At 38.3% G+C, this 72,089-nt stretch overlaps 3 protein-coding genes and 2 long non-coding RNA genes across 5 annotated transcripts in view; 4 read left to right on the forward strand and 1 right to left on the reverse strand.

Annotated features, from left to right (window-relative positions):
• The first annotated feature begins 11,876 nt into the window (after positions 1 to 11,876).
• On the forward strand, positions 11,877 to 13,076 carry LOC103437003 (serpin-ZX-like). The gene has a single exon (XM_008375470.3). It carries the CDS (start codon positions 11,877 to 11,879, stop codon positions 13,074 to 13,076), a length of 1,200 nt encoding a protein of 399 aa, XP_008373692.1.
• A 9,012-nt stretch (positions 13,077 to 22,088) lies between these two features.
• Positions 22,089 to 27,759, forward strand: LOC103436872 (serine/threonine-protein kinase BSK2). The gene is made up of 10 exons (XM_008375321.4): positions 22,089 to 22,473; positions 22,569 to 22,795; positions 23,221 to 23,356; positions 23,767 to 23,900; positions 24,771 to 24,876; positions 25,693 to 25,778; positions 26,313 to 26,501; positions 26,634 to 26,792; positions 27,057 to 27,170; positions 27,345 to 27,759. Exons 1-10 carry the CDS (start codon positions 22,386 to 22,388, stop codon positions 27,594 to 27,596), a joined length of 1,491 nt encoding a protein of 496 aa, XP_008373543.1. The 5' UTR covers positions 22,089 to 22,385; the 3' UTR covers positions 27,597 to 27,759.
• A 728-nt stretch (positions 27,760 to 28,487) lies between these two features.
• Positions 28,488 to 30,598, forward strand: LOC114825604 (uncharacterized). The gene is made up of 2 exons (XR_003774405.2): positions 28,488 to 28,619; positions 29,985 to 30,598. It is a non-coding gene; the product is annotated as an uncharacterized lncRNA (long non-coding RNA).
• A 10,805-nt stretch (positions 30,599 to 41,403) lies between these two features.
• Positions 41,404 to 44,993, forward strand: LOC103420166 (ent-kaurenoic acid oxidase 2-like). Its single transcript, XM_008358229.4, has 8 exons — positions 41,404 to 41,822; positions 41,901 to 42,381; positions 42,616 to 42,879; positions 43,065 to 43,151; positions 43,247 to 43,325; positions 43,398 to 43,504; positions 43,675 to 43,796; positions 44,555 to 44,993. The coding sequence occupies exons 1-8, from the start codon at positions 41,587 to 41,589 to the stop codon at positions 44,658 to 44,660; spliced, it is 1,482 nt and encodes a 493-aa protein (XP_008356451.1). The 5' UTR covers positions 41,404 to 41,586; the 3' UTR covers positions 44,661 to 44,993.
• A 19,842-nt stretch (positions 44,994 to 64,835) lies between these two features.
• Positions 64,836 to 72,089, reverse strand: part of LOC139197180 (uncharacterized) — a 16,035-nt gene continuing 8,781 nt past the window's right edge. Inside the window, exons 3-4 of the long non-coding RNA XR_011582316.1 lie at positions 65,090 to 65,607; positions 64,836 to 65,023 (exon numbers count right to left, since the gene is read on the reverse strand). This is a non-coding gene — a long non-coding RNA (uncharacterized lncRNA). The remainder of the gene's footprint in view (positions 65,024 to 65,089; positions 65,608 to 72,089) is intronic.

A 72,089-nucleotide genomic window follows, 5' to 3' on the forward strand; every position in this document is an offset into this window, starting at 1 on the left:
TCGTACACTTTTCTTCAAGTCTCCGAGAAGCCTGCCAAAAGAAAACAATATGATTCACATATTACTAATTGTAATATATTTAATATTAATTAATAAAAAAGACAAGGAATATATACCTTTCTATTAGATACATTCATCGAAAGTTGACTGGTCCAGCAAGCAATGCCTCTTCTGGTAAATGAACTATCACATGTATCATACTTACCAGAATACAATTGTTTTGCAAGCATGAATTTTTTTCATAACCCAATCCAAGACCATTCAACACCTTTTACTCGTGTCTATGGTCTTTCAACAAATAATTGTCCTTCGGAAGCATTCTCTTGAAAACCCCCAAAAAGTAATCGAAACACTGGTTCGACATACGATACTTTAGTTTTCCATGCATTAGTTCCACAATAGCCGTGAGAATGAAAAGCTCTTTCACCCTGGGTATAACTCTTGGTTGGTATTTTTTAATAGTTTTTCATATTGTTCGAACTCTGCACTGTCCATTGGTGTAGGCACGTCATCTTCCCTTTCATGATTGGTGTTTGTCGATGCTAATGGAAAAGCATCATTTATAATATCCATGACTTGTTCATTAGGATCCACAATAGGTTCAACATTGTCCACTCTTTTGGCGTTTAAGGACGAAGCATTGTCTAATTGTTCCCTATGATGGTTCCAAGTATTATATGCCTCAATCATTCCATTCCTTACTAAATGAAATCAAACATTTTCAATTGTCTCCCTTAACGTGTTGTTTCACCCCTACAAGGACACCAGATTCTAGTTGCACCTAGATTGTGTGTACGTGCAAAGTTAATAAAATCCTTGATTCCATCCAAGTATTCGTTCCCACATCTATTCGAGTTCTGTATCCACGTCCTGTGCATAATTCCTGGAACCATAATAACAATACAACAATCACAACAACTTCATACAAAATGATAATGTCACCTTATGCCTACGGTAAGGGCCTTATCCCATTTAGGAATGCATAGTCATGTCACGTAATTTATGGCTACATTAGATTAGTTTTTGACGTGGATGAATTTCGGCAACATCTCGGTACAGTTCTTCAGGTGTACGACCCGAAGAACGTACAGAGATAACACCAAAATCTCCACAATTGAAACCTAATCCTTCAACCATAAACTATGCGTCATAACTGTGCATTCACAAACTGTCCAAATAATGGGACAATTTAAGAATTAATTAGACCGCAGTCATGCTTTCACATCCATGCGCGAAATCCAACTAATCCTCGAATGGGAAACTAAGTTTTACTAAAAATAAAAAACAAGTATGAAGTTAATTTCAATTAACTTTGTACATCACAACACATATTTGTACATCATGTACAAATTTAACATAATATAAATATAATTTCACAACACAATATAAACATAACTAACTAAGTTCAACATAATTTAATTAGTTTTATATGTTTAAAAAATAAAATGAAGAAAATACATTTTCAATCATTCTCCACCAATCGCTAATCACACACAATATCCCTATATACAACGAAATTAATGGCGTTAGTATGAATTTACATTAATACTTTTACCGTAACGCCAAAAACGCTTACCGGACACACCAAGATAGCTTGATCAACCTAGAGAAGATGGAGGGAGTATTAGATGATGAAAATGACGGATGACGGATTGAGCAAAATCGAAGGGATGAGTGCAGAGGCACAATCTACAATTTTTTTTGCAATTTGCCTCTACACATAAATGAATCCAGATTAAAAAGTTCACTTTTGGACGAACGATTTTGCGCGACGAAGACCTGTTTCGTCGTGCAAACACACATTGCGAGACGAATATGATGTTCGTCATTCAAATGACATTTGTGCAACGAAAAAAGAAGCATTCGTCACGCAAATTTACCATTTATTTATTATACGCCCTTTACTTTACAATTTATTCTTTTCAACACATTGCGCGACAAAGGAATGTATCATCACGCAATGCATTTTTTTTTTCTATTTTTTTTTTATTTGTATATATTGTAAATTTTTATTTTATTGTAAATAAAAAACTCAAACCTAATTAAACATTAAATTAATTAACAAAACTAATTTACTATCCCAATTAGAAATTATAATTAATGCAAATATTAATACTCATCCACATAACATATATTTATTCATTAAATTAAATATAAAGTCCACAAAATCTTATTTTAAAAAAATAAAAAAATGCTTCTCATCGGTTTCATCAACATCCCAATGAACCTACATTAATGCCAGTAACAATAAATTAGTAATTTAAAAAATATTATGTTTTAACAAAAATAATTGTTCATTATTTACCACAAACTTACCAATAACTCTCCCAGCATGGACTTCTTCAACTCCTCAATGACCTTTTTCCAAGATTCAAACTCAGCAGAGCAATTGTAAGATCTCACATCGCCCAGGGGTGAGTATCATGTAAGCCTTATATGTATATTCTCATCTCTACCTAGCACGAGGCCTTTTCGGAGCTCATTGGATTCGGGTTCCATCGGAACTTTGAAGTTAAGCGATATCGCAGCGAGAGCAATCCCAAGATGGGTAACCCACTGGGAAGTTCTCATGTGAGTTCCCAGAAACAAAACCGTGAAGGCGTGGTCGAGGCCCAAAGTGGACAATATCGTGCTACGGCGGAGTCGAGCCCGGGATGTGATGGGGGCCTGGGTTGGGATGTGACAATTTGATATCAAAGCCAATCCCTAGTCGGAAGTGTGTCAACGAGGACATCAGGCCCCTAAGGGGGGGTGGATTGTAAGATCCCACATCGCCCAAGGGTGAGGATCCTGTAAACCTTATATGTATATTCCCATCTCTACCTAACACGAGTCCTTTTGAGAGCTCACTGGCTTCAGGTTCCATCGGAACTTCGAAGTTAAGCGAGATCACAGCGAGAGCAATCCCAGGATGGGTGACCCACTGGGAAATTCTCGTGTGAGTTCCCAAAACAAAACCTTGAGGGCGTGGTCGATGCCCAAAGCGGATAATATCGTGCTACGGCGGAGTCGAGCCTGAGATATGATGGGGGCCTGGGCCGGGATGTGACAACAATCCATCCGCACCAAATTTCCAATGTCATACTTAAATTCGACATACGCCTCAGCCAAATGTTTGCCTTCAAAGTACGGCACTTGCTTCCGTAGATACCTCTCTAATCGCACTACAAGTTTTTTTTGCTAGAACCTTCTCCATAATCGGCCATTTTTTTTAAACAAAAAATTTTTTGAAAACTAGGTTTCTGAAACAGTGTTTATATAGCACTAGGACATCTTTGCGCGACCAATATATTAGTCGCGCAAAATTTGAAGTTCGTCGTGCAAAATGCGTCATCAATGCGCAATTAATTAGAAGGTTTGCATGCAAACTGACAATGATTTGCACGACAAACACATGATTCGTCACTCAAAGATGTCTTAAGTGACGAAGTTAGCGTCACTCAATATATTGCACGACGAATAAAATATTAATTATTTTTAGAATAAATATTTAATGTCACATCCTGGCCCAGGCCCCCACCACATCCCGAGCTCGACTCTGCCGTAGCACGACATTGTCCGCTTTGGGCCCCAACCATGCCCTCACAGTTTTGTTTCTAGGAACTCACACGAGAACTTCCCAGTGGGTCACCCATCATGTGATTGCTCTCGTGCAAACTCGCTTAACTTCGAAGTTCCAATGGAACCCAAAGCCAGTGAGCTCCCAAAAGGCCTCGTGCTAGGTAGAGATGGGAATATACATATAAGGCTTACAGGATCCACTCCCCTTGGCGATGCAGGATGTTACAATCCACCCCCGTTAGGGGCCCAATGTCCTTGTCGGTACACTTCCGGCCAAAGATTGGCTTTGATACCAAATTCTCACATCCCGACCCAGCTCCCCACCACATCCCAGGCTCGACTCTACCGTAGCACGATATTATCCTCTTTGGGCCCCGACCATGCCCTCAAGGTTTTGTTTATGGGAACTCACACGAGAACTTCCTAGTGGATCACCCATCATAGGATTGCTCTCGTGTGAACTTGCTTAACTTCGGAGTTCCGATGGAACCCAAAGTCAGTAAGCTCCCAAAAAGCCTCATGCTAGGTAAAGATGGGAATATACATATAAGGCTTACAAGATCCACTCTCCTTGGCGATGTAGAATGTTACATTTAAGGTATTAAACTTACGTGACAAAGATAGCGTCACGCAATTTGTTGCGCGACGAATAAAATATTATTTATTTTTTGAATAAATATTTAAGGTATTAAATTTATTCTAAAAATAATTAATACTGTAAATATTTATTCTATAAATAATTAACACCTGAAATATTATTCTATAAATAATTAATGCCTTAAATATTTATTCTATATATAATTAATGACTTAATCCATACAATTATTTTCAACATAAGTACGATATTCATTGAAGATTGTAAACACATATAAACCGAGGTTAGGGTGCTTACATTAGGTTTCAATAAAAAAACCCAATAGGATTTAAAACCTAATTAAGTCCAAATACATAATTGAAACATAATTAAGTCTGAATACATAACTTATAAAAAAAACATTAAATTTAAATATTGTCATACAAAACATAAATTTAAAACTATTATTTGGATGATCCTGGTCCATTCCGAAAGACTTCATAATGCCATCGATTGTAACCTCCCTCCAACGCATTATCCATCGACTTCATCAACTGTTCGTTCGTATCATCATCAAGAGTATACTTACACTGTTACACATATATGCAAATAATTAATTCCAACATATAACTAAAAATTTCACAAACTTAATTATTAATCCATCAACAATATACTTACTAATACTTCATCCATCACAGCCTTCTTCACATTCCCGAGCACATCTTCCCAAGAACACTACTTAGCAGTGGGACAATTATTCCCTATGGCTACAGCGATCGCATGCGCAAACTCAAAATGATCCCTTAAATCATGCGGGTTGGCATCGCGTACACTCTCATATCCTTGTTCTTATCCGCCATCCTAGCATGAACAGAATTTTGAAGAATAAGGATAATAGAATTGTGAAGAATCAGGACAGTAGAAGCGCATATTTATAGGTTATGACCGTTGCGCGACGAAGCCCTTGTCATGCAAACATCTGTATTAAATGCAGTATTAATTCCTCGGATTCACCTGCAGTAAATGGTCAAAATTGATAGGAACTTGTGCGACGAATTATTGGTCGCGCAAATGCCCATTTTTGTCGCGCAAGGTTTTCGCGCCAAACAAAATTAATTCGCCTTTACTTGCTGGCTTCACCAACAATTATTCGTCGCGCTAATTGTTCTTGCGCGACGAAACTCTTCGTCACTCAATTTTTTTTTCTCCTATCTTTTCTATTTTGCGTGAGTAATAGTATTTTTCGTCACGCAAGTACATCTTGAGCGACAAAATATTCTTCGTCGCGCAAGCCCTTTTTTCTACTAGTGATTAAGAGAAATTAAATTTACTTTCAAATAATAGCCATATATAAGAAAATATGTAAGTAAATAAGCTAAATATTCTCTTACATGACAAATAATTAAGCTAGCAAGAAATAAATTAAAGTTCGAGTTAAAACAAAAAATATATAAATTTCAATTTCAAGGATCGTAATAGAAGCAACCACCCGGTACGTGAAAATATTTGTTACAACTAGCGTCAAAGCATAACCCAAAACCTAGAAGTTGGATTCATCAATATTTAACAACATTCTCCTTCACAGATTCGCATGGTCTGGTGTTGATCTGAGTAGCTCATCGGCAGAAATCCAGAGATCCTCACCCCCCATAGAGTCCGATTCGAAATTATCACTGATTAAATCACCCAATCCTCCCAACACATTATTACTTGGTGGATAAAGATGATCAGCTTGAGTAGTAGTAGCAGTGAATCCTGTGTCATCGGCATATGGATAAAGATGATCAGTTTGAGTAGTCGCAGCAAATCTTGTCCCGTCAACATATTGATGAAGATCATGAGCTTGAGTAGTCACATCAAATCCTGCACCGTCGACATATGAATGAAGATGATCAACTTGAGTAGTCGCAGCAAACCTTGTGCTGTTGACATATTGCTGAAGATCATGAGCTTGAGTACTCAGAGAAAATCCCATACCGTTGATATATGAATGGAGATGATCAGCTTGAGTACTCGCAGCAAGTCCTGTGCTGTCCACATATTGGTGAATATCATGAGCTTGAGTAGTCACAGGGAATCCTGAGGCGTCGACATATGGATGATCATGAGCTTGAGTAGTCGAAGTAAATCCGGTTTCGCTGACATATGGATAATGACGATCAGCTTGCGTAGTCGCAGTATATCCTGTGTCGCCAACGTATTGATCAAAATAATCAGGTAGTGTTACAGCAGCTGGTACAATATTATTATTGTCAATGCATGGTTGGAGTTTTTGCTGTTGCTGACACCAAGCTTCTTCCCATTGCAAGGCACTCGGTTCATTGTCTGCAAATGATGGTACGTTGTTAAAGCAAGTTACGAGTAATTCCTGTCCCTGATTTTCTTCTCTTGCATGCGCTAATCCAGTTGCTAATGGTGGACTACTGATCATATTGATGCGTGGCTGAAGGTATTGCAGCTCAGTTACACATGGTAAGAGGCGCTGCCGTTTTCCCTGTGTCTCAAGCGAACGGGCTGATTTATTATCAACATCTTCTCCAACCATCTCATCATCCTCCTCTGCTAGTTGTTTTCGTTTCTTGTCAAATTCCTCATTTTTACGAAGTACGCATAGAACATATTTCTTCTCCTGCACACCCGATAAAAATCATGTTAGTTAATTATATGAATCCAAGAGTGAATCTACTGTATATGAAAAACAAGAATTCTCCCCTAGCTAGCGAGCATGACGAAAAGAAATCAAGCATGGCTATCAGTGAATATTTCCTTCACATATACCTTTATTCTTTTAATCCGACAAACCAGAAACCTCTCAAATTTTTTCACCAAACAAAAAGTATTTAAGATGTACACATGTATCTCTAAATTTTATGCGTACGTGTTAATGTTCAATATTTGATCTTCATGTTTGTAGATCTAAGAGACTTGTCCTAAAAGAATATGCAAGAAAACACATTTAGAAAGGTGAAATAGTAGCAGGCCATAAGATTCAAGAAGAATAATATCCTCATTCTTTAAAACACAACATTTTATACGTAAATACTTACTTGTTGGTTGTGTATGAGAGACTGATGAAGATCAAACTGAAGCATGATCCACCTGTCATCTTTCCCAGACCCCTTGGTCTCGTAGTGAAATCTTTTTCTGTAGCCAATAACATTGTGAGTCCCGGCTGGATAACATATCTTCTTGCCTTTATCATCCCCTTTCCAGGTGCCGACTCCCTTGGCAACAGTTCGGGATATACGTGAGCCTCTTGGAACTTTTGTGGTGAGTTCAGTGATGAAGTAGAGGTCCTTATTCCTCCTCAAGTCGTTTGCTCTTCTTGTTTTGAAGTTTTCCCATACGGCCGATGGTTCTTGGTCACCGTATAGATTGAAGTCGAAAACGACGTGGTCTATTCCGGGTACAACCATGCCGTTAGCCTTAGGGAGAAGGTAGTGGAGAATGAGCTCTTCTTCCAAGGGGCAAAACCTGTACCCTGGAAGCATACGATCATCGTAAACGTGCTCCATTGGAACTCAAGAAGTTACTTATTTCTTGACAATATAGAAGAAAGCAAGAAAAGAGCCTGAAGAAAGAATGTGTTAGCTAGATACTAATTAAGAACTTGGGAGAGTGAGCGAACGGCGGAGTAGGGTTTGTCTATGACAAGTGAATTAGTGTTAACTTGCATATATATATATAGCACTTAATTGATTGGAGACAAAATAGGGATTCCAAAGATTTCGGAAACCATGCAATTGGAGTAGACATCGGATTCCGAGTAGTATTTGGGGATTAAGAATAAGGAATTTACTTATTCATTTGTTAATTATTGAACGGACGAATCAGATTATGAAATGTGAAAAATAATGGGGTAAATATATAATAGCACGGTTTAATCTTTTTAGTCTACTGTAAGTCGGTAAGATGAATTAGAGATAGGTAAAAGTACAGTGAAATTAAGATATAAACGGTATGGCATATATATATGACGTGAGCTTTATATGGTTGGTGATCATTGATTAATTGCGCGGTATCATACATATTGAGCAAAATAGAGCAAGGAGTGTATCAGTAGGTTGGTTGGATACCAATATGGCATTTCAACACCCTTGTTGACTAGAAATTTTTAGTTATGACAGGAACACGGATGGTACACCACGTCTTTTTATGTAAGTGGTGGAAAATTTTAATTTTATAGTTCTTAACCTTTTAACACATATATCCCACTATTTATATGAAGACACGTGGTTTACCACCTCTTATGACGGTCACACTGAAAAATTTCTCCTTATTGACAATGCTAATGCTTTCTTTCCTTTTCTTTTTTAAATGTTATTATTAAGGAGGGGTGGAAGGATACAAACTGTAATTTAGGAGATGAGAGCTTCGAAACGGGACGTATGGATGAAAACTCAACACTCTATCAAGTAGGATATTGAACTACATGCAAAATTGATGATGCTAATGTATTAATTCGCATTTTGAGAAAAAAAAATACTTTTTGGTGTGTCGGGAATACTCAATTGTACACCACATGTCATTATACAGTTGGAGGAAGAAAAAAAATTTTAAGTGTCTCTTCAATTGTGTAATAACATGTGGCGTGCCTCTAGGAGAAGAGATGGATATAAAGCTCAAAGATGCACTCCATCTAACTTACATAAATAAAACTAGCATATGGGCACACACAAAGTGTGTGAGAAAAAAATTTATTTTTGTTTTTGAAATAGAAGGAGAGAGGAAGAGAGTGATAGAGAATGTGGAAGTGGGAAGTTTTTATTTTATTTTATTTTATTTTAATTAGAGATATGTTAGGATTACATGTAGGTGAGGCTTTGAAAAAAAACAGCAAAATTTGGTTGTGTGAAATTACATTTCTGCCCCATATTTCTTATTCATGTTCTGTTTTAATTAGAGAATTAAACTGGTAATTTCATAGGATTTTGGTTGACAATGAGTATTTAATTCATTTGTAGAGATATGATTATCACTTTTACATTTTATTTAGGATAAATTACATTTTACCCCCTCAGGTTTAGGGTCAATTTCAATTTCTTACAACATCTTTAAAAAAATTCAATTTCATACATTTACTTATCATTTTATTTCAATTTCATACATCCGTTAGAAAATCCGTTAAGTAAACCGTTAAATGATAACACGATAAATATGGGATCCACATTTATGCTGACGTGACTGCCAAATTTGTGTCACGTGGCAAAAAAAATAATTTTTTATGTATTTAAAATATTATAATAATTTACCCTATTTAAAAATAAAAATAAAAATAAAACCCATCTTCCTTTCCTGACCCCTTACCCTTCCCTGCAACCCAAACCCCCCATCCCACCCCACAACAATTTTCTCCTTTCAACCTTAACCAAACATACTTCTTCTTCTCCCACGTCAAAGACACAAACATACATCTTCACCCACCATCACCAGAAACCATCCTCTTCCACCACCATTAGCCCCCGTCCTTCACCCCTTGTCCGTCGAACCCAACCTCAGTCCCTCATCCGTTTAATCCAGTCCAATCCCTCCTCCGACCTCTCTCCTTCATCTGATTCGCCGTCAACGCCACACCCATCCCCATTCACAGTAGATCTGACCATCGTCAATCCGACGTAATCATCCCCACCGATCTGGCTCTGCTCTCGACCTCTCGATTTCCTGCTCCAAGTCTCGTGAGTTTGTCTAAGGAAGGTGACGAGGGTGGGATTTTCTGATGGCAAAGGCAATGGAAGGAAGAAGATGGATGTTTGAATATGGATTTAAAATGAGTCGGCTACTATTTGGGTAGAAAGATAATATGATTTTAGGTAGACCTGGCATTCGTGTCGTGTTTTCCGTGTTCGAGTCATTTTCGTGTCATACTTGATATCTTAACGGGTCGTATCGTATAAGACCCGTTAAAATAAACGGGTAAAATGACATGACCCAAAATCGACCCGATAATATTAACAGGTAATATGACTCAACCCGTTACCTGTTAAGGAAAATATATTTTAAACCAATGAATAATCAAATGAAAAACATAATACTAAATAAGTATATACATACCACATTGTCACATCCAAAACGTAAAAACACATTTTTCTTTTAAGTATATTTTCACTTACGTAAAGTCTTTAATAGTTTTTTAATTAATGTAGAAGTGTAAAAAAATATAGAAAAATATATAAAAGCTCGTAATGACAAGCTTTACAACTTTCATGAAGAGCTTAACTTCGAAATTCGCCACTATAATCATATAAATCATAGATCAAAATTTAACTGTTGATTGTTGTTTACATTCACGCTTCATTGTTCTCATCAAATTTTGTTTTTTCAAATTTTCTTTTTGGAAAACTTGATCTATTAGAGGATGGAGGAAGATGAACGGTTTGTATCGTTGATATTATATTCAGAGTTTTACAGTTAGTTGAAATATTGCTTGATGTTTATAAAGTTTCTACAAACTATATGACATCGACTCATATTTCAGTTAACCGTAAATATCAAAACGTGATACCAAAGATCTGAGCCGTTCTTCTTCTTACATCTGCCAGATGATCATGTTTTCAAAAAAGAAAATTTTAAAAATGAAATTCAGTAAGAAGAATAAAGCGTAAATGGCAATCGACGGTTAAATATAAATTGTATGTCTTCTTAGTTCTTGCCTATACAAATACTATATTAGTTTATTTTAATTTTGGACAACAACATGTTAAGTAAAATTTATCCTAGTAATGATAATAAGGAACTCTCATAATAAAAATAAATAATGACTAAAACTTTTTTTTAAACTTATATAGAATAATAATACAAAACTATATATTTAATATAGAATATATTGTATATATTAATATGGCTATTGTATTTTATAATAAATCTTTTAATAATTAAACTTTAAAATTATCAAAATAAATTTTTTCTTAACAGGTTGAAACGGGTTACCCACGTGTATACCCGTTAAGAACTCACCCGATAATGACCTGATAAGTTATCGTGTTGACCCGAAACCCGTTATTTTCGTGTCGTGTCACCGTGTCGTGTCAGAAACTGCCGGGTCTAATTTTGGGGAAGGAAGATGGGTTTCTTTTTTCTTTTTCTTTTTTTTTATTTCTTTTTTTAATAGGGTAAATTATTATAATATTTTAAATACATAAAAAAATTATTATTTTTACCATGTGGCACAAATTTGGCAGCCACGTCAGCATAAATGTGGATCCCATATTTGCCATGTCATCATTTAACTGTTTACTTAAAGGATTTTCTAACGGATGTATGAAATTGAAATAAAATGATAAGTAAAGGTATGAAATTGAAATTTTTTAAAGATGTAAAAAATTGAAATCAACTTTAAACTTGAGGAGGTAAAATGTAGTTTATCCTTTTATTTTCTTTTTCCTTTTCTATTAGCCATATTAGAATATATAAGATCAAATTGTTAAATACTTGAATTCTAAAATACGAATAATTAGCAGCAGAGTATCCTTGTGGTCCAATTAGAGAGTCCAGGTTACGCGAGATTTCTAGCAGACGAAGCGATTATTTTAGGGTTTAACTTGACTCGTATATATATAACAATTGGTGAGTTTATGGCATAGGAGACCTAGAGATAGCAATGGCGTCTTTCATAGCCCTCCGCCGCACTTCAAGCATGAAACTGTCTCCCTTCTTCAACATGCGACCTCTGGCCCCTTCTCTTTTCCCCTCTATTCGTAGCAGACGCATACAAACTCTATCCACCATTACGGTTCCAGAAACAATGAAGATTGAAAAGTCAATAAGAAACCAAACCGACGTCGGACTTAGGATGATGAAGCCGCTGTTTCTCAATGAAGGCGAAAATAGTAATATAGTATACTCACCGCTGTCCATCCACGTTGTATTGAGCCTGATAGCAGCCGGTACAAAGGGTCAAACCGAGGAAGAGTTGCTTTCTTTCCTCAAGTCCCAGTCCACCGCCCACCTTAACTTGCTTGCCTCTGAAATCGTCCCTCTGGTTTTTGCTGACGGATCACCCATTGGCGGGCCAATTTTGTCCTTTGCCAATGGACTCTGGGTTGACAAGTCGACCCCTCTCAAGCCTTCTTTCAAAGAGGTGGTGTACAGTTTTTACAAGGCAGCTCAAAAGGAAGTCGATTTCCAGACCAAGGCCGAACAAGTGAGAATTGAATTAAATTCATGGGCCGAAAAGGAGACTAAGGGCCTTATTAAAGAGATTCTTCCTTTTCAGTCAGTTAACAGCTTAACAAGGCTCATCTTTGCGAATGCATTGTACTTCAAAGGAGTTTGGGATGACAAGTTTGATGCATCAGAAACTAAAGAGTATGACTTCCACTGTATCAATGGCAAGTCGTCAGTTAAGGTGCCCTTCATGACCAGCTATAAGAATCAATATTTAAAAGCCTTTGACAGCTTCAAAGTCTTAAAGCTCAATTATGAAAAAGGTGAAAACGAGGAGCGGCATTTCTCCATGTGCGTTTTTCTTCCAGATGAAAAAGATGGGCTGCCAACTTTGGTTGATAGAGTTAGTTCTAAGCCTGGTTTCTTAGATCGTCATCTTCCACGCCGGAAAGTTAAAGTGGGTGACTTTAGAATTCCAAAGTTTAATATCGCTTTTGGTTTTGAAGCTTCCACAATTCTCAAGGATTTAGGACTAGTACTGCCTTTCCATGTTGATCCATATAAAGGAGGTAATTTGACAGAGATGGTGAACTCACCTCCGGGCGAGACTCCTTCTATTTCTGGTATACTCCATAAATCATTCATTGAAGTTAATGAAGAAGGAACGGAAGCTGCCGCTGTTACTGCCACTGGGATAATAGTTGAGGCACTCTATCCTTATCATCCTCCAAAGACGATAGACTTTGTGGCAGATCACCCGTTCTTGTTTTTCCTCAGAGAGGAAACGACTGGAGCAGTGCTGTTCATTGGGCAGGTGCTCAATCCGCTCGAAGGCTGATTGTTACCGGAGTGGTTAGTTTAAATCATGTCCGTTCAATTAAGTTCACTGGCTGAAATAGTTGGGGCAAACTTCTAGATTGATATATAATTTGGTCGTAGTTTAATTCCTTAACATGCATAGTTAGCATGCATAAAGTGACCTAGTTTCTCAGGTATGAAACTAATTCAATCCTAAATTTTATTTTTTTGAGTTTGTAAACTCTCTGCATTCGTATCAAACTATGTATAATTCCTACCAAAATGTTTTGAACTTCTTACAAGAAGTGGCCTCCACAATGTTATCACAAAGATAGACGAAGTAGAAGCCCCAAAATTCCTTGATGACGGTTAAAGCACTCACGTCTCAAGAGTATAAATGGAACACAACTGTAATTTCCTAACAGCAGAAACCAAAGTAAATGATGTATTCCTCTGTGATTTGGCTGCAACAACAGGCCAAAAATTTATCGTTGTCCTTCGCCGGTCACCTCTTCTCCGGCCTCTCTCTGTCTCTTTCTAACACCCGAAGTCGCCCAACAGCCAACTCACCAACCCCGTCTCCCGAATAAAATGCAAAAGTACGTAATAATCCTTAATTCAACAATGAAAATCCCCAACTTCTAAGGATTGTATGTCCACTTGCACCAAAGAATTCTTTATGCAAGGTTTGTATTCTTTACTTGCTAAGGTTCGTGAAGAGGATTTTAGAACTAGATGCTTACAAACTTTTTGGAAGAAAATTAGAGTCGCCGAAGAAAATGAAAGAGGAAGTTCAAGTGAGTGAGTGGTTTCTTTATAAAATTGCAGGGTGTTAATGGAATTACGATTTAATTTGTTGTGGTCTATTTTAACTGATAGGCAAGGAGAGAGATAGAGAGAGAGAGATGTGTTTTAGGGAGTAGAGGAATGTATGGTGCCTTTATTTATAGTAATAAGGGAGAGAACAAATCCTTCTACTCCAAGGAATACAAAACCATATAGGAAAGGATAACTAGAATCAAATCTAATCTAGGATTTACACAATCATACTTAAACTAGAAATATACAACACTCCCCCTTGAGTGTGTAAATACTGAAGGTAGATTCGACATCATGCAGAAGTTTAGGGAGTCGACTCGTCGGCGCTGATTCTGGGAACACACTGTTCTCAAATAAGGTAGGAACTTTCATAAGGAAGTAAGTCTCACAAAAAAAAAAAACCCTAAGGCTATGGCAAAAACCCGAGGAGGGACAAAATCCATAGTCAAAGGAAAAATGCATGAGCAATGCAATGTCAAAGGAAACGTCTACGGGACGTCATCAGAGATATGATCAACCCAAGATGGGTACCTTGTTAGAACCTAGTTAGGTAGAGAAAACCCAGTGGGAAAAATGCTCCTAATCGTAGGGAAAACGAGTACATTAAGATCAAGCAAGTATACTTTAGGATACTCCCCCTGAGTTTGACACAATTCTAAAGAGAACTAGTAATGTTACAACTCAAAAAGTTTAAGCATACCAATCCCTAGAACAAGCTTTTGAAACGCAGTGATTTGGTGAAGAGGTCGGCCATATTGTCTTGTGAATGGATTTGCATGACTTCAATCTTCTGATGCTTTTATTGTTGATGTGAGAAGGAGAACTTCGGCACAATGTGCTTGGTGTTGTCTCCTTTGATGTAACCCTTCTTGAGTTGTTTGATGCATGTTGGGTTGTCTTCATAGATCGTCGTTGGGACATCAACAACGGGGTAAAGATCGCATGAGCTTCGAATATGGCCCACAATTGATCCTAACCCAAAACATTCCCAATTTGCTTCATATAAGGTGAGAATTTTAGCGTGGTTAGATGAAGTGGCAACTATAGTCTGTTTAGTTGACCTCCAAAAGATTGTCGTGCCTAACCTCCAAGAGATTGCGGTGCCTCCAATGGTAAAGACATAACCCGTTTAAGAACGCGCCTTATGCAGGTCAGATAAGTATCTTGCGTCGGCATAACCAACAAGGCGAGAATCGACTTAAGAATAGAGGGTGCAGCATTACTCGAGTATCTATAAGGATAAAACAAGCTCAAATCTGTAATACCCTTAAGGTAATGGAAAATGTATGTGTGTTGGTGCATTACTATATCTTGCTAAAAGATTAACAGCGAAGGAGATGTCGGGTCTAGTGCATTGAACTAAGTACAATAAAGCGCACATTGCATTTAGATAATGAACTTTAGGCTCCAAAATCTCTTCATCATCCTCTTTCAGAAAAAAGGGATCTCATTTTGCATTTAGTGATTGAACGACCATAGGAGTACTTGAAGGTTTCGCTTTATCTTGGTTAAAGCGATGCAACACCTTTTGGGTGCAGTTCGATTGATGTACTAAGATATCATCCAAATGATGCTCTATCTCAAGACTAAGACAGTATCAAGTCTTTCCTATATCTTTCATCTCAAATTCCGACTTCAGGTGCGCGACAGTTCTCGCAAGCTCTTTCAGGAGTTCCGATGAGATTCACGTCATCAACATATACTGCAACAATCACAAAACTGAAATGTGACTTCTTAATGAACACACAAGGGCATTGATCGTTGTTCACATATCTTTGACTAGTCAAATACTCACTCAGACGGTTATACCACATTCTTCTGAATTGGTTCAAACAGTAGAGTGAACGCCTCAGCCGAATTGAAAGAATGTTTTAGGGTTTGGAAATATTTGATCTAGACAATGCAAGTCTTTCGGGAACTTTCATGTAAATTTTCGTATCAAGATCCCCATAAAGATATGCAATTACTACGTCCATCAGCTGTATACTCAGTTTTTTGGAAACTACCAAACTAATAAGGTAGCAAAAAGTAATCACATCCATAACGAGTGAATAAGTTTCGTCATAGTCAATCCCGGTGTGTTGTGAGAAGCCTTGTGCAACAAGACGAGACTTGTAATGCACAATTTTGTTCTTCTCATTACGCTTCCAAACGAAAACCCACTTGTAGCCAACGGGCTTCACATGTGGAGGAGTTTGAGCTACAGGTCCAAACACCATACGTTTTGCAAGTGAATCGAGTTTGACTTGAATTGCCTGTTTCCAGTTTAACCAATCGGTTCTACGTCGACAACCAGAACGGGGTTTAATGTCATCGCGCAACATGATATTAGTAGCTACTGCACATGTTAATGCATCGTCGACGATCATCTCATTTCTGCACCACACATCATTTAAGCTAGCATAATATATCGAAATCTCATGATTCTAAGAGGGTGGATTCGTCTCATCAAGGACACTTCCATAATCTAGAATTTCCTCATAAGTTGGATAAAATGAGTAAGCAACTGTCAGATTCACCGTAGGCTCTTCAGGGGCTTGTGTTGTGGGTTTTCTCTTTCGGGGGTGTGAATCCTTTGAACCAAATGGTATGTCACGCTTATGTGTAAGGGCAAATGATTGGCTAGCCAATAATGTACGTGGATTGGCCAAAGTGGCGTCCCGGGCCTCCAAAATGGAAGTTCGTCCTACATTTGGTACATCCATCTTTGCAAACACATTTGTAGATAGAATATGTGATTTTGTCACTTACGCTAGATCGGTAAAAACATCTGGCATGCTCTGAGCTATGCTCTGAAGATCTAATATACGCTGCACTTCAGTTTCAGACTGACCAGTGCAGGGATCTAAATGAGACAAAGTGGGAGTTGTCCACGATAATTCGCGTCATTCTTCTTGAATGTTGACGTTCTTATCTCCCCCTAACGACGGGAAGATTGTCTCATAAAAGTGACAATCCACGAAACGAGCGGTAAACAGATCACTTATCAAAGGTTCTAAGTAACAAATAATCGAAGAAGAGTCATATTCGACATAGATTCCCATCATTAGCTGATGCCCCATTTTTGTACGTAAGGGCAACGAAATTTGCACATAGACCGCACAACAAAAAACACGCAGATGCGATATGTCAAGTTCTCATCCGATAGCCAACTGAAATACGCTATATGGTTGGGTCACAATAAGTCTCAGACGGATCAACATGGCTGCGTGCAATATTACATGACCCCAAGCAACGATCGAGAGCTTGGTGCGTATAAACAACGATTGAGCAATCATTTATAAGCGCTTAATGAATGCCTCTGCCAGGCCATTCTGGGTGTGAACATGGGGTGCATGATGTTCAACTTCAACCTCAATGACATGCAATAGTCATCAAAAGTTTTATATATGAATTCTCCAGCATTATCCAATTGAATAGATTTAATCAGATAATCAGGGTGGTGAGCCCTGAGCTTGATAACCTAAGCCAACAGTTTGGAGAATGCGGTGTTCCTTATGGACAACAAGTACACGTGTAACTAACGTGTGGAGGCATCAACCAAAACCCATAAAATATCTAAATGGTCCGTATAAAGGGTGAATCGGTCCACAAATGTCTCCCTAAATCATTTATAAAAAAAAATTGGGAGGATTCAAATGAATCTTGTCATAAAAGGCTTAATGATGAGCTTTCCCATAGAGCAAGTTGGACATGCAATTCCTTGAATCGAACTTAAACTTCAGGTTAGTGGATGCCCGTGTGATGATTTGAGAATACAGCGCATCGTTATTTGTCCAGGATGTCCTAAACGATCATGTCAAAGTGTAATTTCATGTGCGGTCTCAGAGGTAGGGTCGGCCATATAGTGGCTCTCTATGGGGCGTATGGTCGTAGCATACAGAAATTCAACTTCGTTTTCTATATAGGTTTCAGTGTGGTAATTATTATTTCTAATGTCCTTGAAACTCAACAATGTTATTCCGGAACGTGGAGAATAGTGTGCCTCATCAATGATCTGGAATGTACCATTAGACAACATTATATGTGCCTTACCGTATCCTTTGATCAGGTTGGATGGGCCTGAGAAGGTTGTCAGAGATGCATTCTTAGGTATGAAGTTAGTGAAATAGATATGTTTACTCAAAACTGTGTGCGTAGTTGCATTATCTGTCAGACAACTAACTTCTCCACTAGTCATACCTAGAATGAAAAATTAATTTGAATCGGTCACATGCATAAAAGTCCTTAAAAACAAGTATCAATTCAAAATAATTTTAACTATTCAAGGATGGTAATTAATTAAAATTTTAATATCCAAAAACAAATCACCAACAAATAATCCAAATATAAAGGAAAATTGTTCAAAATTTAACCAAAAACAAAAGGGGGCCACTATGTGGGATTCGGCCTCAGTGTCTAAAATTGAACTAGAAAAATAGTTTATGTCTAAGATTCTAATCTTCCATAGGGGTAACGGCCTCTTGAAAGTCAGAAACCTTCATCTTTGTACTCTCTGGTTCGTCCACTTGCATAAAGTTTGATTTAAACTTCTTACGACGAGAATGATATTTGGCTATAATTTTCTGGGGAGCTCAGCAAACACAGGACCAATAGTCCTTTGAACCACAGCGATAACACATGTCTGCATCCATGGTTTTAGGTACTTTGCCGTTATTCTTGAAGTTAAGGCCTTTGAAGCGAGGTTTGGGTGCTTCTGGGCTCTGTTTCCTCCCTTAGATGGGCCTTGGCTCTATTAACCTTGACGGGGTGGCTTCTGGCCGCCCCTACCACGCCTATGTTGGCGCTTTGGGCATTGGTTCGTGCTATAGTGTGCTTCAGGCATAACAGTCGCCCTAATAGGTCGAGTTTGATGATTCTTCATCAATAGCTGATTCTACTTTTCAATAAGAAGTAAAACAGAGATTAAATCCGAAAACTTAGTGAACTTCTGAGCTCTGTATTGTTGCTATAAGACAATATTAGTAGTAGAGAAGGTCGAATAGGTCTTCTTTAGGAGATACTCTCCGGTCAAAGTCTCGTCACAAAACTTGAAAAGTGATCGGATTCGACAAATTTCAAAATTATATTCATTCATAGACTTAAAGTCTTGGACGAGCAAATGATGTTAGTCATGTCTTGCTTCAGGCAAGAAGATGTTCTTTTGGTGATCAAAATGATCGGCCAAAGCGACTCATAGTGCTCATGGATCCTCTTCAGCAAGGTACTCGGTTTGTAAGGCGTCATGAATATGTCTTCGGATGAAGATCATAGCAGTGGCTTTCTTAGCTTCATCAACTGGGTTGTCCGTCTCATATTCAATGACGGGATGCAAGTTATTTGCAGTGAGATGGAGCTTCACATCTTAGACCCACTTGAGGTAGTTCCTTCCAGAGACCTCCAAAGTAGTGAAGTCAAGTTTGTTCAAATTCGACATGTTCCTATCACAATATAGATGAACAAGATGTGGTTAGTGTAATGGAGAAAAAATCAATCCATTCACATAGGAGTAGAATATTCAGGTTCTAATAGACATGTATTGGTTTAAATTTGCATGAAAAAACTTCGTGTTTTCATGGGTGATGTTTTTAAGTAAAACTTCAGGTTTTCAAACAATGCATGGTTTTAGAAACTTCAAGTTTCGAAATAATTATGGACTTCAAGTTCATATGTTCCTGCAGAGAAATGTAAATATATATATATATATATATGTATATATATATGCAACAAGAAAATATGCAAATATAACTTCAGGTCTATAATTATAATTGAATTAATTATTTAGACTTCGAGTCAAATTTAAAGTGTGGGTGAAAAAATATAAAACCCAAATTGTCTAAAAAAATAAACAATTAAGTTCGGGGCCTAAAAACATGGGCCAAAGCCCATGGGTGGGCTAGGCAAATTGGAGTCGTGCGGCCCAGGCCCAAGGATGGGTTGGAATAGGCTCGGGCCTAGCATGCAGGTTGGCCCAACATCACAAATTTGATGGGCTGCAGGCGCAAGCCCAAAACAAAGGCCCATGAAGGGCTCTGATTCGGTGTGATGCGAACATGGATACACCAATGCATAAACCAGGATCTGGTGTGATGCATACATGGGGAACACCAATAATCGGCTTGGGTTGGATTTATGCGGGCCGGGAGTCCAATAGAAGCCCAATTGGCTTGTTGGATATGGGTCGTGACTGCGAAAACAAACACTAAGCCCAAAAAGATGTTGTACGATGCATGCCGAGGGTCCGAGGCTCACAAGGGCTCGGGTCGAGAAACCCAAAACAACCCAGTGGCGCTAGGTGTCGGATTCGAACCAGAAAAAGCTCAGGCGTCGCTTTAGGTGATTTTCCTCGGGTGGTCACGGCACGGCGATGCATGGGGGTTCAATTGGGAACTCTAGGTTTGGACGGAAAAACAAGTTTCAACATTGAGGGGGGGTTTGAGAAACCTTGAGGATTTGAAGAATCTGTCAAAAAATTCACCTATTTTCATCCGTTTTTTCGAGAAAAACCTATTGTCATGACGATGGTTTGGTCCTAAACATGACTACAGGTCGTGATTTGCCAAGAAAAATGGCGGTAAGGTCGTGATCGACTACGGAAAGCGCTGGGTCATGGGTTCAATGCCAAAAACGACATCGTCTTAGATGGAGCATGGGTTCAGCTTTGGTGCATCACGGCCCAGAGAGGCTCACTTGAGCTCAGGTGGGCATCACAAGTCATGTGTTCGAAGAACCCTAAGAGTTTCAATTCTTTTTTCTTTTTTTTAGATTATAATTCAAGGCATATTAACAAATAATTTTAATGAATGAACATATATTTGATGCAGATCATGACAAATATCAAATTCACATAATTCAACAATTATGAATATAATGCATACTCAATTTATGTAGAATCTAAAATTCGAAAAACGTAAGTTAGGTCATGCATTATGGTGAATGTTCATGCTATAAGGGCTAGAAATATATCAAGATAAAAATCTTTGTTTTGGAAGAACTCAATTGCGTGATGATATGGATGAACTGGTTTGATGTAGAAAATCTCCTTGTCAGATTTTTAAGCGCAGCGATAGGAGTTTGCTGATAACGTGTTGTGGTATATTTTAATTGACAAAAAGAGAAGCCGGCGTCAAGGAAAGAGAGTGTAGAGAGAGATGTGTTTGTAGGGATGTAGAGAATGTATGTTATACCCCCTACGTAGTGCCTTTATTTATAGTAATAAGGGAGATAATAAATCCTTCTACTCCAAGGAATATAAGACCATATAGGAAATGATAATTAGAATTAAATCTAATCTAGGATTCACACAATCAAACTTAAACTAGAAGTTTACAACATAATTAACTTTTTGTAGGGAATTTTTGACATAAAAATTAATTTAATGAGAGTTTAAAAAAAACACTTAAATTAATATTAAATCTGAAATGTCACTATCTACTAGTTTAGTGGGATTTCCCCTCACTTATAAGTGATAGGTTTTTTTTTTTTTTTTTTTTTTTTTTAAACAAACGATATTATATCTGGGTGTGGGAGTGAGCTAAGTCCATATGGGCTAGCAATAATATGGTTCAAATTTATTTTTGGCTAGAATCGAACCTAAGATCTCTTACTTACAAGTGAACATGAATACAACTAGATCATAATACTAATTGCCATTGTAAGTGAGAGGTTTTACATTCGATTCTTGCCAAAGACGAATTTGAACCACAATATTGTTGTCTCATTGTAAGACTTATCTCACCCTCCCAGCACTTTAGTATGCATAATATCGCATGTTAAAAAAAAAAATTATACGTGAAATATAGAATTTAATGAAAAGTAAAAGTACTTTGATCTAAAGTTGAAAACCAACAAATATTTAAGAGTAAATTGTAGAAATGGTTCATCAACTTTAATCAAATTGGAGCAATTGTCTCTCAACTAAAAATTCATTACTATTGGTTCCTCAACTCATTAAAATGTGTAGCTATGGTTATTTTTATCAACTTCGTCAACATTTTATCAAAATGAATTATGTTGGAATGACTATTACTACAATTTGAGGAACCATTTCTCCAATTGGATTAAAGTTTAAGGATCATTTCTCCAGTTGAATTAAGTTGAGGGACCATTGGTAATGGCTTTTAGTTGAGGGACCATAGCTGTACGTTTTGATGAGTTGAGGATCAATGATAATAGATTTTTAGTTAAAAAATTATTGTTCCAATTAAGTTAAAATTGAAAGACCATTAATACAATTTACTCAATATTTAATTTTGTTAGTGTAAGCAAGCATGTCATACAGATTAGTACCCTAGGCAATCCCTCACGTGACCCCCTTCTTCTGCTTCCATCTCTCTGTCTCCGGCTGTCTGTTTTCACAGATTCACTTCTCACTGGGTGAGTCAGCAGTCACCCTTGTCCTCAGCTGCAGCAACACAACACTCGTGTCGTTTGTTGTCTCTCCATTTCCGAAGCTCTTCACTTCAGCGCTTTCACATTCCCCTTCTTCTATGTAGCCCCACTTCCAACACAAACTACTACCACTACCACTGCCACTACCACTACCACTCAAATGGGTTGCTTACACTCCAAAACCGCCCACCTCCTCCGCTCCCCCGACCACCCCTCTTCTCTACCCGACACCCACAAACCTGACCCGGGTAGGTCATTACCTCTCTCGGCTCCTCTTTTGTTGCTTTTTATGGCATTGATTTTTATGGGTTTTCTTTTTATTTATTTCGTTTTGGTTTTGAAGCTAATGGGGATCCAGCTGCGGCGGCGGATCCCCTGGTGCCGGCATTCAAAGAGTACGGCGTCGACGAGCTCCGGAAGGCCACGAACGGGTTCAGCTCCGAATGCATTGTTTCCGAAAGCGGCGAAAAAGCTCCCAATGTTGTTTACAGAGGGAAGCTTGATGGCAATCGCCTTGTCGCTGTTAAACGCTTCTCCAAGCAATCTTGGCCCGACGCCCAGCAGTTCGTGGTGAGTACAAGATCATTATTTTCTGTTTGGTTCCCGAGAAAATGAAGGACAAAGAAAATAGCTTTCATAACAGAGTATTTTGGGACTTGGGTTTTCATTTGGGGCTGATCTAGCTGGTAATGCTGAGGAATTGGAAAAGACAAAGTAAAGTAAAATTTTGGGACTTGGATTTTTCTATAATTTGTACTAGACATTTGATTTAAATTTGTTGTCTTTACTTCACTTCTCATTTTTGTTGAAAATTAAAAACCGAAAACTTGGTTAGTCACTACTTTCTACTTTCAGTTATAAAACTGAAACCGAAAACGAAATTTCAAATTACCCTAATTTTCCGTCATTTTCTAAAAATAATACACACAGGAGGGTTTTTGGCATTGTTGGATAGTTTGATACTGAGTTTGATGTTAATGAATATGATTGGGCAGGCTGAGGCTTCTGGAGTAGGGAAGTTGAGGCACAAGAGATTGGTGAATCTGATTGGTTGCTCTGCCGAGGGTGACGAACGGCTCTTGGTGGCCGAGTATATGCCTAATGATACTCTTTCCAAGCATCTCTTCCATTGTAATTCCGCTCAATCACTTCCCTTTTTCTTTCTTTTCTCTAGTGCAAATCATTGAGTTTGTAACTAACCATCCTTTTGCTTTTAGCTTTTTTGAACACTTTTTTATGCACTATGATCAACTCTTTTTCGTCTTTGCATTTTTACTTATGTCCAACACTTTTTGTGCACCTACAGTAAAAAACCTCTCCTTCCGTACTTTTCTGAAGTATTGCGCACAAGGTTTTAAAAGACTACCATCGATTATTTTACTTGACTAATGTTTGCCTAGTCCAACTAAAGCCACTGATGATTCCTGTGTATCTATGACTTATGTGTTACTTTATGGTGATCAGTATACTGCTCCAAAACGATATCCCTAATCGGGCCATTGTGTTTTCTTTTACTATTAACTTCCTATGACTTCTTATAGGGGACAAGAAGCCATTGCCATGGGAAATGCGTGTTAGAGTTGCATACCATATTGCAGAGGCACTTGATCATTGTAATACAGAAAACCGGAAGATCTATCATGATTTGAATGCATATAGAGTTCTTTTTGACGAGGTATGCATATGATTTGTGACAAAGAATACAGTTATCTTGTTAGGAGGATTATGAATGCCTCCTGTGGTTTCAGGTTATTCCATTTGGATGCACTAGACTTTTATGTTTGCATTCCTGACAGCGTATGCATTTGTTGCAAAATATGTGCTGCTTCTCTGCAGATCATCAAATAGTGTAATTTATTCCATGGACTTTTATGTTGGTTGCTCGTAAATTTATCACACTTCTTCAGAAACTTGATTGCACTGTTTGCTAACTTTGACAAATATTGTTTTCTCCATTAACTGTTGAGGTGTCCACATTCCCAGAAGACAAATTAAATGACTACAGTACCTTTACACTTTTATGTTCTTGTTCTTTTCATTTACGCCATGTTGGAAATCATATGAGATTGTGCTGACATGTCCCATATAAGTTGGCGTGTTCCTGTGTATAATCTTTCTACATTGCATAAAGAAGTTTGAAAAATGGCAACAAATTTAACATGGCCTTGCCAAGCCAGAAAGAGAAAACATAACCAGGCATTTTACAACTACTCAAACTGTGCTGCATTAGTTGCTTTGTCCATTTTGTGTTAGCTCAATTTGCCCATTTCTATCTGAGGTGTTTCAATGTTTTGCTAACATTGACCTTATTTTAACTTTCTTGTCGTTTCACAGTGACTATGAAATAAGTTCTCTATTCTATTCTTGTTTGTTGATATCTTAAATATCTTACTATTGCACGGATGACCGTTGGTTTTCTTGTATATAAATACAATTGATTATCACTTTTAGTGAACATGTTTTAAAGTGGAACATATTATATAAATTACAAGGTTCTGTAAGATTTTTGTGATTACAGTACAACTGAGTAATGAACTTGTGTCAGGATGGTGACCCTCGATTGTCTACCTTTGGCCTTATGAAAAATAGTCGGGATGGAAAAAGCTACAGTACCAATTTGGCTTATACTCCACCTGAGTTTCTACGGACAGGTAAATTACGTCACAGCATTTGTCCTTATGGGAGACAGAAAGTTGTGTCTCGAATATCTCCTGCATTTTTTGGTTTAGCAAAATAATGTAATATGAAGTAAGAACAGTAATATGTCTCATTTTAGTTACTAAACCCCATTTCTATACCAGCACTATATTATTACCCAGTTTAGTAACTAAATTAATCTTTTTGTGCAGAATAGTATTACGAAATCAAATTTCTGTTAGATTGATAACTGATATTAAGGGCAGGTATTGAGAATTGGGACCTTGGCCAAACTTAGGTACCAAAAGTACAAGCCTTTCATATTATAAAATGTAAAAAAATAAAAAAGTATAATGATTATATTGTCTCGTACTCAGGTTGCTTAGATATCATATATTATAAAGTTTAGTACATATAACTTGTAAGCCTCCATGTCAGAGTGAATGGTGTTGGACAGCGAAGCATAGTGGTTTTTGTACATCATTGTCTAGATCAGGCTGATTGGATATTATGTGATGAAGTATTACGTACAAACTGTAATATTTTCCGCTCATTATGGTGACTGATGTTGGACTGAGAAGCATAATCATTTTTATACATCAACACACCAACATCGAGTTCGTTATGTTCTTTTCTAAGTCTGGATTTGTGGATTACTACATAATTTTTTCATGCTTATGAATCCTGAAGATTGTGTAACTAGTTACTACCTTCGCAATTACCTATGGTGGTGTGGTGTGATAGTTTTCCCCGACTTGGTTGATAACTTTATATGGCTGGAGATATGAAAACCGATTTTCAGTATATTTGATTAGAGTCGAACTTTGCAGGCAGGGTCATCCCAGAGAGTGTAATCTACAGTTATGGAACTGTCCTGTTGGACCTTTTGAGTGGAAAGCATATTCCTCCAAGCCATGTATGTTGACTTACATTCCTTGAACCTTTACATTATTCTTCTTTCAGGGATTGTTTTTTTCTTCTCTTCCTTGTGAATTCATTGACATTTCCAGTGCCTAGGCTGTAGATTCTCTACTGTGTTGGTGCATGATCTCAGGGTTTCAAATATATGTCTCAAACTATGTTTTAGGATCCTAGTGCTTTTATTTTCATTAGCATTCTGCGAAGCTCCGATCGTTTTGAATGTTTTTATCTTTAATGTATATATTATGTATTTATGTCCTGCACTTGATTTATTATTTTTACATGGTCGGTATTATTGATATCTCAAATTTAACAAGTAAGAATTAAAATACACGAACAGTATAGGTTCATTATGTTTACTCAAAACACTACTTTTATGTTGAATATTTTGGCGTCCCTTATGAATCTTCCGGAGCTCAGATTGCATTAGATCCAAACTCTTTTAGGAATACAAAGTTGGAAAATAATTCTCTTTAGTTTTCTACTTTGAAAGATATGAGGATTGTTTAAGGAATTATTGTATCTCCAGGCACTGGATTTGATAAGGGGAAAGAATGTATTGCTGTTGATGGATTCATCATTGGAAGGGCAGTATGCGAATGATGATGCCACGAAGTTGGTTGAACTTGCTTCCAAATGTCTTCAGTCTGAGGCCAGGGATAGAGGAGATATTAAGTTTCTTCTCACAGCCATTGCCCCGTTTCAAAAACAGAAAGAGGTTTGTGTTATCCTGAAGTCATCAGTTTACTATTTCTTTGTTTTGTGTGATACATAGTCCATCTACTTTGTTTTATAACATATTCTTTTTCCCATCCTTTTATGCTCTGATTGCTCATGTTGGTTGGTTAAGGTGGCATCTCATGTTTTAATGGGCCTCCCAAAAAACACTGTTGTGGTGCCAACCATGCTTTCTCCCCTTGGAAAGGCGTGTGCCAGGATGGATCTTACTGCTGTGCATGATATTTTGCTAAAAACAGGCTATAAAGATGAGGAAGGTGCCGAAAATGAGGTACGCTGAATTTCATATTCTACTTGCACTTGCAGCCTAACAGTTTGAAACCAAGTTCTTAAATACTCTATGTATGTTGAATTTTGAGGTAAACAAACCTTAAATGCTAGCTTAATTTGAAATGTAGTAATTGGCATATTGTAGTGTCACAATATTTGGCAAATTGTGGTTGGTATTGCTTCGTTTTCATGATTGTGTTATTTGTTCATGGGTTCATGGATTCACGTCACTTACGTTCTGATAATGTGATCTATATATTTCCAGCTCTCATTCCAAGAATGGACACAACAAGTCCAAGATATGTTGAACACAAAGAAATTTGGTGATATTGCATTTAGGGATAAGGATTTCAAGAATGCAATCGAGTATTATTCCAAGGTAGATGCACTTTTCCTTCTCCTTTGGTCGAATCTCATCTTAAGAATAGGGTTATATTGTGTGATGAATTAGTTTGATGTGTATTTATTTGGAATGTAGTTTAGTTTCTAAAAAAAAAAAAAAAAAGAATATTCCAAAGTTTGTAAAAAGCAAGCGTTTTCTTTGCATGAACAGTTGGTTGCTATGATATCTGGCCCTCCAGCAACTGTCTTTGCGAGAAGAGCCTTCTCGTACTTAATGAATGGCCAAGCAGAGCTTGCTTTAAGAGATGCGATGCAGGCACAGGTATGCATACCAGAGTGGCCGACTGCATTCTACTTGCAGGCGCTTGCGCTCTCAAGGCTCGGAATGGAGACTGATGCTCAGGACATGCTAAATGATGGAGCGGCCTTTGACACAAAGAAACACAACGCCTGGCGTAACTAAACTTGTACACTTGGAATGGATAGAATAGGTAGAGAAAGTCGTAGGCGAAAGTGAAATGTGGGCTTTTTAAGATCCAAAACTTATGCTACTAAAACAAATTGCATGACAATCCTTGAGAATTCTAGTCTTTTCATGTAATTATTCTTACCATTTGATTTTGTTATCGGAGAGTGTTTGAGACCCTGCGTAAAGCGGGAGCCTTGTGCACTGGGTACGACCTTTTTTTAGAGTGTTTGACTGGTACCGCTTTCAAGTAACCAAGAGAGAAGTTCTAAGAACACCCAAGTACAATCCCACTAGGGTTGGCAAAGCCTAGGCCTAACATTAGGTTGGTCGAATTTCTGCATCATCCATAAAATGTGTAACTCGAACATTACAATTTGTAATCTAATACTTGAAAATTCAGCACTTGGATTAATACGGGGAACTAGTTAATAACATCCTCTTTCCTTCTCTCCCTTATTCCACACTTATGTTGTACCAAATAAGTTTATATGTACGTTTGAGTTGACAAAATTCGGGTAACATGGTGACGAAAATTAAGGTCTAGAGGGTTAAGTGGGAAAGAATAAACATAGTTAGGCTAGTTGACAAAAACAATCTATACGCCTTTTGCACATGTGTTCGAATCTTACAGTATTGTAAAAAAGTTATAGCTTTGTCAAGAAAATGGGAACTATTATTAGCACTCCAAAAATCTTATTATGCACTTCTCACAAATGTATTTTTCTTTCTAATTATATAATGTTTAGAATGCCAAATGAGATTTTTTGAGTGTTAATAACTATTCCCAAGAGAATTAGACAATAAAAACCAACAATTCACCAAGAAAACAATAAAACCCAATAAAAGAAAAGAGAAATCTATTTTTACCAATTAAAGGTGGCAAAACTAATTTTTACCGGAATAAAACTGGCAAAACCGTCTCTTTGCCAATTTTAAAAAAAAATTAAAAACTATATAAATTTGCAGAGATAGAGATTGAAAGAAGAAGAAAAAGGCGGACAAACGCACAGCACCCAGGTACGACTACCGATTATCCAATTATTTTATGTTTTAAATTTTTTAATTTCTTCTTCTTTTAATTCATTATTATTGTTGATCATTCATGTTAGACCTTAGCTTTTGTTTGGTTCCCAAGAAAATAAAGATATATCTTTTCCATGCTCGAGATGGAGAACTTTTTTTTCTTATGTAATGTGTAAGTATTTATTTATGGAGTTTGCAGATCTATGAATTTTTAATAAAACTAGAAGAATTAGAGTAAATAATCCGTATTAGGAAAAAGAGATATCAAATTGACGTCCAGATTTGTTTATAATCGGTGACAATTTAATCCTCATTACTGTGATATTTTTTTGGAACTGAACTTTAATATCTCATAGTTTGATATTAATTGAGTTTTATCACACCCCAACTTTTGATGAAATTCTTAACCGTAATTGGAAAAGAGAAATAACTTTTATGCTGTGCCTAGCAAATGAAAATGATTTCTTCGTTTTCGGGGGTGTGATTAAATATTGCTAGACAAAGTCAGATTCCAAGCTATATTTGGGTGAGGAATTTCAAAATCTGAAGGAATTGAGGTCAACTTAGTAACGAATTGATCATAAACGATTATATAGGAGGATTAGACATGAGCCATTTCAAATTTCTACTATGTGCCTTGGTACAACTATATGATGCATTTCTAATCCCTCATATCTAACATTTTATCATAGTTGGATTTGTATCGAGGTTCTAAAAAACACTAAACGGTAATCAGTTGGTAGGCAAGGGCCTAGTACCTAGGAGGAGCCAGGTGGGTTTTTAATTTTAATTATGTCTAACTAGAGCCACTAGCCTCCACATAGCGTCAAGGCCCGCCTAGGCCACTTTTTACACAATGATTTGGAAAGTTTTAAGGACCCGGCTTCTTTGCCCTCCCACTTTCCATACACTTTCATCCCCTCCTATTATGTGTGGTTACGGTTAAGCCACATTAATATTTTATATTGATTTTTTTTATAGAAATAATAAGACAAAAAACAATAGTAATATAAAATGTTGATGTGGCTTAACCGTGACCGCACAAATAAGAGAGGATGAGAGTGTATGGGAAGTGGGAGGGCAGAGAAGCCAGATCCAAGTTTTAAAGTCCAAAGTCATGATAATTGTAACATTTTTCTTTACTGGGCATTTGAATCGGTGATGTCTGTAATGTCATATGCAAATGGACTTTCAAACTTGGTTTATGGTTTAGTATAGCAGCTAGATAACTTCGGAATAGTTTTTGGCTGGACACAGTGGAGCAGGTTATAGAAAAAGAAAAGCAAAAACTATGGCGTTCGCCGAAAATTGTCACAACTTGATAACATTTTGAAGAAATGTTGGGTTTTTGAAATGCAGGAAGATTCGAAACCTTATGGATAACGAAGTACTCTGCAAGGATGTTTCTGGCGAGCAGGCCAGGGAGTCGCTCATCGCAATCTCTGACCCTGTAGCGGATCAGGTTCTCGACCTGAGTTTTTTGCCTGCACTGTTGGATAGGGTTGCTGCGGCGAATAAGGATGGACATGAGAAGTACGTCTCTGAACTCATGTCTATTTCTAATTTGCAATCTCCCGATATCAAAACTTGATTGTTTGCGATGTGAAAACCGTGAGGATTAGCAGCGAAGCTATCTATAGCGGTCATGGAATTACTCTTTCATAAGAGATTGTAAATATATTTATTGTTCTTACGAACTACTACGCGTGTGTGAATAACTAGTACAGACTGATAGGGTCCTGGTGTCATTAGTGTTCTAAACCTTCATATTAGAAGGATGATGAACGCAAATGAACCTGATGATTCTTGCTATTTTCATACAGTAATTATTAATAAATAATAAACATAATGAAGTATTATTGGCACTCCAAAAATCTCACTCTACACTTCTCACAAGTGTATTTTTCTTTCCCAATATAGAAAGTTTGGAATGTAGAATGAGATTTTTGAAGTGCTAATAACAATTCCCTAAACATATCATTGTCATATGTAATAGTTATTCTATTTATTTATTTATTTTTGTTCTTTTTGTTTTTAAATCTAAATCGATAGTCGCTGTCGGGTTTTTAGAATGATTTATGCTCTCTTAGACCTAATGGATAAGAACTTGACATCTCGCCTCCGTCGAACTGCAAGTTCCTTTCACGTACCTACTAATGTCGCAGTTACCATACGAAGATTTCATTTTTTTGAAAACTAATGAAAAAGGTTTGAAAACTTTGAGTTTTAATGATAAGAACAAAATAAAAGGTAAAGTGAATAGTATCATAATTGACTTTTTAGTGTAAATGTGATTTTTCGTTAAAGTAAACAGTACAACAGGCTTTTCATTAAAACTCCCTTGATTTTCAAATCCATTGACCTCAATAATTAAGGGTTGTTACCAAAAGGACAAATGTAGCATCACTCAATTAAGAAGTGGGGTTTAGTGAGTAAAGGGGAACGAATATAATCTCCTTGGTTGCTTTTCTAACCTCAATCACATGGTACATATTCTGATATAGGATGATTTCTTTTCGATTTTTAATACAAGCAATATTTGGAACGAATATTTTAAGGTGTTCTAGAGTATGTGATACAACAGAAATATTTTGATTTTTATATTTTTTTTATAAAAAAAATATGTTTTGATTTTTATATTAAAAAAAAATTTAAACCTTAAAGCACTTATACCATAGAAAATTTCTTTCTAGAAAGTGGGGAATTAAACTCTAATTCAAATGTTGGGGTGAAGGTCATGAACAAATTGAGTTTCAAGCCTCTTGCATACGCATGATTCTTTTTGTTTTACTCATCAAATTATATTTTCATTAATGACAACAATTATTGTGGAGCAAAAACTAACTCAATAAATTCTAGAGCTAACATGTGAACTCTTATAAAAATAAAAAATAAAAAGATGAGAATGCACTTATTAAATTGGCAAGTCTCACATTTAATCCACGTGCAGTTTAACATCCTTGAAGTTTGAAGTCTTAAAGATGGGATTAATTACAAAACCTTATCTTTATGCTTTCCTAATTGAAGGTTAACTTCATCAAGTAAGGAACCACAATCATATCCAATTAAGGATATTACAAGATAATCTCAAGATATTATTTATTAAATAATATCATCAAGATAATTCGTTTCTCATTCATTTAATGGATGATTCACCTTGACCAATCTGATGCCGGCACATGTTAGGGTAAACCCTACACATGTGATCGACCTATGCTCTATAAATTTCTTGTTCTCCACCAAATATTCTAGTAAGCTTTTGTTACACAATCAAGCCCTAAACTCTTTTTTTTTTTTAGAGAAATTGACTTAGGAAAGCTAACCCAGACAGCAGGTGGAGCTGAATCTAGCAGGTGGAGCCAAATCTAGCAGAAGCAGCCCAGTCAGGAGGAGAAGCCCAGGCAGCAGTAGTGTTAGCCTAGCCAGCAGGACGGAGGTCCTGACTGGATTCAACGGCTCACCTCAACTATCGCCAGCACAATCGTACTCAATATGAGTACCCATTCGATTGTCTCACCGCAGACCTTTATGATCGCCAGTGATCCATCTCCCCATAACAGTATTCTAGGGCGACCGTGGCTCATGAATATTAGAGCAATGACATCAGTCGAGTACCAGAAGATCTGACTCCCATTGCGAGATGAGGAATTGGAGAAACCAAGTTTGATGAGGTCGCTTTCCTAACGATGCACAATGCAAATTCTGAAGGAGTTGAAAAAGAATTCCTAATCTCAAAACATACTTTGGAGAAACAAAGCAACAACGATTCCCGATCTCAACCTTTTAATGAGGAAATGGACCTTGTATATGAGGACAAGCCTTCGTCGCAGACTTTTGAAGATCTTGAGAAGAAGTTCCTTGATGACATTAGAAATCTAGCTAAGGAGCAAAGTGATGCTGAGGATGTGGAAAATGCTAGGCATAGAGAGGTTAGTTTATATTTAATATCTGGAAGTGAATTTTCCTTTATATTTATGCCTTGGATTCCCGATTTGCTTTATTTGGGTTTTTGTGGTATATTTCCCAACCCCTTTTTTTTCTCTGCAAACAAACATATTTTTAATTTATTAGGAAAAGTAAAAGTGCATGTTCTATTAGTTAGCCTCATCTTAGTATGCTTACCTTATGAACGCAATATAATGTTTAGAATGCCAAATGAGATTTTTCTTTACTGTGCATCTGAACGGGTGATGTCTGTAATGTCATATGTAAATGGACTTTCAAACTTGGTTTATGGTTTAGTACAGTAGCTGGATAACTTCGGAATAGTTTTTGGCTGGACACAGTGGAGCAGGTTATAGAAAAAGAATAGCAAAAACTATGGTGTTCGCCGAAACTTGTCACAACTTGACAACATTTTGAAGAAATTTTGGGTTTTTGAAATGCAGGAAGATTCAAAACCTTATGGATAACGAAGTACTCTGCAAGGATGTTTCTGGCGAGCAGGCCAGGGAGTCGCTCATCGTAATCTCTGACCCTGTAGCGGATCAGGTTCTCGACCTGAGTTTTCTGCCTGCACTGTTAGATAGGGTTGCTGCGGCAAATAGGGATGGACATGAGGAGTACGTCTCTGAACTCATGTCTATTTCTAATTTGCAATCTCCTGATATCAAAACTAGATTGTTTGCGATGTAAAAACCGTGAGGATTAGCAGCGAAGCTATCTATAGTGGTCATGGAATTACTCTTTCTTAAGAGATTGTAAATATATTTGTCGTTCTTACGAACTACTACGCGTGTGTGAATAACTAATACAGACTGATAGGGTCCTGGTGTCATTAGTGTTCTAAACCTTCATATTAGAAGGATGATGAACGCAAATGAACCTGATGATTCTTACTATTTTCATATAGTAATTGTTGATGCACAAAACCGGAAGGGTCTTGGAACAACGTAAATCCGATCGTGAATTTGCAAGAAAGTAAATAACACAAGATGTATCGTGGTTCACCCTAAGGTTTGGGCTACGTCCATACTGATATTGTATTTCTGAGAGAGAGAGATCTTTGAATATGAGAGTGAGAGCTTTAAGAGGATGAGTGGGCTTTGTGAGGGTGAGCGGGCATGAGGTTTGTGAGGGTGAGGAGGCCTTTTTATAGAATAAGGGCTCCTCCCCTTTTTACATATTTGCCCCTCCATTTATTACATAATTACATTTGAGTCCCCCGAGTATTTATACGAGGTATAAATACGAAGGCCCTAAGTATGGTACAAACAGTAGTCCTCCAAATTCAGTCCATGTGTGGGCCGAAGTAACTAGATGTCATCTAGAACTAATACACGATATGAGGCGGTGCCCAATCTGAAATGATGCTCAACTAGAAGTAGCACATGTTGCGAGGCTGCTCTGCTTGTGGCTTATGTTGCCTTGGTTGGCTCGGCTTGTGGCATTTAAAGGTGAGGGAGTCCCTTTTATAGAATAAGGGCTCGCTCCTCAATACATAAGTATGGGCTAGAGTTGATGCTCGCGGCGAGGCGGTTACTCAGTAGGCGGCGATGCTCTCTAATGATGGTGAGGGAGTCCCTTTTATATAATAAGGGCTCGCTCCTCAATACATGAATAATGGGCTAGAGTTGATGCTCTCTAATGATGGTGAGGGAGTCCCTTTTATAAAATAAGGGTTCGCTCCTCAATACATAAATAATGGGCTAAAGTCCCCCAAGTATTTTTTATGAGTCCCAATATATGGTACATAGTGTAGTCCCTCAAGTCTTCGATCAATAGAGTCTATTAGCTGGAGACTTCAAATTGAATCCATGTATGGGCCGAAGTGGCGGTTGTTCGGAAGCGGTATTTGTATACCCTGCACTGAAGCTTTGTAGGTGAAGCTTTCTAAGTGAAGCTTTGAAGCTGGAGCTTTTGTAAATGAAGCTTTTGAAGCTGGAGCTCTGTAAATGAAGCTTTTGAAGCTGGAGCTCTGTAAATGAAGCTTTTGAAGCTGGAGCTTTTGTAAATGAAGCTTTCAAAGCTAGAGCTCTATAAATGAAGCTTTTGAAGCTAGAGCTTTGTAAATGAAGCTTTTGAAGCTGATTGACATGAGTGATGCTCATGAATGTTTATGTATGATTGATATGAGTAATTCTCATGAATGTTTATGTATAATTGACATGAGTAATGCTCATGTATAATTTGAAGTACTGGGCGTACTTTTGATCACCTAGTGGGTGATGATAGCAGCAGGCTGCCGAATAATTTTGGAGTACTGGACGTACTTTTGATCACCTGGTTGGTGATAATAGCAGCAGGCTGCCGAATAATTTTAAAGTACTGGGCGTACTTTTGATCACCTGGTTGGTGGTAATAGCAGCATGCTGCCGAATAATTTTTTGTAGCATTGGACGTACTTTTGATCAACTGGTTGGTGATAATAGAGGGCTTGGCTCTTTTGGGCATATGGGCCTTCGCCCTCCACATAACATTCCAGCCCATTTATTTTGGGCTTTGCCTTTTTTTTTTATTATTATTTTTTTATTACCCTCTGATGGGGTTTATACAGATGTCTCCGAAAGATAAGAAAAATACATCATTCAAAAATAAGAAAAGTAAATCACATCATTCTGGTGGGGTGTTTATTCCTTGCTTTTGCTTTCTGCCTTTTCTTTTCCACCACACCTCTGTCCCTGTCTCTGTATCTATCTCTGCACTGCTGTCATGCATGTGCTCAGTAAAAACCCAATCTTTCAGATTTTATTCTCTTCTCTCCTTTTGCTTTCTGTTTTGCAGATGGCAGACAAAAGTAAAGTAAAGTTCTTTTCTTTACTTTGCAGATTGCAGATGGCGGGGGCATGAACTTGTCTTTCTTCTCTTTTCCTCTTTACACACAGTCCCGAATGATGCAGCGTGGAATGTGGTCAGGTTCTGAGAGACGCTTTTCCCACCAGTGATTACGGTTTTGCCATTTCATTTAACAGAAAATTACCAAATGACCTAACTCAAAGAGCAGCAGGCTCTAAAATCTCTTCAGAAAACATAGAAGCAGAAGTGAAGGAACGATTCAAAAGTGAGCCAAACCCTCCGAGTCGCCATGATCATTAGTTTGCAGCACCACCACCGATCTCTTGCTCTCTTAAGGTGACAGATGATGGGCTTCAAAGTGCAACTCCAAAAGTGTGATATATATAATATATGAGAGAGAGAGAAAGATAGACCTTCGTCGATGTGGACACCCAAGAACAGGAGAGAGATGAGGGACATGAGAGTGATGAAGTCTCTGGTCTATGCATATATATATATATATATATATATATATATATAATTGGTGACATACATAGTAGACAGCCGGCTGCGGCCTTTACTCAGCTCCAAAACGCAGCACCTTCTCCATGGCAGTCAACCTCGAGCTTCTGGTCTCGGTCTCGACGGTGTATTGCTATGGCCATGTTGTAAACCTACAAAGCCTTGATGAGCGCCATGTGTTCCTTGTTCGTGCTCGCTTGGTCGACCAGCACTCCAGCGCTGCATCCATGGGTTCTCCAGCTTAAAGTTCCGCCCCACAAACGACCTAGGGATCCGACCTGCCTGGACCAAAACAGCCAAGTCCTTGGGCAAGCTCTCCAACCCCCGTTTAGACCGCGCCAACACCATCAACGCCTCCGCCCTGTTCTTTCCGCCGTATCGTCGGGTCTCCTTCTAATCATGCGCAAGAGGCGCATCATATATGGCCATATTCTTGGCATAGGACTTGAGATTAGTCCTCAAACCCATCCTTAAACTCGTTGGTAACATATGATACAAATCGTCCCTTGCTTCCTCGCCTATCTTGAGACCAAAGAATGAGTCGTTTTCTTCACTGTTGGTGTTTCTACCGGGATTTCAAGTACGAAAGGATGTCTGAACCCAGCTTATCGCTCCCTCCAGCTGAGAAACACAGTCATGAGTCGCCGGATCGGAGTTCACGATCTTGAACAACGCCAAGAGGCGGGAGAGCTCGGCGGTGGAGATTTCAAGAGAGAGCTTGAAAAATGGCTTCTGGGTCGGGGTTTGGCGAGCGGTTGAGGGTAGATATAGAAGTAAAGCACGAGTCGGGGTAGCGTGTTGGAGGGTTACTCAGTGGTAGACTCGTGGATAAGGGCGGTGATCACAATGATGATCATTAGAGTCAGGCAGATGACGACGGGGATGGCAACGACGGAGGAGATGCACTTTTGGAAAAATCCCAGATCTCAAGGTGCTTAAATTAAGCTGTTTTTTTTTGTCCTTTCTCCAGCTGGGAGAGAGTTCTTGGAATGAGAGAGAGATAGTAGGCTTTAACAAAAGTTGAAATGGAACACGAAAATCGAGGGAGAGAAAGAGAGAGAGAGGACATTCAGATGGATTGATGTTTTTGTTGTTGTTAGGCATATGAAAATGGAGAACCGTGGGGGTTTTTCTGGGAAAGTTTTGGGTTTTTTGGGTTTTTGCAGATTTTGCAGATTCACGGTGGAGGTGAAAAAATGAAAGAGAACCGACGTAACTTTTTGTATCGATTCCCACAGATGGCGCCAAATGTTGATGCAAAAAATTGGAGGGGTCTTGGAACAACGTAAATCCGACCGTGAATCTGCAAGAAAGTAAATAACACAAGATGTATCATGGTTCACCCCAAGGTTTGGGCTACGTCCACACTGATATTGTATTTCTGAGGGACAGAGAGCTCTGAATATGAGAGTGAGAGCTTTGAGGGGATGCTAGGGCTTTGTGAGGGTGAGCGGGCATGAGGTTTGTGAGGGTGAGGAGGCCCTTTTATAGAATAAGGGCTCTTCCCCTTTTTACATATTTTCCCCTCAATTTATTACATAATTACATTTGAGTCCCCCGAGTATTTATATGAGATCTAAATACGAAGGCCCTAAGTATGGTACAAACAATAATTATTAATAAATAATAAACATAATGAAGTATTATTGGCACTCCAAAAATCTCATTCTACACTCCTCACAAGTGTATTTTTCTTTTCCAATATAGAAAGTTTGCAGTGTAAAATGAGATTTTTGAAATGCTAAAAACAATTCCCTAAACATATTGTTGTCATATGTAATAGTTATTCTATTTATTTATTTATTTATTTTTGTTCTTTTTGTTTTTAAATCTAAACCGATAGTCGCTGTCGGGTTTTTAGAATGATTTATGCTCTCTTAGACCTACTGGATAAGAACTCGACATCTCGCCTGTGTCTAACTGCAAGTTCCTTTCACGTACCTATTGATGTCGTAGTTACCATACGAAGATTTCATTTTTTGGAAAACTAATGAAAAGGACTTGAAAACTTTGAGTTTTAATGATAAGGACAAAATAAAGGGTAAAGTGAATAGTACGAGGATTGACTTTTTAAAAATGTGGTTATTCGTTAAAATGAACAGTACAACAGACTTTTCATTAAAACAATCTTGATTCTTCTAATCCATTGACCTCAATAATTAAGGGTTGTTACCAAAGGACAAATGTAGCATCACTCAATTAAGAAGTGGGGTTTAGTGAGTAAAGGGGAACAAATATAATCTCCCAGGTTGCTTTTCTAACCTCAATCACATGGTACATATTCTGATATAGGATGATTTCTTTTCGATTTTTAATACAGGCAATATTTGGAACAAATATTTTAAGGTGTTCTAGAGTATGTGATATAATAGAAATATTTTGATTTTTAAATTTTTTTATAAAAAAACAATGTTTTGATTTTTATATTAAAAAATATTAAAGCTTAAAACACTTGAGAGTATCTCATACTCTAGGATAACATAGAAATTTTCTTTCTAGAAAGCGAGGAATTGAACTCTAGTTCAAGTGTCAGGGTGAATGTCCTCTTGCATACGCATGATTCTTTTTGCTTTACTCATCAAGTTATATTTTCATTAATGACAACAACTATTGTGGAGCAAAAACTAGTTCAATAAATTCTAGAACTAACATGTGAACTCTTAAAAAAAAAAAAAATATGAGAATGCACTTATTAAATTGGCAAGACTCACATTTAATCCACATGTAGTTTAACATCCTTGAAGTTTGAAGTCTTAAAGATGGGATTAATTACAAATTCTTATCTTTATGCTTTCCTAATTGAAGGTCAACTTTGTTGATGCACAAAACCAGAGGGGTCTTGGAACAACGTAAATCCGACCATGAATCTACAAGAAAGTAAATAACACAAGATGTATCGTGGTTCATCCCAAGGTTTGGGCTACGTCCACACTGATATTGTATTTCTGAGGGAGAGAGAGCTCTGAATATGAGAGTGAGAGCTTTGAGGGGATGAGAGGGCTTAAGAAATGGCTTCTGGGGGTGAGCAGGCTTCCCCTAATTGTGAGGGTGAGAGGTCCTTTTATAGAATAAGGGCTCCTCACTTATTACATATTTGCCCCTTCCTTTATTACATAATTACATTTAAGTCCCCCAAGATTTATACGAGATCTAAATACGGAGGCCCTAAGTATGGTATAAATAGTAGTCCACCAAGTCTTCAGTCAAGAGAGTCTTTTGGCTGGTGACTTTAAATTCAGTCCATGTGTGGGCCGAACTAACTAGATGTCATCTTGAATTGATACTTGATATGAGGTGGTGCTCAAAGAGAAATGATGCTTAAGTAGCACATGTTGCGAGGCTGCTCGGCTTGTGGCTTATGTTGCCTTGGTTGGCTTGGCTTGTGGCGTTGAAGGTGAGGGAGTCACTTTTATAGAATAAGGGCTCGTTCATATCAATGTGATGCCGGCATATGTTAGGGTAAACCTTGCACATGTGATCGACCTATGCTCTATAAATATCTTGTTCTCAACCAAATATTATGGTAAGCTTTTGTTACACAATCAAGCCCTAAACTCTTTCTTTTTTTAGAGGTATTGACTTAGGAGAGCTAGCACAGACAATAGGTGGAGCCAAATCTAGCAGAAGCAGCCTAGCCAGGAGGAGAAGCCCAGTCAGCAGCAGCATTGGCCTAGCCAGCAGGACGGAGGTCCTGACCGGATTCAACGGCTCACGTCAACTATCGGCAGCACAATCGTACTTGATATGAGTACCCCTTCGATTGTCTCACCGCAAACCTTCATGATCTCCAGCGATCCATCTCCCCATAACAGTATTCTAGGGCTATCGTGGCTCGTGAATATTAGAGCGGTGACATCAGTCGAGTACCATAAGATCCGACTCCCATTGCAAGATAAGGAATTGGAGAAATCAAGTTTGATGAGGCCGCTTTCCTAACGATGCACAATGCAAATTCAACGATGCACAATGCAAATTCTGAAGGAGTTGAAGAAGAATTCTTTCACCCAGGTCGTAGTAGCTGAGGTGCAGATAGACAATTCAACCTCCATTGAATAGCAATTATAGCATGCAGATTAAGAAGATTGCGTCCAGGTCGAGACATCAGCAAACAAGACATGATGGAAACCAAAAGAATATTAAAAAAAAAAAGATCTAACGCTTAGAACACTCAGAGTATCTCATTCTCTAGGGTACCATAGAAGATCTCTATCAAGAAAGGAGATATTGAACTGTAAATCGAGTTCAGAGTTAAATGCTATTAACAAATTGAGCTACAAGCCTTTTATTCATCAAATTATTTTGTCATTAATGACAACAATTACTAGCAACAAAGATTCCGTTGAGAGATGCTTGGTATCTTGTGAAACATAATGCCAAATAGAAGAAGCAAAACTACAGCACAAGTCCAAAACATCTTGCTATTTTCGTATATTAATTATTAATAAATAATAAACATAAGGAAGTATTATTGGCACTCCAAAAATCTCATTCTACACTCCTGACAAGTGTATTTTCCTTTCTCAATATAGAAAGTTTGGAGTGTAGAATGAGATTTTTGAAGTGCTAATAACAATTCCCTAAACATATCGTTGTCATATGTAATAGTTACTCTATTTATTTATTTATTTTTGTTCTTTTTGTTTTTAAATCTAAATCGATAGTCGATGTCGGGTTTTTAGAATGATTTATGCTCTCTTAGACCTAATGGATAAGAACTCGACATCTCGCCTGCGTCTAGCTGCAAGTTCCTTTCACGTACCTACTGATGTTGTAGTTATCATACGAAGATTTCATTTTTTGAAAAACTAATGAAAATGACTTCAAAACTTTGATTTTTAATGATAAAGACAAAATAAAAGGTAAAGTGAATAGTACCAGGATTGACTTTTTAGTGTAAAAATATGATTTTTCGTTAAAGTAAACAGTATAACAGGCTTTTCATTAAAACTCCCTTGATTTTTCTAATTCATTGACCTCAATAATTAAGGGTTGTTGCCAAAAGGACAAATGTAGTATCACTCAATTAAGAAGTGGGGTTTAGTGAGTGAAGGGGAATGAATATATCTCCCTGGTTGCTTTTCTATCCTCAATCACATGGTACATATTCTCATATAGGATGATTTCTTTTCGATTTTTAATACAAGCAATATTTGGAACAAATATTTTAAGGTGTTCTAGAGTATGCGATACAACAGAAATATTTTGATTTTTATATTTTTTATAAAAAAAAAATATGTTTTGATTTTTATATTAAAAAAATTAAACCTTAAAACACGTGTTTGGCATGCTGGATAACACGCTGGATAGTACTATTTAATATTATCCGGTATTTGGTGTCATTCCGTATTAAATTAGCACCGGATTATTTATGAAAACCAAAAGAATATTAAAAAAATAAAAAATAAAAAAGATCTAACGCTTAGAACACTCAGAGTATCTCATTCTCTAGAGTACCATAGAAGATCTCTATCAAGAAAGGAGGTATTGAACTCTAAATTGAATGCAGAGTTAAATGCTACTAACAAACTAAGCTACAAGCCTTTTATTCATCAAATTATTTTGTCATTAATGACAACAGTTACTAGCCACAAAGATTCCGTTTGAGAGATGCTTGGTATCTTGTGAAACATAATGCCAAATAGAAGAAGCAAAACTAAAGCACAAGTCCAAAATTTTCTATTTAAGAGAAAACAGTAAAATGAAAAATCCAAGAAAAAGGTGAAAAATGGAGTTTTTGGGTTTCTGGGGTTTTGTTTTCACAGCTTCAGTTGGTGGATTTGGTGCTCTACTTTTGATCCTAAAGAAAGCAAACGAATGGCTGTTCGTGAGAAAATTGGGTGAAAACAAGCACACTCTACCTCCGGGTGACCTGGGCTGGCCTTTCATTGGCAACACCCTGTCGTTCATCAAGGCTCTAAAATCGGATCATCCGGAGTCGTTCATCTCCAATCATGTCAAAAGGTTTGTCTCTAACCCGCAAACAGTGTGATCAGAATTCGAACGTACATGCATTCTAATGAGTTTTGTGTTGACTAATAGGTTTGGCAGCACTGGAATTTACAAAGCCTGTTTGTTTGGAAAGCCAACCATAATTGTAACAACAGCTGAAACGTGCAAGCAGGTGCTGATGGATAGTTTACAATTCAAGACCGGTTGGCCAAAATCAACGTCGGAATTAATGGGAAGGAAATCATTTATGAGCCTATCTGGAGAGGAACACAAGCGCCTTCGCAAGCTGACAGCCGCCCCAATCAGTGGTCACAAGGCACTGTCTATGTACCATGAGTATATAAAGGATGTCATAGTCAGTTCATTGGATGAATTAGCGGAAGCGGAGAAGCCCGTTGAGTTCTTGACTGAGATTAGGAAGATCACATTCAGAATAATCATGTTCATTTTCTTGAGTTGTGAGGTTGGTACACCGTTAGAAACCATGGAAAAGGAATATGCTATTATGAATCATGGTCTAAGGGCCATGGCCATTAACCTTCCTGGCTTTGCTTTTCATAAAGCCCTCAAGGTCAGATAATACTTGATAACTTTCTTTGCTTCAGTTCCTTTTTTTTTTCTTCTTTCTGATTCGAGAATCAAGAGATATTCTAATATAATCTAAACTACAAGTAGAGGGATTCAAACATGGGTGCAGAGGGGGGAGTGTGCTGTTGTAACCAACTTGAGTTTGCTTTATCTATTTCTTTCTATGATATCATTTCTTAGATTTGAATCTCGATAATGATATTCTTACATGAATCAGGCTAGAAGAAGGATGGTTAAGATTATTCAAGGTATTTTAGACGGAAGGCGGGCAAGAAACGAAGCTCAGATATCAAGGGAAAGAACAGATTTGACAGATATGTTAATGGAAACCGAAGACGAAAATGGTAACAAATTAGATGATGAAGAGATTATAGACATAGTCCTCATGTACTTAAACGCTGGTCATGAATCTACAGCCCATGCCACTTTGTGGGCTACTCTCTTCTTACATGAAAATCCAGAATACTACCAAAAAGCCAAGGTGGGTGCATTCTATTTCAGTCTCCTTTTGTTTTTTGGTAAACTTGTAGAGGAATTGTGATAATATGTTTGTCTCCAGCTACTTTTGGTGGCCACATTCTTCCTACCAAGGACCATAGTTCAATCGAAGATGAGTTTCTCTCGAAATATTAAGAACCCAATTGACTGGATGTTACTATGTTTCAGGCAGAACAACTGGAGATTCTGAAGACGGCATCACCAGAAGAAGGATTGAACTTTAAAGGAACTAAACAGATGGAATATCTTTCCAAGGTATGTTTTCTGTGGCTAATTTCAACTCTTCAACCATCATTTTGCTAATATAATCTAAGTAACAACTAACAAGTTATGATTACTTCTGAGGTAAGGTAATCGATGAAACTCTGCGCATTGTTAACGTCTCATTGTATAGCTACCGAGAGGCTGCTACTGATGTCAAAGTCTCTGGTAAATTAACTTCGCTACTTACCCAATCCTTGCTTAATCTGTTAAACCTGCTGAACATGTTGTGTCTTGAAGGTTACACAATACCAAGGGGCTGGAAAGTAATGATGTGGTATAGAGGTGTCCATTTGAACCCAGAATATTATCCAGATCCAAAGAAGTTTAACCCCTCAAGATGGAATGTAAGCAAGATAATGCACCTAATTCAATTTAATTTGTAATAGGGTATGACATTCGTGCCTTCTATCAATGACCAAAGATCTACAGTTAAAAACACCAAAGTATACTAAAAAATCGATATTGCTGAGCAAATTGTCTTTTAACAAAGTCAAGTTGTGGTTTGCTTTTGTAGGGAAGTAATGCCAAGGCACGGAGTTTCATTCCCTTTGGAATAGGAAGTAGGCTATGCCCTGGAAGTGATTTGACCAAGCTTGAAATTACTATCTTTCTTCACTATTTTCTCCTTAATTATGAGTGAGTCCCTTTGCTTAATCTCCATTTGTGCTTCATAATTTTCTTTCAAACAAATAGCTACAAAGTCATGACTACTTCTGTTTGGATTTTGGATTTAAAATGTGGGATTTCAATCCCTCCTGTCAAATCCGATACCGATTGAAATCTAGGTTCAACATAGAGGGTTGGTTTGGTGTCTAGAATGAGATAACTCACCATATTCAAGGTATATTAAATGAAGAAATGAAAAAAATATATATATCCGACTTGAAGGTAAAAGATGGATTACTCATAAATAAAACTTACAAGGGGATGAGTTTTCTCATGTCTAAGAAGAAATACCGATGCGTTAATTTCTTGGAGATTCTTTAGGAAGTACTTGAAGTGTGTTTTTCTAAGAAGGACGGAAGGTTTAAAACCAAATATCAATGTATTTTCTAATAAAAGTGTTTCCAAATCCAATGCAATGGTATATTTGGAAGGTGAGATTCCAAATCCAAGAATTTTAATTGTTACTAATTTTTTTAATAATTGTTATTAAATTTTTTCAATACAAGTGATATTTTACATTGTAATTATTTATCTGAAAGAATATAAATTTCAAGTTCATCGTATCTAGTTTAAACCAATTGTCGTACAGATGACCTCGGACATTTCAAATTATAAAATGTTGTAGTAGTTTCATCACTAATTTTTTGTTTATTAATTAACTAATTAATATGTAAAGTTACAAATAATAGATGGCCTCTGACCTTCAACTTGTTGAATGTTGAATGCAGGCTTGAACGTCTCAATCCGGCAATTGGAGTGAGTTATTTACCCCATCCAAGACCCAAAGACAATTGCCTTGCAAAAGTTAAGAAGCTTCCATCATCATCTATATAACCTGAAAAATACCTGGGCAGACTTGCTTTCCTTTGTAAAATATGTTTTAAGTCCTCATCCCGTGGATAAGAGCTAGTTAGTGGAAGATTACAATGGAAAAGTGAGGCTGGCCCCTTTGTTTTTATATGTCATCACTTTGTCGTATTTGGGATTTTCGATTTTCCAATGTTTCTGCGGATACAACTTGGTCCTCCAATCCTTGAACATACCCTTCTTGTAAAATATTAGTATTTGTTGTAAAATCGATGGTGTGTGCAGTGGAATAAATAAACAAGACACAAAATTTACGAGGTTCCTCTACAGTCAGTATGACTAGAGTACATCCTAGGGACAGTAGTGATGCTTTCATTATAATCTGAAATAATAAGAGTACAAATATAACTCTCTCTATTATCTCCTCTCATCTTCCTCTCTTTTCTTTCTTCATCTTCCTCTCTTTTCTCTCTTCATCTTCCGTGAGTCTCTCACTTCTCTTCCTTCCTTCACATGCTTTCATTTTATAGAAAAAGTTACTGTAGCAGCACTATTCATTTTACAAAATTTTCTACAAATGAATAGTGAAAATACTGTGCATAAATAGTAACAACTATTCATGTGGGTCATCCACATATTATTCACAACACTCCCCCTTGGATGACCACAAGTCTTTGATTGACGGGTTAAAATCTTGATCTGTTTTGGATGCTCCCCTTGATGAGTATCTCTCCCTAATTTCAAATCATTTAGGCTGATCGTTGATCATTCTGCTTTAGTCTCTTAGCAAAAAGAGTTGTCGAAAGAGGTGTTCTACTTGTTGTTAATTTTCCACAGGTTTGTTCTTGAATTGGGCTGAAAGGCTTTCTCTTAGACTTGCATCAAAAGTCTAAATTTACTCCTTTTATCTAGAGCGGAATTTGATTCAAGGGTGGTGGACACTTGATCTTGAATTGGACTTGTGATTTCTTCAAGGGCCATCGATGCTTGATCTTGAATAAAATTGGACCATGAGAAGCTTCACGTGGCAAGTGATCCTGAAAAATACCTGGGCAAACTTGCCTTGTTTTGTAAAAATACCTGTGCAGACTTGCTTCACGTGGCAAGTTGTCTAAATATCTTTTTGCACTATGATTTTTTTTTCTTATAGTAGGGCCTAAGGGATCCCTTCCATAAATTCTCAAAGGCATAAGCTTAACCAAGACCTAAGAGGGGGTGTGGAAATAGTTTTCAACCAACAATAGACGCACCTCGGTTATAACCTCATTATCTCAAGACAAACCTTGCCGTTCTTTGCATCACCAGACCACTAGGGAAGCACCGAATAAGCTCTCCAAGATTAAGGTTGTGAGGATGTTGATTGCCTAAATGTTAATGGTGATGTCCAAGAAGTCATTGTCAATCGACCAAGCTGCCACCAAAGGTGATCTCGATCCAAGTTCAATTTGGTGAAGGGTGTCGATGTGACAACCCGTTCCTAAAATTCAATTTTTTTAAATTTATTTTAATCGAGGGAGTTGACGAAAATGCCTAGAGGCAAGGATTTTGATTTATGTTGACCATCGTCTAGAGGAACGTATGGCTTATTCTTTTGGTGTATTTAAGTAGTACTCGTTGATACAAACACATAGGCTTAAGCCGTTTGCGAGTCCGAATTATAACGGTATAATTACAAACGTTTGAAGTTGGTTATTTAAAGTTAATTAATTGGTTAAGGAGGACCAATTAGATAAAAGGTAGAAAAAGGGCAACAGTCCAATCAGAAATCAGAAAAAAAAAATCATTGAGAACCCTAACTCATATGCAAATGTATGAGTTGGAGTGTCAGAGTTAGAGCATGACTTAGGTATTTTTCCAACTCATTTCCCTCTAATGTAACAATAGAAAACAACTATTGTTGTCAACATACCTACTCATGAATGATGAGTTGATTATAAATTAGTGTTACTTATCGTGCGACTCAGTTCAACTCCCCACCCCCCTAATATCATTGCATCAATAATAGTACAGGTTGTACTGAAAATATTAAGTAAATCAACATGACAAATGTCACACCAAACAAAAAGTTCCAAAGTCTTGAATTGGGAGGATTTATTATGGATATCATGAATACGAATCACATGATGTATATTTTTATATGTTATAATAGCAAAAGTAAACGATATAATAGTTACATTTAATTTTTATAATTTGTATTAATAAAAAATAGAATTTAAATTTAAATTTAAATAAAATTATAACGTTACTTAAATATAGTTCTAGTAGATTGAAAAATTACTTTGAAGTTCCCTAATAAACAAAAATGTGAGAAATTCCGAGTTTGATGCTTCAAGCTAGTGAGTCTGCACGACTGTGGCCACGGACAGAGTAAAATTCCTTATAGCCTCTTCGGATTCCAAATAGATGGATAACCGTGATTTGTAACAAATTATCCCACTTTTTGAAAAGAAAAAAAAAGAAAGAAAAATCACTTTGAAGTATGAAGGTTTGAAGTTTGAAACAAAATGAAATAAATTTGTGATAAATAGTCAAAAGAACACGTAAAGTAAATGGGGAGAGAGAGAGAGAGAGACAGCTGACGAGTGACTTTATTGGGCGGGCAGCCACGCGTGACGCGCGCACAGTTAGCCAATAACGTATGCGTGAAAAGGGGACGCACACCCACAGATTAGGTCGCTCGGTGGTCGCACAATTACATCAACAGCACGAGGGGCCGGCCGCGAGTATGATCTAAAATATCCATAATATCCTGAAATTTTTATAGAAATTTTCACGTTTTTGGACTATTAATATTTTTTTAAACTACCGATATTTCCGATATCATCGATATTTTAGACCTTGCTAAGTCACTTATGTATCTTACCATGCAATATATATAGTGTAAAATATTGTACTAATTCATTATATATAAATGATTATGGTGTGTTTAAACTTCTTTCATTAATTGCTAAATATTTTCTACACGCACAATGTTTGTCAGCTCGCTATATAATCAACTTAAATCAGTTGTATCTATCATGCAATCCATTTCCTTCCAATTTTTTGTGATAAACTAATAGATAATTAACTAAATAAACATCCTGCAAAGTTTCAATAAAAATTTCTAAGTTTTTCTTACAATTTCCGTGTTTTTGAACTACTGATATTTCTGATATCATCGATATTTTATACCTTGACCGCGAGGCTTTGGGTCATAAATAAAAGGGAAAAATGGCAGTGAGTCGGAGAGGGTGAGAGTCAGATTGAATTGGGATTGATTTTGAAACCCTAAAACGGGAACAAATTGGGGGCAAAATTAAAGAATTAGAGTAAATAATCCGTATTAGGAAAAAGAGATACCAAATTGACGTCCAAATTTGTTTATAATCGGTGACAATTTAATCCTCATTACTGTGGAACTGGACCTTTTTTTTAAAATAAAAAACCTCGACAGTACGAGGGAATTGAGTTTGATATTTTTCGGAACTGAACCTTAATATCTCATAGTTTGATATTAATTGAGTTTTATCACACCCCAACTTTTGATGAAATTCTTAACCGTAATTGGAAAAGAGAAATAACTTTTCTGCTATGCCTAGCAAATGAAAATGATTTCTTCTTTTTTGGGGGTGTGATGAAATATTGCTAAACAAAGTCAGATTCCAAGCTATATTTGGGTGAGAATTTCAAAATCTGAAGGAATTGAGGTCAAATTAGTAACGAATTGATCATAACCGATTATATAGGAGGATTAGACATGCTACATATGAGCATTTACAAGCAACGTGACTTAAAAGAGCCATTTATAAATTCCTACTATGTGTCTTTGTACAACTATATGATGCATTTCTAATCCCTCCTATATAACATTTTATCATAGTTGGATTTGTATCGAGGTTCTAAAATACACTAAACGGTAATCAGTTGGCAAGCAAAGGCCTAGTACCTAGGAGCCAGGTGGGTTTTTAATTTTAATTATGTCTAACTAGAGCCCCTAGCCTCCGCCTAGCGTCAAGGCCCGCCTAGGCCACTTTTTACACAGTGATTAGGAAAGTTTTAAAGTCCAAAATCATGATAATTGTAACATTTTTCTTTGATGTGCATCTGAACGGGTGATGTCTGTAATGTCATATGTAAATGGACATTTAAACTTGGTTTATGGTTTAGTACAACAACTGGATAACTTCGGAATAGTTTTTGGCTGGACACAGTGGAACAGGTTATAGAAAAAGAATAGCAAAAACTATGGCGTTCGCCGAAACTCGTCATAACTTGATAACAACTTGATAACATTGTGAAGAAATGTTGGGTTTTTGAAATGCAGGAATATTCGAAACCTTATGGATAACGAAGTACTCTGCAAGGATGTTTCTGGCGAGCAGGCCAGGGAGTCGCTCATCGCAATCTCTAACCCTGTAGCGGATCAGGTTCTTGACCTGAGTTTTCTGCCTGCACTGTTGGATAGGGTTGCTACGGCGAATAGGGATGGACATGAAAAGTACGTCCCTGAACTCATGTCTATTTCTAATTTGCAATCTCCTGATATCAAAACTTGATTGTTTGCGATGTGAAAACCGTGAGGATTAGCAGCGAAGTTATCTATAGCGGTCATGGAATTACTCTTTCTTAAGAGATTGTAAATATATTTGTTGTTCTTACGAACTACTACGCGTATGTGAATAACTAGTACTGACTGATAGGATCCTGGTGTCATTAGTGTTCTAAACCTTCATATTGGAAGGATGATGAACGCAAATGAACTTGATGATTCTTGCTATTTTCATATAGTAATTATTAATTGTTTATACCATACTTAGGGCCTCCGTATTTAGACCTCGTATAAATACTCGGAGGACTCAAATGTAATTATGTAATAAAGGAAGGAGAAAATATTTAAAAAGGGGAGGAGCCCTTAGTCTATAAAAGGGCCTCCTCACCCTTACAATCCACAAGCTCTCAGATTCAGAGCAAGCCCCCTCACCCTCTCAAAGCCTCACTCTCACATTACAGAGGCTCTCTCCCTCACAATCCTCTCAGAGAAATACAATATCAGTATGGATGTAGCCCAAACATTGTGGTGAACCACGATACATCTTGTGTTATTTATTTTCTTGCAGATTCACGGTCGAATTTACGTTGTTCCAAGACCCCTCCGGTTTTGTGCATTAACTTTTGACGCCATCTGTGGGGAACGACACAAAAAGCTATGTCGATTCTCTTTCATTTTTTCATCTCACCACCCTGAGATCTCACCACAACCTCCATCGTGGATCTGCAAAACCCAAGAAACCAAAGCTCTCACTTTTCTCAGCATACAAACATAGCAAAAACATGGAGTCGTACCGATCATTTCGACCCTTTCTTATCGAAAAAATGAAGGTGGAAACTCAAACACAAACCCTTCCAGCCTTCGACAATCTTCCGTTTTCTTACTCCCTCCTGACCTCGGTTCCCGCAACTTTCACAGCTTTGAAATGTCTGGCGTTGACCCAAAATGCTTGGCCTCGAAGTGCTTCACGGGGCACCAGCGAGTGACACAGATGCGCCGGGGGGCGATTCGGAGTCGACTGGGGCGGTGAAGGTTTAGAAGGTGTATCGGAGTTACCGCACACGGCGCAGGTTAGCTGACTCCGCCGTCGTCGTTTAAGAATACTGGTGGCAAGCGATTGAACTGCAGCATGATTTCGTTTTTTTATCACGACGGATCTATGGCTAAATGTTGGAACTGTGTCGGCAAGAATGCTTCTAAGGTGGGCAAGGGGCTATCCAAAGATGCCAAAGCACAAAAATTGGCTTATTAGCATTTGATTGAAGCTATTGATCCAAGGCATAGGTATGGGCATAGCTTGCATGTGTATTATGTAGAGTGATCTAAAGCAGATGCTGGTCAACCATTTATATTTACTGCTCCTCGTCCTCCGTCGCGCTGGAGAAGATGCTCTACGCCAGGCCTAGCAGTGGCTTCACACCGTCTGCCACCGTCAAAGGAATCTCCGCCAGGAAGGGCCTTGTCATTCCGTCGCCTAGCGAGCCCTTGAGGAAGATCAAGATGTACTCGCCTTCCTACCGAGACAGAGGATTGTGAGGGATATTGGTATGCTCACATTCATGCCGAGATAGAGACAGAGAGAAAGGAAATGGGAACAGAATAGAAAAAGAAAAAGATCATGATGTTACTAAAGAATAGAAAAAGAAAAAACAAAAAAGGAGAGTGATATTGGTATGCTTTTGCTTTTGCCCAGCGATGCTTTCCATTAATTCTCTGTGATTAAATGGATCAGGGGCAGGCAAGCACATGTGGGTTGATGACCTCCAAAGAAAGTGGTCGCGGGGCTCATGAGTGATGACTTCTAAAGATGCTTTTTACAAATGGACAGCAGCGTAGAGACAGAGACAGAGAGGAAGGTGCAGTGGGAAACAAAAGCAAAAGCAGAAAGTAAAAGAAGATAAAAAGAAGCAGACATAATTACGGTGGTGATGGCATGCAGAAAAGGGAATTATGGGCGTGACCCATTGAGCAGAGGGTCGGATTTATTTTTGAGTGATGTAATTTATTTTTCTTATCTTTCGAAGACATCTGTATAACCCCATCAGAGGGTAATAAAAAATAAAAAAAAACAGCAAGCCCAAAATAATGGGTTGGAATGTTTTATGGAGGGCAAAGGCCCATATGCCCAAAAGACCCAGGCCCGCTATTATCACCAACCAGGTGATCAAAAGTACGTCCAGTACTTCAAATTTATTCGGCACCTTGCCGCTATTATCACCAACTAGGTGATCAAAAGTACGCCCAATACTCCAAAATTATTCGGCAGCCTGCCGCTATTATCACCAACCAGGTGATCAAAAGTACGCTTAGTACTCCAAAATTATTCGTCAGCCTGCTGCTATTATCACCAACCAAGTGATCAAAAGTACTTCCAGTACTCCAAAATTATACATGAGCATCACTCATGTCAATCATACATAAACATTCATGAGCATCACTCGTGTCAATCATACATAAACATTCATGACCATCATTCATGTCAACATTCATGAGCATTACTCATGTCAACATTCATGAGCATCACTCATGTCAACATCCAAGAGCACCACTCATGTCAATTCATGAGCATCACTCATGTCAATCAGCTTCGAAAGCTTCATTTACAGAGCTCCAGCTTCAAAAGCTTTATTTACAAAGCTCCAGCTTCAAAAGCTTCACTTGCAAAGCTTCACCTACAAAGCTTCAGTGCAGGGTATACAAATACCGCCTCTGAACAACCGCCACTTCGGCCCATACATGGATTCAATTTGAAGTCTCCAGCCAACATACTGTATTAACCGAAGACTTGGGGGACTACATTATGTACCATATATTGGGCCTCATGAAAAATACTTGGGGGACTTAACCCATTATTTATGTACTGAGGAGCGAGCCCTTATTTTATAAAATGGACTCCCTCACCATCATTAGAGAGCATAAACTCTAGCCCATTATTCATGTATTGAGGAACGAGCCCTTATTTTATAAAAGGGACTCCCTCACCATTATTAGATAGCATCAACTCTAGCCCATTATTCATGTATTGAGGAACGAGCTTTTATTCTATAAAATGGACTCCCTCACCATCATTAGAGAGCATCAACTCTAGCCCATTATTCATGTATTGAGGAGCGAGCCCTTATTCTATAAAAGGGACTCCCTCACCATCATTAGAGAGCATCGCCGCCTACTGAGCAACTGCCTCGCCGCAAGCATCAACTCTAGCCCATATTTATGTATTGATGAGCGAACCCTTATTCTATAAAAGGGACTCCCTCACCTTCAAACGCCACTAGCCAAGCCAACCAAGGCAACATAAGCCACAAGCAGAGCAGCCTTGCAACATGTGCTACTTCTAGTTGAACATCATTTCAGATTGGGCACTGCCTCATATCGAGTATCAGTTCTAGACGACATCTAGTTACGTCGGCCCACACATGGACTGAATTTCAAGTCTCCAGCCAAAAGACTCTCTTGACTGAAGACTTGGGGGACTACTGTTTATACCATACCTAGGGCATCCGTATTTAGACCTCGTATAAATACTCGGGAGACTCAAATGTAATTATGTAATAAATGAAGGGGCAAATATGTAAAAAGGGGAGGAGCCCTTAGTCTATAAAAGGGTCTCCTCACCCTTACAATCCACAAGCTCTCAGATTCAGAGCAAGCCCTATCACCCTCTCAAAGCCCCACTCTCACATTACAGAGGCTCTTTCCCTCACAATCATCTCAGAGAAATACAATATCAGTGTGGACGTAGCCCAAACATTAAGGTGAACCATGATACATCTTGTGTTATTTACTTTCTTGCAGATTCACGGTCGGATTTACGTTGTTCCAAGGCCCCTCCGATTTTGTGCATCAACATTAATAAATAATAAACATAGGGAAGTATTATTGGCACTCCAAAAATATCATTCTACACTTCTCATAAGTGTATTTTTCTTTCCCAATATAGAAAGTTTGGAGTGTAGAATGAGATTTTTTAAGTGATAATAACAATTCCCCAAACATATCGTTGTCATATGTTATAGTTATTCTATTTATCTATTTATTATTTATTTTTTGTTCTTTTTGTTTTTAAATCTAAACCTATAGTCGTTGTTGGGGTTTTAGAATGATTTATGCTCTCTTAGACCTACTGGATAAGAACTCGACATCTCGCTTGCGTCTAACTGCAAGTTCCCTTCACGTACCTACTGATGTCGTAGTTACCATACGAAGATTTCATTTTTTGGAAAACTAATGAAAAGTGTTTGAAAACTTTGAATTTTAATGATGAGGACAAAATAAAGGGTAAAGTGAATAGTACCATGATTGACTTTTTAGTGTAACAATGTGATTTTTCGTTAAAGTGAACAGTACCGCAGACTTTTTATTAAAACTCCCTTGATTTTTCTAATCCATTGACCTCAATAATTAAGGGTTGTTACCAAAAGGACAAATGTAGCATCACTCAATTAAGAAGTGGGCTTTAGTGAGTAAAGGGGAACGAATATAATCTCCCTGGTTGCTTTTCTAACTTCAATCACATGGTACATATTCTGATATAGGATGATTTCTTTTCGATTTTTAATACAAGCAATATTTGGAACAAATATTTTAAGGTGTTCTAGAGTATGTGATACAACAGAAATATTTTGATTTTTATATTAAAAAAAAATTAAACCTTAAAACACTTAAGAGTATCTCATACTCTAGGATACCATAGAAAATTTCTTGCTAGAAAGCGAGGAATTGAACTCTAGTTCAAGTGTCGGGGTGAATGTCCTGAACAAATTGAGTTATAAGCCTCCTGCATATGCATGTTTCTTTTTGTTTTACTCATCAAATTATATTTTCATTAATGACAACAATTATTGTGGAGCAAAAACTAACTCAATAAATTCTAGATCTAACATGTGAACTCTTATAAAAAAAAAAAGAAAAAAAAAAGATGAGAATGCACTTATTAAATTGGCAAGGCTCACATTTAATCCACGTGCAGTTTAATATCCTTGAAGTTTGAAGTCTTAAAGATGAGATTAATTACAAAACCTTATCTTTATGTTTTCCTAATTGAAGGTCAACTTCATCAAGTAAGGAATCACAATCATATCCAATTAAGGATATTACAAGATAATCTCAAGATATTATTTATTAAATAATATCTTCGGGATAATTCTTTTCTCTTTCATTCAATGGATGATTCACCTTGACCAATCTTATGCCGGCAAATGTTAGAGTAAATGATGCGTAAAATAACTAAACACACAAATTAAACCCTCTTTTGTCAAATTGTAGTAAAGATGTAAGTAGGGATCGTTCTAAACCGGGGATTAGGAGGGATTGCTAAACTCTTGAAAACTAACTCAATAATGTAAAAACAAAGTTTAAAACACTAAACTAGACTCAAAGAATGTAAAATTAAAAGTTAAAACACCAAAACAAAGCAAAGGAACCAAAACAGCAAATAAACACTCAAAACTGCCTTAGAAGCACAATCTGGGCAGTTTTGAGTACTAACACAAATTTGGACGAATGTATGTTATAACTTGACTCAAAACACTTAAAAACAAAAATCAAAACACTTTCTAACTAATCTAAGACTTCAAAATAAAGGGGGATTTGTTTTGGACGAAAATTGAAAACAAAACAGAAACTTTAAAACAAAACAGATTGTAAAACGTTTCGGATAAAAATGATGGATAAAAGGCTAGTTAGGAGGTTCTTCTCCACACATGACACACTTGCAAACAAAACGATTTTCAGTTGTTCTTCCAATAAATTATGAAACTCAACACACCAAGTTAATTAGATACGCTTAAATTAACCTTCAAGTTCTCCTTAAGTTAATGAATTGGATGGGAAAGCGCATACAACAATTCAAAGCATTCCTCAAAGGTTCATTACGTGATGAGCACAATAAAGATACAATCAAGAATCATGAAGCACAATGAGAACTATAAGTGTTGACGAGGCATTCGTTACTATGATGAGCATGAAACTCGTGCCAAGAATTCATTCAACGCGATCGTTTTCAAGCGACCTTCACTACTTGTGATTATAGGATTGTAACTATTAGGTGAAACTCCCTCATAATCTAGCATCATATTCATGCATGAAAACTAAGCGTGCACTCTCAATCAACATACACAAATAAGTTATCAATCAAGTAGATGAACGAATTGAATCCACAACTTATGAAATAACAACTGAATGTAATCAAATCATATTGCAAGCATGTACATGGTTTCGAATCACCCCCCAACTAAGGGGGTTTAGTTCCTCATACTCACAACACAAAGTTTATTGAATTGAAACATTGAAAACATAAGAAAGATTACACCTAAAAGTTCCAGCAATCTGCAATAGACTAGCAAGCACATTCAAGAGCACTCCTTCTTCCTTCTTGCTGCGGAACAAGGTATGGAGATGGTTTGGATGGGTTTTGGATGATGGAGAATGGTGGGAAGGTGTCTAGGATGGGTGTATGGCACGCTAGGAAGGTTTTGGGGTCAGAAAATATGGATTTGGGTGAAGGTTGGGCATGGCAAAGGTAGGGGAAAGGTTTCTAGCGTGAATGGATGTGAATGGGTGTGTGTGGAATCCTTTGTGGCTGCAACAAGGAGGTTTATTTAAAGGAAAACATAAATTAAAACCCTAGGTTGATTAGGAAATCAGAAATTAAGTCTAAGGATTCTAGAATTAGGAAATAAAATCAGAAACTTAAAGGAAATAGGCAAGGATATGCGGCAATTACTTAAAACACAAAAGGAATGTGTTTTAAGTCAGATTTTGGGAAAGAAACCCTCCCCCTTGCACGGCAAGGAAGAGGAAAGGATGAGGGAGGTGCGGCTCATGTTTTAAGAAAGGAAACATGTCCTAAAACTAAAGGGAAATAGGTCTACTTGTGCGGCAAGGGTTTGGGAAAGGTCTAAGTGACCTAAAACTGATGGGAAAGAGGATCCCTTGCACGGCAAGGAAGGGGGATTAAGGGAAAGGTGCGGCAAAGGTCCTAGAGTGGTTTAGGGCCTTTGTTTGGTGTCCCAAAGTGCTTAAAAGGTATTCAAAGTGGCTGGAAATTAAGGACATTTAGGAATAGGGAAGGTCAACCAAAATAGGAAACCTTGGCTTAACTTTCCTACTTCAAGTAGGAATCCTTGTTGGAGTAGGAATCCTTGTTCTTCTAGGAATCCTCAAATGAGTAGGAATCATTCTTCAATTAGGAATCCTTTGTTGATTAGGAATCCTTCTTGGATTAGGAAACCAACTTTCTTCAAGACTTCAATTTATCCATTCCTTTTGCTCCAAAAGGCTCCAATTTGCTTCTTTTTTTGCACACTTTGGCCTTAGAACCTGAAAACACACAAAAGTGACTTTAAACACTAAAATAGCTAAGTAAACACAACTTAAATGCACGAGAACAAGCCAATTAAGTAGCATAAATATGCTCCTGTCAAATTCCCCCACACTTAGCTTTTGCTAGTCCTCGAGCAAAACAAACAAAAGAAAGGAAACAAAACGAAACAAACTAACCAAAAACAAAACCTAAACCTTCCAACATTTGCCTCAGGGATTTCCAATGCACATGACATGTTAAAGATTGTTATCCCCACAGATTTGAGTTCTCTTTACTCATAAGCACATACTTAATTAAAGCCACTACTTACTAGTTCACAAGTAATCAATTAAAACAATGCTTTGAATGTAGTAACATGCCTTAGAGAATTCCCTCAATTCCTTACAAGATATACACTCTATTTTCACTCAGATTTTCTAACTCCACACCCTACACTAGTCATATGTGAGAAGATTGATGTAGATATGAAAACGAATGCTCACATATATGTTTCACAAAGAACGCAATTTCTAGAGTTAAGAAGCATGTTTAGATATGATCTCATGAATGGAATGCTACTACTTAGATGCGAGAACCAGTGACACCATATGCTCATACCAAATTCAAACTCCACAAATTGAAACACATAACACTCAAGATAGAAGTTAAGGGTTGTAATAGGGCTTGGGGTGTTGGTTAACAAGGAAAGGATAGGGGAAAACAAACGTTCTTCAAGCGATGGTAAGCAAAGCAATGAAATTGAGACTTAGAATTCACTTAAATTGCAGAAATTAACTTTAACACACAAGGGGGAGACTTAAACAACTCCTTAGGGCCGAATTCATTGTTTTGGACCCTCACTTCAACAAACAATACTTTGGAACTCTTTTTCTCAACTTTTCAACTTTTTTCTTTCATACTTTTCACACTTTTTTTTTTCTTCTTTCAATGCCGTGCCTATGGCACACTAATTCACATGAGAACACTTCCCCCACACTTGTTTTCTGCTAACATAGATCAAAAGGAATTCAATTCGAATTATGCTTTACTATGCTTTAAGAACAAGGGTATGGATGGTCCTAAACTAGGCTAGGTGAGGAAAACATGGGTTAACAAATAATGAAGGCTAACAAGGCTCAACGGGGTTAAAAACCTACAAAACATAATGACATAGGGCACACGGCATTTGGCTAAGGTGGTGGTCACTGCACAACTTCATCTTGAATATGTGTTATGCAAATCAATAACATGCTTTGAATGAAATGGGCATGAGTTCTAGCATTTGGAACTAAATGATGAAACGCCTTCTAAATAGTAACCAAGCAAGGAATAATGAGATCATGCAACGACTTAGAAAACAAAGAATGCGCAGATTTTATCTCTCCAAATAAACGTTTAGGCTCAAGTCTCACAAGGTTGTAGCGTTAGTTTGAGTTCCTTCCTTCAAGCATGTTACAAAAACTGATTTTTTTCTTTTATGATTGCATGTGAATTCATAAGTTATAACCACAACCAAGCATAAACAAAGAGTAATTTCATCCATGTTAATCACTCTCTTTAACAGCCATGTAATTACAAACCGAATCCTCATCATTGTGTTGGAAGGTACCCTAAGACACAAACAAACACACAAAAACAACTCTTTTTGGGTTTTTAAAACAAATTTTTCAAATTTTTATGTGATTTTCGGATTTTTGCATCAAAACACACTAAAACACACCAAAACTGCTCAAAAACACTTAAAAACAGCAAGGAACAAGTCTCCAAGTTAAGGGTGATAAAATCCCACGAATTTGCATCTAAAACACTTAGTTACACCCCCACACTTAAATCAAACATTGTCCTCAATGTTTCAAGCATAAAACCACACTAAACAAAAAGAAACACATAAACAGCAAGTAAATAACAAAACTGGGCAGATTAGAAACAAGCAACAAAGTGAAGGGTTTTAGGAACGCAAATATGGAATTGGAGTGATTCCTAGGGCTTCCTTTGTTGAATTGCATGGGTTGCCTCCCAAGTAGCGTTTTCTTTAACGTCTTGAAGCCGGACGAAGAACACAATCAGACCCCATTGGAGCCCACGGCATGGAATGGGATCTCCCCCACCACCTGCCGCACAAAGTTCTTGTACATTGCATCCTTGAACGGAAATGGATAGTGATGTTTGTTGATGGGTGCGTTGTGTTGCCTAAGGTTCATGTTCATGCGCCCCCCATCGGGGATTTGCTTGGGTACCTGCACCAAAGAAGGCAACCACCTATCAACTTTAATGGGAATTGGATTTGGATTAGGTGGCTTACCTATGTGATGTGATGAAGTGGCAGCAAGGTGAACATTCTTCCCCATGGTGCTTTCGGCCACTTTGAGGGCAGTGACTGTATGGTCCTTGTACTCCATTCCAATTCCCTCTTCTTGCATGGTTCTTGATGCATCCTTCGTGCTTGGTGCTGAATGGTCTGGTCCTATCTTTTCAATTTTACCAATGGCACAACAAGAATGAACAACATTAGGAGTCTCAATGGATTCAGAAATTTTAAAACTAATCATGTCACCACCAAATGCCATAGTGACTAATCCTTTGGCCACATCAATCTTCGTTTGAGCCGTTTTCATGAATGGCCTTCCAAGGAGAATGGGCAATGAAGGAGCATGATCCGATTCATCCATCTCAAGAACATAGAAATCCGCCGGAAAGATCAAATGATTAACCTGCACCAAAACATCTTCCACAACTCCCTTTGGATAGGCATTAGATCTATCGGCCAATTGTATGATTACACCATCATTTTTTAACTTGCCTAGGTTCATAGATGCATAAATTGAATATGGCATAACATTTATGGATGCACCTAAGTCTAACATGGCAGATTTGAACCTAGTATTACCAATGACACAAGGAATGGTGAAACTACCCGGATCTTTGCATTTAGGAGGTAGTTTACGTTGTATCATGGCAGACACATTCTCACTTACATGTACCACTTCTTTCTCCCGAAAACGTTTCTTTGTCGTACAAAGCTTCTTCAAACACTTGGCGTACTTCGGGATTTGCTTGATTGCATCCAAGAGAGGTATGTTAACTTGAACCTTCCTAAATGTCTCTAGAACATCTTTTTCCTCCTCTTCATTCTTGAATTGCAAAAATCTGCTAGGAAAGGGCACATTGGGTGGAATAATGTTAGAATTAACCAAACTTGGACTCATCTTACCTAGGGTGGACGGATTGGATGGCTTAGGGGCCATGGGTGCTTGCGGCAAAAGTGGTGCTACCTTTGCCGTGAGTGGACTTGGTGTCTCCTCTTCAGATTTCAACGTTTCATCCTCTTTGGGACCTGATTTTGGTGGTGTAGGACCTGCCCCAACTTCTTTTCCACTCCTTAGCATGATTGCATTTGCGGTTTCAAAGCCTCCTTTTGGATTCGCAATGGTTGAACTAGGAAGCTTTCCTTGTTCTCTAAACTGCCCAACAAACTCCGCAATCTGCCCAATTTGCTTCTCCAATTGATCTACCCTAATGTTCGTGCTTTGCATTGCTTGGGTTTGCTTTTCCTGCCCATGAGTCAACTTGGTTAGTATCTTAAGAAGTGCATCATTGTCTAGGGACGTACCTGAAGCATTTGGGTCAGATTGTGGTTGGTTTTGATTGGGTGTGTACGGCTTGGTGAAGAACCCCGGGGGTTGTTGCCTAAAGCCTCCTTGGTTTTGAGGTTGCTGGGGCTCCCTCCACTTGAAATTTGGGTGGTCTCTCCAACCGGGATTATATGTGTTTGAATATGGATCGTTCCTTGGTTGGTTTTGACCTTGAAACCCAATTGCATGTGCGCTTTCCCATCCACCATTTTCAATCAACTGTGGACACTTTTCAGAGGCATGTCCTTGGATGGAACATACGCCACATACAATTGGTCCTTGCATCTTCATGCCCTTGGCCATCTGAGACACAATAGAAGTAAGATTAGCCAATTGTGAATGAAGATCGGAAGTTGAACTTACCTCATGTACTTGGTGCCGTGGGGGTCCCCTTTGGCCTACTCCCTCATATTGTTGAGCGTTCAACGCTCGATTAGAGATCAAGATCTTGGCAGCCATGGGTGTTTTGTCCACCAATGCTCCCCCCGCCGAAGCATCAAGCACTTGACGTTCTAGAGGTAGGAGACCCTCGTAGAAGTATTGCAAAAGCAACTCCTCCTTCATCTGATGCTGTGGACAAGAAGCAACAAGTGATTTAAATCGTTCATAATATGTAGGAAAAGACTCACCTTCTTCTTGCTGGATTCCGCTTATCTTTTTGCGTAAGAGGATGATGCGAGAAGTTGGAAAGAACTTCTCCAAGAACGCTCTCTTCATACTCTCCCAAGATGTGACAGTGCCAGGAGCTAACTCGTATAACCAATCCTTGGCTTTATCCATCAAAGAGAATGGAAAAGCCTTCATCTTTAAAATACTTCCGTCAACATTGACGGGAGTCATACTAGAGCAAACTACTTCAAATTCTTTCAAATGTTTGTTAGGATCTTCCATGGACAAGCCATGGTATTTAGGAATATGATGAAGCAAACTTGACTTTAATTCAAACTCTTCCGTCTTACCTTGGGCAGCCGTGGGGTATTGGATGCACAAGGGTGCGGCATTATCCAATCCCAAGGCCGAGAGCTCTTTGAGTGTACGGTTGTCCACCGCCATGCCTTGATCCTCTTCACCCACTTGTGCCGTGGGCTCCTCCTCCTCTTCTAGGACTTCTTTTTCAAGGTCAGGTTCGGGAATGGGCTCTTGTTGATTTCTAGCTCTTCTCAAATTCCTCTCAAAATCGTCGTCAAAGTCCAAGATGTTCTCACGAACCTTTTGAGAACTTCTAGTCATAAACTAGTACCTAAGAAACAAGAAACAAAATAGGTCAGAAACTAAAATAAAATCTGAAGCAAAGTAAAATAAAAGAAACAAAAACAATCCAAGGGATTAGCAAAATTGCTAATCCCTGGCAACGGCGCCAAAAATTTGATGCGTAAAATAACTAAACACACAAATTAAACCCTCTTTTGTCAAATTGTAGTAAGGATGTAAGTAGGGATCGTTCTAAACCGGGGATTAGGAGGGATTGCTAAACTCTTGAAAACTAACTCAATAATGTAAAAACAAAGTTTAAAACACTAAACTAGACTCAAAGAATGTAAAATTAAAAGTTAAAACACCAAAACAAAGCAAAGGAACCAAAACAGCAAATAAACACTCAAAACTGCCTTAGAAGCACAATCTGGGCAGTTTTGAGTACTAACACAAATTTGGACGAATGTATGTTATAACTTGACTCAAAACACTTAAAAACACAAATCAAAACACTTTCTAACTAATCTAAGACTTCAAAATAAAGGGGGATTTGTTTTGGACGAAAATTGAAAACAAAACAGAAACTTTAAAACAAAACAGATTGTAAAACGTTTCGGATAAAAATGATGGATAAAAGGCTAGTTAGGAGGTTCTTCTCCACACATGACACACTTGCAAACAAAACGATTTTCAGTTGTTCTTCCAATAAATTATGAAACTCAACACACCAAGTTAATTAGATACGCTTAAATTAACCTTCAAGTTCTCCTTAAGTTAATGAATTGGATGGGAAAGCGCATACAACAATTCAAAGCATTCCTCAAAGGTTCCTTACGTGATGAGCACAATAAAGATACAATCAAGAATCATGAAGCACAATGAGAACTATAAGTGTTGACTAGGCATTCGTTACTATGATGAGCATGAAACTCGTGCCAAGAATTCATTCAACGCGATCGTTTTCAAGCGACCTTCACTACTTGTGATTATAAGATTGTAATTATTAGGTGAAACTCCCTCATAATCTAGCATCGTATTCATGCATGAAAACTAAGCGTGCACTCTCAATCAACATACACAAATAAGTTATCAATCAAGTAGATGAACGAATTGAATCCACAACTTATGAAATAACAACTGAATGTAATCAAATCATATTGCAAGCATGTACATGGTTTCGAATCACCCCCCAACTAAGGGGGTTTAGTTCCTCATACTCACAACACAAAGTTTATTGAATTGAAACATTGAAAACATAAGAAAGATTACACCTAAAAGTTCCAGCAATCTGCAATAGACTAGCAAGCACATTCAAAAGCACTCATTCTTCCTTCTTGCTGCGGCACAAGGTATGGAGATGGTTTGGATGGGTTTTGGATGATGGAGAATGGTGGGAAGGTGTCTAGGATGGGTGTATGGCACGCTAGGAAGGTTTTGGGGTCAGAAAATATGGATTTGGGTGAAGGTTGGGCACGGCAAAGGTAGGGGAAAGGTTTCTGGCGTGAATGGATGTGAATGGGTGTGTGTGGAATCCCTTGTGGCTGCAACAAGGAGGTTTATTTAAAGGAAAACAGAAATTAAAACCCTAGGTTGATTAGGAAATCAGAAATTAAGTCTAAGGATTCTAGAATTAGGAAATAAAATCAGAAACTTAAAGGAAATAGGCAAGGATATGCGGCAATTACTTAAAACACAAAAGGAATGCGTTTTAAGTCAGATTTTGGGAAAGAAACCCTCCCCCTTGCACGGCAAGGAAGAGGAAAGGATGAGGGAGGTGCGGCTCATGTTTTAAGAAAGGAAACATGTCCTAAAACTAAAGGGAAATAGGTTTACTTGTGCCGCAAGGGTTTGGGAAAGGTCTAAGTGACCTAAAACTGATGGGAAAGAGGATCCCTTGCACGGCAAGGAAGGGGGATTAAGGGAAAGGTGCGGCAAAGGTCCTAGAGTGGTTTAGGGCCTTTGTTTGGTGTCCCAAAGTGCTTAAAAGGTATTCAAAGTGGCTGGAAATTAAGGACATTTAGGAATAGGGAAGGTCAACCAAAATAGGAAACCTTGGCTTAACTTTCCTACTTCAAGTAGGAATCCTTGTTGGAGTAGGAATCCTTGTTCTTCTAGGAATCCTCAAATGAGTAGGAATCCTTCTTCAATTAGGAATCCTTTGTTGATTAGGAATCCTTCTTGGATTAGGAAACCAACTTTCTTCAAGACTTCAATTTATCCATTCCTTTTGCTCCAAAAGGCTCCAATTTGCTTCTTTTTTTGCACACTTTGGCCTTAGAACCTGAAAACACACAAAAGTGACTTTAAACATTAAAATAGCTAAGTAAACACAACTTAAATGCACGAGAACAAGCCAATTAAGTAGCATAAATATGCTCCTGTCAGTAAACCTGGCACATGTGATCGACCTATGCTCTATAAATATCTTGTTCTCCACCAAATATTCTGGTAAGCTTTTGTTACACAATCAAGCCCTAAACTCTTTCTTTTTTTTAGAGAAATTGACTTAGGAGAGCTAGCCCAAATATCAGGTGGAGCTGAATTTAGCAGGTGGAGCCAAATCTAGCAAAAGCAGCCTAGCCAGGAGGAGGAGCCCAGGCAGCAGCAGTGCTGGTATAGCCACAGAACGAGGGTCCTGACCGGATTTAACGGCTCACCTCAACTATCGGCAGCACAATCGTACTTGATATAAGTACTGATTCGATTGTTTGACTGCAGACATTCATGATCGATAGCGATCCATCTCCCCATAACAGTATTCTAGGGCGACTGGGGCTCGTGAATATTAGAGCGGTGACATCAGTCGAGTACCAGAATATCTGACTCCCATTGCGAGATGAGGAATTGGAGAACCAAGTTTGATGAGGCCGCTTTCCTAACGATGCACAATGCACATTCTGAAAGAGTTGAAGAAGAATTCTTTCACTCAGGTCGTAGTAGCTGAGGTGCAGAAAAACAATTCAACCCCCATTGAATAGCAATTACAACATGCAAATTAAGAAGATTGCGTCCAGGTCGACACATCGGCAAACAAGACATGATGGAAACCAGAAGAATATTAAAAAATAAAATAAATAAAATAACACTACTACAAAAGGGGATATCACTGGTGGTTTAAAACTGACAAGAAACACCACTTAACGTTAGATTTTTGGTAAAAATCCGACATTAAATCGTGCAATGTCGCATAGAGGAACCGATACCAATACTACCGTCATAAAAGGGTATTGACGTCGCTTAGCCCGCTTAATCCGCCACCAAGAAGCAAAGTAATATAAAATAAAAAGAACAACAGCGTCGCTTAAAAGTGACATCGATGCTTACGTCGCTTATAAGAGACATGGAAATCTGATATGATGGCGGTCCAAACCGACGTTAAATAACAAATAAAAAAATAAAATATCACACTTACTGTCGGTCCAAACCGACATCAAGTAATTTTAATAAATAAAATGGTAAAGCTACTGTCGGTCGTAACCGACATTACCTAACATTTTCATAAATAAAATAATTAGGCTAGTGTTGTCCATAAGCGACACTAGATATATTAAAAAAATAAAAAAATTTAACAAATATTCCAGCTACTGTCAGTTTTTATGCTGGTGCTATTGTCGTCCATATGAAAATGTACAACCCTTACAAGTTCTACCCGAACTCTTGCAAAAGATTTTGCACCGATTGTGTGGTTCATTGTTTTCAACCGCCTACTATGCTTATTTTTTGTGGCAATCTCCTGAAAATAAAAAGAATTTATTAAACAAATTTCAAGCTATAACAAAACAAATCATAAAACGTTTACCTTTTTCTTTATTCCAGTAGGCCACCAAATCAACCCACTGTTGAGGATCCACATTAGGAGGAGTGTTCTCGTGCTTCTCGACTAGTTTATCAATATAATTTTTTTTAAATTTATTTATGTACTCTTTATGTGCATGCTCCATAATATGAAGAGTCATATGACGGATAATTGGCATTTTCGCCATATCTTCTTCTTGAAAAATAATAGTTTCCTATACTAATAAAAAAATTTAAGCAAATTAATTATCACCATAAACATTGACTTATTCTACTCTCTTCAAGTAACAAAAAATATTTATACCTTTATTCTATTCCAGAAAGCTTCCATGTGTTCTTCCTTGATCATACGCCAATCTCTCACCAACGAAATATTTTTATAATCTCTAACCTCTGCCACTGCATGTTTTGAAAAAGCACTAGAATTTTCACTAATGCATTTTCCATAAGCATAAAAAGAACAAGGCTGTTGCTTCCAACTGGGAATTGAGGGTCCCCTTCCTCTTCGATTTAGGCATCATACTAGTTGGATTACAAAACAAAAAACTAAAATTAATAACCATAGTAAATAAAAAATGGACCACCTTCCTCTTCGAATTGGAGTTCGTCAGCATGTTCATCTTCAAAATGATGATCCATAGCAAAAGTTTATATAAGGAGAAGTACAAAAATTGAAAAGGGAGAAGAAATGAAAGGTACAGGCGAAATTGGGAAGGAGAAGGAGAGACTTAAATTAGGCAACAAACAAAAGCACGGATGAAATGAGGAAAGGAGTGGATACGAAGTTGGCGTCGGTTAAAACCAACATTAAGTAAAGGATGTCGTATTAAAACCCACCAGCGTCAAAATAAGTGAGGGTTGGTGTTGATTAAAACCGACACCAACTTCTACCACACATTACGTCGAATTGAATCCAACTACTTTCTGACCAAATTTATCGAACTAAACGCAGCGTCGTTTTAGTTAAATTTGGTGTCGGTTTCAACCGACACAAAATTCTAACACAATCTACTGATATACACGTCCCATTAAATCAAACAACTTCTTTTTGACACAGTTTCTTGAAATGCACGTGGCGTCGCTTTGGTTAACTTTGGTGTCGCTTAAAAGCGACACCATCTTCTCACAAGCTTTACTGAAATGCACGTGGCATCACTTTGTAAACTTTGGTGTCGCTTAAAAGCAACACTATCTTCTGACAAGCTTTACTGAAATGCACGTGGCGTCACTTTGGTAAACTTTGGTGTCGCTTAAAAGCGACACCATCTTCCGACAGGATTTACTGAAATGCATGTGGCGTCAATTTGTAAACTTTGGTGTCGCTTAAAAGCGACACCATCTTCTGACAAGCTTTAAGTGATACCATCTTCTGACAAGCTTTACTGAAATGCACGTGGCGTCACTTTGGTTAACCTTGGTGTCACTTTTAAGCGACACCATCTTCTGACTTGTGCAAAACAAGCGGGAAAGTTCTTGCCTAGTGCACTTTAAATTATCTGACCAATGCCATCGCCTAAAAGTGATAGCAAAATAGTTTTTAAAAAATATATATATATTTAACCCATAAAAAAAAATAACGAGTTTTTATTTATTTATTTATTTATTTTATGGTATCTCATATAACATTTTAAGATTTTAATTAAAAATACATAATAAACAAAATATTGACTAATTAATACTTAAAATGACATACCCCGACCGAGATCGAGGCATGCTGGTACAGTGCAGAAGCGATAATGATAAGAAATGTACGAGTAAATAAAAACCGAAGGCTACTAATGTGCACTGATAAGCAGAAAGTGCTAGGAGTGAGATACAAGAGTAAATACTCCTAATTAGAGCATAGAAAGTCTAGGTGCAGTCTAATAGGACAAGTACTAGTTATACAGTACCATAAGATATCCTACGAATAATTTATTCTGTCAGTACCGCCGAGATCCTCAATGCCACCCACAACAAGTCTACCTAAAACCTAAAAGGGCGCAAAACAGAAAATGTGAGTGGGAAAAAACAAAGCTTTTCAAAATCATTTCATTATCAAATGCTCTAACCCCTAGCCGTAAAACATGTATAATTTTCCCATAAATAGAATATGAATATAAAAATATATATAGAGATATATTCAAGTCATGCTTCACATCTCCATAAACATAAGTATGCCATGCCAAATATAAAAAAGAATAAGTAACTCAGGTGAAAATAAATTCATGGAAAATAATATTGTTTGTACCATACTTGACCAATCCCGAAACTACCGAGCACCGGCCAACGCTATACTGTCAAGGACCCAGAAGAGTTCCCCTCCGACCAGGAGGCCAATCACTACTCGACACGTGTCAAGATTAGAAGCCAATCAGAGCGCAGCACGTGTCGACATCAAGAACCAATCATAACATGACACATGTCAATGTGACAAAGCTACAAGTTTTTCTATAAATAGGGGTCATTCCCCCACAATATTGGCTAATGCCATTTGTGTTAAATCATTCACAAGAACTCACTAAATTGAGAGCTTGATCCTTTGTACTTGTGTAAGCCCTTCACTACTAATAAGAACTCTTCTACTCCGTGGACGTAGCCAATCTGGGTGAACCACGTACATCCTGTGTTTGCTTCTCTGTCTCTATTCATTTACGTACTTATCCTCACTAGTGACCGAAGCAACCAAGCGAAGGTCACAAAACCTGACACTTTCTGTTGTACCAAAGTCTTCGCTGATTTTGTGCATCAACATTTGGCGCCGTCTGTGGGAAACGACACTTATTCCTACTCTCTTCAGCTGTGTCAAGCTGGTTTCTATCATTCGTACACTTTCTTTTGACCAGGCATCCCTCTCCAACATGGGAAGCGAAGGAAGCCACAGCACACAGAATGACACCCCCCTTGCACATAGTGCGAAACAACGAAAGAAGAAAGGAAAACGAGTTCTTCTTCAAGCTAAAGTCGATGAGTTGGAAGCTCAGAACAACAAGATAGCAATGAGGAATGAGGTCCTCCAGGAGCAATATGAGAAGCTCTTCGAGACACTCCACGAAGCTAGGCAAGCTCCGAGCTTGTTGCCCCCGTGGAAGTCAACCATCAACTGGGTGCCCTCAAACATGGAGGGTCACATTCATTCGACATAGATATCCCTGATAGGGAACAGATTACCCCTCGACTTGATAATCAACATGAGGCTTCTCTTAACCCAGTTGCTTCGACCCGAACCATGAGAAGTGGAGGGAGACACCTCTTTGCTGAAGGGGCAGAAGGATCGAAAGCCGTCTTTCGCGATTGTCGGGATTTCCTGAAGCAACGTCGAGAGAATTCCATCCATATAAGCTCAAAGATTAATGACCCAAGGATTTCTGAGAGACTCGGTCCCCTGCCACGGCCTAAGCCGGCCACCAATTTGGGGAAGGGGCAACAAGTCCTAGAGAGACATGAGGGTACAGGGGACTCAGAGGTGTTCCGACAGACATACCCTGGAAGCCAGTACAGCGAGTCCAGGGAAAAATCACATGCCCTTGATCAAACCTTCCTAATTCCAAGAGGAGATGGAGATTTACGAAAGAAAGCTCCAGTGACACATAACTCCGCTCAGGACCCCCTTGTCCTACAACTTCTTGAGGAAGTAAACAAGTTGAAGGCTGAACGTCAGGCTGAAATACCTGACTGGAACCAACCCAGGCCTGGCCCTCTTACAAGGAGGATCCTCAACACCCCCCTTCAAGCAAAGACAAAGCAAAAGCTTGGCTTGCAACTTTATACTGGAAAAGAGGACCCGATTGAGCACCTTAACCTCTTTGAGTCCACCATGGCATACCGGATGCACACCGACGAAGAGCGATGTCTTCTCTTCCCCTCCACCCTCTCTGGCGGAGCTCTAAATTGGTATTGTCGTCTTACACCTGAGACGGTAGACTCATTTGAGGAATTGAGGAAACTATTTGTTTCCCAACACATTTTCCAAACCGATCGCTTGCACTCTGCAGATGACCTGTACACTATCCGCCAGAAGCCAGACGAGTCATTACGTATGTATGCTGGCCGCTTCAGCCATGAATACTCCTAGTGTGCCGAGGCAGACGACAAGACTGCCCTCAAAGCCTTCACGGCAGGCCTACGTGATTGTTTCTTTAAATACATGATCAATGCCAATACTTGGAAGACTTACTCTGAGGTGATGGCGCAGGCTTATAACCATGCCTCCGCCGAGGCAAAGACATATCAGGAGAAACCCCCTACAACCATCCTTTATCAACAAGTGGGAGGTGGAAGCCAGACTCACCTAAATGAGAAGACCTCGACTTTCCAAACAGCAGTGGCACCTCCCCATGCCTTGCATAATGCTTCGCCGAATCAGCAGACATATCAATTTCAAGGCAAGAGGAAGGATTTCCATCCTCACCACTCTCATTTCAGTAAAAAGAGTAAGGGACACTATCCCGATAACCAAGGGTATCGCCACAATAACGCTCGCCCCCAGGCAGTCAATGCAGTGGGTCAAACCCGCGTCAAGATACCCCCTACCCCAAGGTATGAGACATACACGCCCTTGAATGCCACATGCGCGGCCATTTACCCCAGCATAGCTCACCTGATACCAAAGCCAAAGCCGAGGCACCCAGATTACACGCCCCCGAATAACGCGGGCATGTTTTGTTGCTACCATAAGCATAACGGCCATGATAGCGAGAAATGTATCATCCTCCGTGATCGTATTGAAGCTTTGGCATGAGAAGGAAAAATTGATCAATTCCTCCTTCACCCTCAAAGGGATAACCGTAACCAACGCCAGGTGAATGTCATATATTCCATAAGCGGCGGCACACCCCTATCTGAATCTTCCAATAGGGCCATGAAAAACAGTGAACGAATTCTGAGGCCTGGTCACCAAGTGTTTCACGTGGAAGACATCAGGGGAGGGAAGTATCAAAAGCCTAACTGGGATCCGATATGTTTCTACCCTGAGGAAGAAAGAGGCATCATCTACCCTCATAACGACCCATTGATCGTGGAGGCTCACATAACCAACTTTGATGTTCGACGAATCCTCGTAGACACAGGGGCTTCGGTCAATATCATGTTTGCCGAAGCTTTCAGGGCACTCAGTGTAGCTGAACACTTGCTCGATCGCTCGATTTCTCCTCTGATAAGCTTCTCCGGTGATATCGTGCAACCCTTAGGGAGCATACATTTACCCTTTACTATTGGTACAGGCCCTTACACGGCTACCATTACCACTAACTTCCTAGTGGTTGACTGCCCAACGGCATACAATGTCATCTTTGGGCGCACAGGCATCAATGATCTCAAGGCTATGGTATCCACGCATATGCTGTTGATGAAATTTCCAACCCCCCATGGCAACGGCTACATCAGAGGAGATCAGCTTAGTGCACGATCATGTTACAACACTTCAGTTAAGCAACAACACTTGCCCGGACCCAAGGAAACCCTGTCTGTACATGACCAAGTCACAAAGACCAGCCTAGATGAAGCGAACTTGGATCTTCCTGATAGCAACAATCAACTCGATGATCCTCGAGATGACTCTTTCACCCAGCAAGCCCAACCTGCTGAAGAGTTGGAGAAGGTACCTATCTCAAGAGATTATCCAGATCGCATGGTGAAGATTGGCACCACATTGTCACCACCCCTTCGGTTAGCATTGATATCTTTTTTGAAAGAGAACACTGAAGTCTTCGCCTGGTCATACGAGGACATGCCAGGCATCTCTCCTGATGTCATCTGTCATCGTTTGAGTATTGACCCCAAGATCAAGCCGGTGAGACAGAAGCGAAGATCTTATGACGCTGAACGATACGAGGCAATGAAAGCAGAAGTTGAAAAACTCAAAGGCATAGGCTTTGTCCGCGAAGTCAATTACCCGACATGGGTAGCAAATGTGGTCCTTGTTAGGAAAAAACCGACCAAAGAAAGTCTTTCGCTTCAAAAGGTCTTGTGGAGGATGTGTGTTGACTACACCGACCTAAACAAAGGGTGTCCGAAAGATAGTTTCCCTCTTCCTCTTATTGACAGGCTTATAGACTCTACGGCAGGGTGTGAGCTCTTGAGCTTTATGGACGCTTATTCAGGATACAACCAAATCCTCATGAACCCCTCAGACCAAGAACACACGGCCTTCACTACTGACAGGGGACTATATTGCTATAAAGTCATGCCTTTCGGCCTAAAGAATGCAGGAGCAACTTATCAGAGACTGGTCAATTCAATGTTCGCCGAACAAATTGGGAAGAACATGGAAGTTTACGTTGATGATATGCTAGTCAAAAGCAAACATGCTGACCAACACATCACCAACCTATCTGAAACTTTCACCATTCTAAAGAGGTATCGAATGAGGTTGAACCCCAACAAATGTGCCTTCGGTGTGGGCTCTGGCAAATTCTTAGGCTTCATGATTAGCCAACGAGGCATTGAAGCTAACCCTGAAAAGATCAAAGCAATCCTCGACATGAAAGAGCCAATAACTTCAAAAGACATCCAAAGCCTTACTGGCAAGGTGGCAGCCTTAACCAGATTCATCTCTAAGGCCACAGACAGATGTGCTCCTTTCTTCAAAGCACTCAAGGGAAATAAGAAGTACATTACATGGACGGAGGAATGTGCCAAGGCATTCAGGAACCTCAAAGAGTACATGAGTAAAGCCCCTCTGCTCTCCAAACCAAAAGTTGGTGACACTCTCATCATCTATCTATCGGTTTCGGCTTCAGCAGTCAGTTCTGTTCTTATTCGAATGGACAGTGGTGTCGAACGGCCCGTCTACTACGCTAGCAAGGCCCTACAAGATGCGGAGACACGATACTCCAACATTGAGAAATTAGCTCTAGCATTGGTCATGTCTGCTCGGAAACTTCGCCCTTATTTCCAAGCACACGCCATCATCGTGCTTACCAATCACCCTCTTCGACAGATACTCCAGAGTCCTGACACGTCTGGACGAATGATCAAATGGGCGATAGCATTGGGTGAGTTTGACATCTCCTACCAACCAAAAC

Source organism: Malus domestica, chromosome 06 (genome assembly GCF_042453785.1).
Source record: "Malus domestica chromosome 06, GDT2T_hap1".
NCBI lineage: Eukaryota > Viridiplantae > Streptophyta > Magnoliopsida > Rosales > Rosaceae > Malus > Malus domestica.

Excerpts from the sequence above, each read along its gene's own strand:
- LOC103437003 (XM_008375470.3), top strand. The coding sequence starts at position 11,877 with ATGAAGATTGAAAAGTCAATAAGAAACCAAACCGACGTCGGACTTAGG.
- LOC103436872 (XM_008375321.4), top strand. The coding sequence starts at position 22,386 with ATGGGTTGCTTACACTCCAAAACCGCCCACCTCCTCCGCTCCCCCGAC. Across the intron at positions 22,474-22,568 it reads CACCCACAAACCTGACCCGG|CTAATGGGGATCCAGCTGCG; the intron begins GTAGGTCATTAC and ends TTGGTTTTGAAG. Across the intron at positions 22,796-23,220 it reads CCGACGCCCAGCAGTTCGTG|GCTGAGGCTTCTGGAGTAGG; the intron begins GTGAGTACAAGA and ends ATGATTGGGCAG.
- LOC103420166 (XM_008358229.4), top strand. The coding sequence starts at position 41,587 with ATGGAGTTTTTGGGTTTCTGGGGTTTTGTTTTCACAGCTTCAGTTGGT. Across the intron at positions 42,880-43,064 it reads AATACTACCAAAAAGCCAAG|GCAGAACAACTGGAGATTCT; the intron begins GTGGGTGCATTC and ends ACTATGTTTCAG. Across the intron at positions 43,505-43,674 it reads TTAACCCCTCAAGATGGAAT|GGAAGTAATGCCAAGGCACG; the intron begins GTAAGCAAGATA and ends TTGCTTTTGTAG.